The 72,089-nt window shown below is 47.9% G+C and overlaps 1 protein-coding gene across 1 annotated transcript; it reads left to right on the top strand.

Moving 5' to 3' along the window:
* The first annotated feature begins 56,109 nt into the window (after positions 1-56,109).
* On the top strand, positions 56,110-67,043 carry LOC143957995 (galectin-1-like). The gene is made up of 4 exons (XM_077467436.1): positions 56,110-56,175; positions 58,294-58,373; positions 62,498-62,669; positions 66,678-67,043. The coding sequence occupies exons 1-4, from the start codon at positions 56,164-56,166 to the stop codon at positions 66,819-66,821; spliced, it is 408 nt and encodes a 135-aa protein (XP_077323562.1). The 5' UTR covers positions 56,110-56,163; the 3' UTR covers positions 66,822-67,043.
* The last annotated feature ends 5,046 nt before the right edge of the window (positions 67,044-72,089 follow it).

Genomic DNA, 72,089 nt, shown 5'->3' with positions numbered 1-72,089 from the left:
AATGACCCTGTGACAAAACTCTCAGTCCCTATACCGATGAAGGACTGCTGCAGTATAGGGCAGCGGTCAGCAGTAGTGCACCTCAACCCTATGTATTGTGGACCGATACCAGTCCTTATAGAATAGCAGACTGTACCTCACTCAACCCTATGTACTGTAGTACCCTATACCTTACCAGTCCTTATAAGGACCTTTGTGGACCAAGTAGGTTGTGTGTGAGTAATTAGTAGACTGTACGTCAGTCCCTATACTGATGAAGGACTGCTGCAGTATAGGGCAGCGGTCAGCAGTAGTGCACCTCAACCCTATGTACTGTAGACCTATACCAGTCCTTATAGAATGGCAGACTGTACCTCACTCAACCCTATGTACTGTAGCACCCTAGACAGACCAAGTTACCAGTCCTTATAAGGAGCTTTGTGGAACAAGTGAGTTGTGAATGATTAGCAGACTGCAGCAGAAGGGCAGCAGTCAAGTATAATATTCTTTCTATATTTGGAAGAAAGAATATTATATGTGTACAATCCTATTACCATACCACTGATACCAGTCCTGAAAAGAACCTTTGTGGAACTAATAGTAACAGCTACTGATTAAACTGACCCTCACTGCCTCACACACAGCTTCCTGCCTGTCCCTATATAAACTGACAAAACAGAGGCTACTGGAACAATAACTGGAATAGCACTTTTGTGGACCTGATAGTAACAGCTAATGACTAAACTGGCTGTCCCTGCAGCACACGGCGTCCTGTCCCTTTCTCTAAACTGACAAAAGACACTGAGGCTGCTGCAACAATCAGTAGCACAGCACTGCCTATCCTGAACTACACCTAACACCTATACCAGTCCTGAAAAGAACTTTTGTGTACCAAATAGCTAGCGATTTGGGTCACTGCAATCTCTCCCTGCTCCACACAGCAACCTCTCCCTATAGTGACAGAAGAAAGAATGTAAAATGGCCGCCGGATCAGGTGTATTTATAAGTTAGGGGGAATGTCCAAGTGTCCATGTGCTGTAATGTCTCAATTGGCTGTCCTGTACCCCATGATGGATGTGTCATCATAGGTCAAAGTTCTTTTACACAGTAAACGCGTAAGTCTGCCAGGCGAACAGCGGCAATAGTCCGCCGAACGGGCGGACCGCGAACAGCCGAAATTCGCTGTGAAACGACCGCCGGGCGAACCGTTCGGCCATCACTAGTCCTCTTGTGTTCCTCTTGTTCCTCATGTGAGGTTTGGATCTTGAAGATGACTCTTCACCTCGTTTTTTTTCCATTTGGTTGTGGTTTCCTCGGACCTCTCCAGGCTATTAAACCAGCTGACTTGCAGGTCTGTCCAACTTTTCATCTAGCTCAGGTTTGGGTACAACATAGTCCTCCGGCTTCATTTTTGTTTGATGGTGTCCTCTGTGACCTGAAGCAAAATGTCTTCATATATCTCTGTATATCGCTCTGATCTTGACATGTCTGTACACAAAAAAAAAACCATCACCGATAGAATCAATGAAAGACCAAACATCTGTTAAAAACAACAAAATGTGCTGAATATTCCGTAGCGTATTGAAGAGCCACAAGGCAGAAACACAATTTACATTTCTCAGCAGATCGATGTTCTCACCCCCAGCTGTGTCCCGTCTTCATCAACACTTTGTTATCCCATAAAAATTTGTCACGTCTGATCCATGTCCTTATCATGTACAGAGGAGAAAAGTGACCAATGAGACAATCATATGAGATGCATATAAAACACAACAAGGTGGTATTTTTTATAGATTCTGTGCAGGTCAGTCAAGTTCCTCCACCCCAAACTCGCTCATCCATGTCTTTATGGACCTTGCTTTGTGCACTGGTGGGCAGTTATGTTGGAATTTGGAAGAGGACATCCCCTGACTCTTCCTACAAAGTTTCGGAGCATGAAATTGTCCAGGGCGTGGCTTGGCGGGGGCGTGGCTTGGCGCTGCGGTAAGATGGACGCCTAATCCAGAGCTCCCGATCCCCTAGGTCCAGCTACCTTCAGCTTGGCGGCTTTCCTACGTCCAAAGATGAGCAACACATCACAGACGAGCTCGGCGATCCGACCCGGATCTCAGCGGGACGCGGAGCACCCTCCGACGCAGCATATACCGGAGGCGCAGGCCGTGTTACACGAGGCCTCCTCACAAAGCAGAGCGGCACCCCGCTCCCGGAGTCGTAGCCCTCAACATCCTCCACCTGCCGCTGAGGCACAACAGACCTTGAGCCTGGCTGACCTACGTGCAGTGGCTGCTGATATAAAATCAGCTATGTCAGCAGCAATCTCGGAGCTCCGTGAGGATTTCCACAGCATGGCCATTAGAGTGGAGGAGGTGGAGGAGACGCAGGCCCGCCATGATGCGGCCCTGTGTCATGTGCAGCAGCTATCCGAGTCACACGCCATCCACCTCCGCGATATGAACCGCCATTTAGAGGACCTCGATAATCGAGGAAGGAGGCGAAACTTAAGAGTGAGAGGTCTCCCCGAAGTAATAGACAACCCACAACTTGCAAGAGAAGTCACTACCATTTTTAATCACTTGCTAGACCGTCCCCCTGATACAGTAATTCAAATGGAACAAATCCATAGAGCCCTGCGGCCCAGAGGCAGGGAGACTGACCCTCCCAGGGATGTTATATGTTGCCTCTCTGACTTTATCCTCAAGGAGGAAATAATGCGTAAGGCCAGAAATACTTAGAGACTTTTACACCGACGCTCAGAAATAAAAATCTTCCAAGATCTCTCTGCTATTACGCTCCAACGGAGGAGAGAGCTGAAGCCCTTGCTGGATGTCTTGCGGGCCAGAGCGATTCCATATCGATGGAAATTCCCATTCTGCCTAGCAGCCATCGCCAACGGGCACACTTATCATCTAAAAGTTCCTGAAGATTTGGAACACTTCTGTAGCTCCCTTCACATCCCAGTGGTAGAAGTACCGGACTGGTATAGTGATTTTCGCATATCCCCCCTGCATAGGGCGGATTCAATGGATGGAGTTGCTGAAGCGGGAAACTACAGTGTAAGCCGACGCCGCAGACAGGCTCGACCGTCCTCCCCGCAGAGACCTGCGGGGCTGCCGAGAAATACGAGCCCCACAGCATCCCCAGTCCATAGGAGACAAAGGCGATCATAGTCTGGAACGAAGCGGCCCTTGTTTTCAAAAGGTTTCTTGATGTGACCGAGTTATGTGCTGTTTTTATTCACCAATTTTTTGTGTCATATCTCTTCAAGAACTGTTTCTGTCTTCCTGCTTGTCTACCCATGTTCTGACAGACCTTAAGATTCTCCCGCAGACGAATAAGTTGGCCTGTTGCTCACTTTTTGCTGCGCTCTCTCCCCCCGCAACCTGTCTTTGAACTATATTTGGCCTGAGATCCCTGCTCTACTATATTTACTCCTTATTCTCTTCACCCCACGCACGCTTAGGCTCATTGGGTTGCACAAAAACGTGCATTACTTCAACGTTTTAACTCTAATATCTGCTTTTTGTCACCTGCTGGTCTGAGCTCTACTTCTATGACACTGTGTAACGCCATCTCATAAGTATTATACCAATGTCTTTTTTGGGACCTCATCTCCGGATTAGTGGTCTATCTGTTTTGAAAAGTTCACTGAGATCCCTGCTGGAAGCCGCTTATGATCAACATTGTTTTAATATGATCTACCCCGACCCTGATTGGGAGATGTCTACATTGGCTACCAGCTCAAAATGGATCCTGTTTGCTGTTACCTAGGATTGCATAGCAGTTAGTCACAACAGTTAGAACATACTACTCTGCAATTCTGCTTTGTCTGTGTTTATTGCATAATTGTCGGAAGCCATGATACCGACCTGTTGAGACAGCGCTGCTCTATTGTTGTAGACTTATCATTTTATAATCTTGAATGTCATAAAGTTTTTCTCTCATTTTGAGACATTTTAAAGATTAAGATTAAGATTGTTCTCTTAGGCCGCGTACACACGCGGGGACTGTTCGCTCAACTTTGTCCGTCAAACAGTTTCAGCGAACAGTCCGCTCAAAATTAGCATGGACGGACATGGCCACACACGACGAACGAACAGTTTGCTGAAACCATGCGCGATGACGTGAACGGCACGTACGACGGGACGAAAAATACGACGTCCTATACACTGCATTATAACTTTCAGCGTGTAAATCCTTTCTGAGCATGCGCGGAACTTAGTTTGACGAACAAGCCTACAAACGAGGGGACTGTTCGCTGAAACAAAGTTTCAGCGGACAGTTTTTCGGAAATTCCGAAAAACCTTGTTCAGCGGACTGTTCGCTGAAACTGTCCGCTGAAAGCCCACACACGAGCGGACTGTCCGCCGAAACACTGTTCAGCGGACAAAGTTGGGCGAACAGTCCCCGCGTGTGTACGCGGCCTTAGAGATCTTTATCCCTGATAGACTCCCTCTTTCATATATGCTTACACCCATGGAATATGGTTGATTCCAGGCGAATCTTCGTTACAGAGCTTGTACAACCGTCCCATCTTCCCATATACCATTCAATAATGTTCATAGCCTGCCAAATCTTTAGCTCTCAGAACCTTACGGGACCTTTAACTCATCACTTAAAAGGAACCCTCCCTTCCTCGCTCGCTAATCACCCCCACACACAGGGATCTCGTTTGAGATTTCCCTGACACGTATTGGGACCTTAATTTCGGTGAGACTTAATAGTCGTCGCCGATCCCAATTGTTACCCCATCCCTCTCAGGAGTATCCTCTCTGTCACAAGGAGGATACCCCGCAGATAAGACCAATAAACGTCCAAAGCGCTTACCTCTCCCGTATCTTTCCCTACCCCCTCTGTTGCCTCATCCTTCCCTCCCGCATTACTCTCCCTACCACTTCTCCTCTCCAACGAGTGAAGTTCTGATACGAGCATCACACATATAAAAAGTTACAGATCAAGGTGTTTCTATTCTTTTCATCCCCTGGGTCGTCTGATAATTAACCATAATGACATTCTCTAAGACTACACTTACGCCCAGTAAGCTAAAACTCATTTCTTTAAATGCGAAAGGTCTGAATCTCCCTGAGAAGCGTTCCAATATATTGCACAATTTAAAAGGGCTGAGAGCAGACGTAAATTTTCCTGCAGGAGACCCACTTTAAATCGCAAGCCATACCGAAACTCTCAAACCACTACTACCCGACATGCTATCATGCAACCTCACCAGATTCTAAAACAAAAGGGGTATCCATCCTGCTATCTAAACATGTCCCCATTCAAATCATTGACTCACTGATTGATACCCAAGGTAGATTCCTTTTCCTAAAGGGCACTTGGCAGGGTAGGCCTCTTACCCTAGCCAACATCTACAGTCCGAACTCAGGTCAGGTTACCTTCTTCCGGGAGGTTACCGCCCAACTGGCCGCATTTCAATCAGGTATGATATTATTGGGCGGAGATTTCAATGTCCCATTGGAACCTCTTCTTGATACTTCGACAGGTACCTCTCATCTGCCGTACAGAGCCATACGACAGATAAGATTATCTTTACAATCTCTCTTGTTGCATGATACATGGCGCACCATAAATCCCACCGAGAAGGATTTCACGTTTTTCTCCATCCCTCGTAACCGTTATTCCAGACTAGATTATATATTTATCACACAGACAGACCTTCCCCTTTTATCTGCATCTAAAATTGAGTCCATGACCCTATCTGATCACCACCCGGTTTCTATCACACTGACGATGCCAGATATGCAAGAACGCACTCAGACGTGGTCCATGAACTCCCAAATTCTGACAAACTCATTGTATACAACTGAAGTTCAGCGTTGCCTCACAGAATACTTCCAATTAAATGAGACCCCTGACATAACCCACATGACACAATGGGCTGCCCACAAATGCGTAGTAAGAGGTAAACTGATTTCCATATCAGCGAAAATTGCGAAGGACAAGAAAGCACTCCTTTCCGGACTATATGCTAAACTTAAACAACTAGAATCGGCCCACAAACGTACATTGGCCTCTCGCACTCTCACAGAGTTGCAAGAGGTTCGTTCCTCTATCCAGACAGAATTATACAAACGAACGAAAAGAAGATATCTCCTGACAAAAAGACAGTTCTACGAATTTGGCAATAAGAGCGGCCGCCTTCTGGCTAGGGCCCTGCAATCGCATAAATCCAAACTGAATGTACATTGCTTGCACTCCCCCACGGGAACCAAGCTAACCTCCAACAAAGACATAGCGGCGGAATTCGAAAGTTTTTATTCCAAATTATACAATATACAAAGACCCACTGAATCGTCTCAATCCCACGAGACACGCACGCGATCGATGCATCAATTTTTTGAACAAAATTGCCCAAAATTGACCGACATAAACCTCATAGACAGCTTAGAGGGACCTATTAGTCAACTTGAGTGGGACGCGGCCCTTAAACAAACCAAAGTAGGAAAGTCCCCAGGCCCGAATGGGCTTCCAGCAGCATATTATAAAACGTTTTCGGACACTCTGAAAGTCCCATTTATCAAAGCATTTAATTCCCTGACTACCCCTGCAAACATGACCTCCGAAATGTTGGAAGCTCATATCGTAGTGATACCCAAAGGAGATAAAGACTCCACGCAAACGGCCAACTACAGGCCAATTTCACTGCTTAATGTGGACATCAAAATCTTCTCCAAAATTCTAGCTAATAGATTGCTGACTATTGTCCCTAACATAATCTCATTAGATCAAGTTGGTTTTGTTCCGGGCAGGGAAGCCCGGGACAACACCATTAAAGCCATTAATATCCATAATATAATTAGAGCCTCCAAACAACAAAGCTTCTTCTTATCTCTGGATGCGGAGAAGGCATTCGACAGGGTAGCTTGGGACTATATGCACTCAGTTCTGCAACATATTGGCCTGGGCCCGAAACTGATCAATTTCATTCTATCTCTTTATGAAAATCCCTCTGCGAAAATCAGAGTTAACAGTACCCTGTCGAGTGCCTTCTCCATCCGAAACGGGACCAGGCAAGGCTGCCCCTTATCCCCTATTTTATTTATCCTAACCTTGGAACCTTTACTCAATAGCATTAATCGAAATCAAGATATTAAGGGTGTACATACAGGAGATAAAATCAGCAAACTAGCTGCGTACGCTGACGATATACTGTTGTTTCTCTCTGATCCACACATCACCCTTCCGATCCTCCTAGGAGAATTCCATAGATTTGCCCTGTTCTCTAACTTCAAAATTAATTTTGGTAAATCGTATGCTCTGAATGTCTCCCTCAACTCAACTGTGGTGGCACAATGTAAAACAAACTTTCCTTTCCAGTGGAATTTTAACAATATCACATATTTAGGTATCAAGATCCCGAGCGACTTAACCAATCTCTATGTTGATAACTACCCGGCCATCCTCAAAAAGATTAATGATGATTTTAAAAATTGGAGTAAATTGCCTGTTTCCTGGTTCGGAAGAGCTGCAATAATTAAGATGAACGTCCTACCTCGCATTTTATATGTGTTTCAGGCCATCCCAATAGGTCTCCCTCCAGCTTTCTTTAGGGCGTATAAATCCGCATGCATTAAATTCCTGTGGGGCTTACACAGACCTAGGGTCAACTATGCACAACTCATCCTCCCCAAACATTTAGGTGGGATCGGTTTACCTGACGTACACAACTATTATGCCGCAGCCCATTTGACCAGAATCATAGACTGGAACATCCATGCACAAAAAAAAGATTGGGTATACTTAGGCCGCGTACACACGCGGGGACTGTTCGCTCAACTTTGTCCGTCAAACAGTTTCAGCGAACAGTCCGCTCAAAATTAGCACGGACGGACATGGCCACACACGACGAACGAACAGTTTGCTGAAACCATGCGCGATGACGTGAACGGCACGTACGACGGGACGAAAAATACGACGTCCTATACACTGCATTATAACTTTCGGCGTGTAAATCCTTTCTGAGCATGCGCGGAACTTAGTTTGACGAACAAGCCTACACACGCGGGGACTGTTCGCTGAAACAAAGTTTCAGCGGACAGTTTTTCGGAAATTCCGAAAAACCTTGTTCAGCGGACTGTTCGCTGAAACTGTCCGCTGAAAGCCCACACACGAGCGGACTGTCCGCCGAAACACTGTTCAGCGGACAAAGTTGGGCGAACAGTCCCCGCGTGTGTACGCGGCCTTAGAGATCTTTATCCCTGATAGACTCCCTCTTTCATATATGCTTACACCCATGGAATATGGTTGATTCCAGGCGAATCTTCGTTACAGAGCTTGTACAACCGTCCCATCTTCCCATATACCATTCAATAATGTTCATAGCCTGCCAAATCTTTAGCTCTCAGAACCTTACGGGACCTTTAACTCATCACTTAAAAGGAACCCTCCCTTCCTCGCTCGCTAATCACCCCCACACACAGGGATCTCGTTTGAGATTTCCCTGACACGTATTGGGACCTTAATTTCGGTGAGACTTAATAGTCGTCGCCGATCCCAATTGTTACCCCATCCCTCTCAGGAGTATCCTCTCTGTCACAAGGAGGATACCCCGCAGATAAGACCAATAAACGTCCAAAGCGCTTACCTCTCCCGTATCTTTCCCTACCCCCTCTGTTGCCTCATCCTTCCCTCCCGCATTACTCTCCCTACCACTTCTCCTCTCCAACGAGTGAAGTTCTGATACGAGCATCACACATATAAAAAGTTACAGATCAAGGTGTTTCTATTCTTTTCATCCCCTGGGTCGTCTGATAATTAACCATAATGACATTCTCTAAGACTACACTTACGCCCAGTAAGCTAAAACTCATTTCTTTAAATGCGAAAGGTCTGAATCTCCCTGAGAAGCGTTCCAATATATTGCACAATTTAAAAGGGCTGAGAGCAGACGTAAATTTTCCTGCAGGAGACCCACTTTAAATCGCAAGCCATACCGAAACTCTCAAACCACTACTACCCGACATGCTATCATGCAACCTCACCAGATTCTAAAACAAAAGGGGTATCCATCCTGCTATCTAAACATGTCCCCATTCAAATCATTGACTCACTGATTGATACCCAAGGTAGATTCCTTTTCCTAAAGGGCACTTGGCAGGGTAGGCCTCTTACCCTAGCCAACATCTACAGTCCGAACTCAGGTCAGGTTACCTTCTTCCGGGAGGTTACCGCCCAACTGGCCGCATTTCAATCAGGTATGATATTATTGGGCGGAGATTTCAATGTCCCATTGGAACCTCTTCTTGATACTTCGACAGGTACCTCTCATCTGCCGTACAGAGCCATACGACAGATAAGATTATCTTTACAATCTCTCTTGTTGCATGATACATGGCGCACCATAAATCCCACCGAGAAGGATTTCACGTTTTTCTCCATCCCTCGTAACCGTTATTCCAGACTAGATTATATATTTATCACACAGACAGACCTTCCCCTTTTATCTGCATCTAAAATTGAGTCCATGACCCTATCTGATCACCACCCGGTTTCTATCACACTGACGATGCCAGATATGCAAGAACGCACTCAGACGTGGTCCATGAACTCCCAAATTCTGACAAACTCATTGTATACAACTGAAGTTCAGCGTTGCCTCACAGAATACTTCCAATTAAATGAGACCCCTGACATAACCCACATGACACAATGGGCTGCCCACAAATGCGTAGTAAGAGGTAAACTGATTTCCATATCAGCGAAAATTGCGAAGGACAAGAAAGCACTCCTTTCCGGACTATATGCTAAACTTAAACAACTAGAATCGGCCCACAAACGTACATTGGCCTCTCGCACTCTCACAGAGTTGCAAGAGGTTCGTTCCTCTATCCAGACAGAATTATACAAACGAACGAAAAGAAGATATCTCCTGACAAAAAGACAGTTCTACGAATTTGGCAATAAGAGCGGCCGCCTTCTGGCTAGGGCCCTGCAATCGCATAAATCCAAACTGAATGTACATTGCTTGCACTCCCCCACGGGAACCAAGCTAACCTCCAACAAAGACATAGCGGCGGAATTCGAAAGTTTTTATTCCAAATTATACAATATACAAAGACCCACTGAATCGTCTCAATCCCACGAGACACGCACGCGATCGATGCATCAATTTTTTGAACAAAATTGCCCAAAATTGACCGACATAAACCTCATAGACAGCTTAGAGGGACCTATTAGTCAACTTGAGTGGGACGCGGCCCTTAAACAAACCAAAGTAGGAAAGTCCCCAGGCCCGAATGGGCTTCCAGCAGCATATTATAAAACGTTTTCGGACACTCTGAAAGTCCCATTTATCAAAGCATTTAATTCCCTGACTACCCCTGCAAACATGACCTCCGAAATGTTGGAAGCTCATATCGTAGTGATACCCAAAGGAGATAAAGACTCCACGCAAACGGCCAACTACAGGCCAATTTCACTGCTTAATGTGGACATCAAAATCTTCTCCAAAATTCTAGCTAATAGATTGCTGACTATTGTCCCTAACATAATCTCATTAGATCAAGTTGGTTTTGTTCCGGGCAGGGAAGCCCGGGACAACACCATTAAAGCCATTAATATCCATAATATAATTAGAACCTCCAAACAACAAAGCTTCTTCTTATCTCTGGATGCGGAGAAGGCATTCGACAGGGTAGCTTGGGACTATATGCACTCAGTTCTGCAACATATTGGCCTGGGCCCGAAACTGATCAATTTCATTCTATCTCTTTATGAAAATCCCTCTGCGAAAATCAGAGTTAACAGTACCCTGTCGAGTGCCTTCTCCATCCGAAACGGGACCAGGCAAGGCTGCCCCTTATCCCCTATTTTATTTATCCTAACCTTGGAACCTTTACTCAATAGCATTAATCGAAATCAAGATATTAAGGGTGTACATACAGGAGATAAAATCAGCAAACTAGCTGCGTACGCTGACGATATACTGTTGTTTCTCTCTGATCCACACATCACCCTTCCGATCCTCCTAGGAGAATTCCATAGATTTGCCCTGTTCTCTAACTTCAAAATTAATTTTGGTAAATCGTATGCTCTGAATGTCTCCCTCAACTCAACTGTGGTGGCACAATGTAAAACAAACTTTCCTTTCCAGTGGAATTTTAACAATATCACATATTTAGGTATCAAGATCCCGAGCGACTTAACCAATCTCTATGTTGATAACTACCCGGCCATCCTCAAAAAGATTAATGATGATTTTAAAAATTGGAGTAAATTGCCTGTTTCCTGGTTCGGAAGAGCTGCAATAATTAAGATGAACGTCCTACCTCGCATTTTATATGTGTTTCAGGCCATCCCAATAGGTCTCCCTCCAGCTTTCTTTAGGGCGTATAAATCCGCATGCATTAAATTCCTGTGGGGCTTACACAGACCTAGGGTCAACTATGCACAACTCATCCTCCCCAAACATTTAGGTGGGATCGGTTTACCTGACGTACACAACTATTATGCCGCAGCCCATTTGACCAGAATCATAGACTGGAACATCCATGCACAAAAAAAAGATTGGGTATACTTAGGCCGCGTACACACGCGGGGACTGTTCGCTCAACTTTGTCCGTCAAACAGTTTCAGCGAACAGTCCGCTCAAACTTAGCACGGACGGACATGGCCACACACGACGAACGAACAGTTTGCTGAAACCATGCGCGATGACGTGAACGGCACGTACGACGGGACGAAAAATACGACGTCCTATACACTGCATTATAACTTTCGGCGTGTAAATCCTTTCTGAGCATGCGCGGAACTTAGTTTGACGAACAAGCCTACACACGCGGGGACTGTTCGCTGAAACAAAGTTTCAGCGGACAGTTTTTCGGAAATTCCGAAAAACCTTGTTCAGCGGACTGTTCGCTGAAACTGTCCGCTGAAAGCCCACACACGAGCGGACTGTCCGCCCAAACACTGTTCAGCGGACAAAGTTGAGCGAACAGTCCCCGAGTGTGTACGCGCCCTTAGAGTCCTCTTCCACTAAACTCCCCATACGCTCTTTACCATGGATAAATCCTGTACATTATAAAGCAGACGTCGATTCACATCCACTCATTGCCCCTACACTGAGATGCTTTCGCGCTACTTGTGCGAAACATTTGATTTCTTCAGTTCCGGGCCCGCTTACTCCTTTGAAACTTAATCCAGACTTCCCTCCTGGCATGTATGGACACTTTCTCCGAGAACACTGGTCATTTGATTTAATCCTGCTACAACATTTCTACTCTAATGGACAAATACTTACAGCTGATCAACTAGCGACAATACATGACAAGCCCCCTATACCAAGCTGGACTTTCCAGCAAACCACGCACTATTTACGCTCTGTCGCTAAAATAAAAAATTGCTCTAGAAGGTTGACACCCTTCGAATCTTTGTGCATGTCGTCCACATCTCAATCACATCTCATTTCTCAAACTCAATCACTTCTCTTCCATAATCAAACACCCAAATCTCTTAAAACATGTATAAATTGGGAGAAAGAATTAGACATCACTTTGTCGTCGGAAGAATGGGAAGCTATACTTCTCCACATACACAAAGGTTCGCTTAATGTCTGTACACAAGAAAATGGCTATAAGCTTTTCACGCGTTGGTACAGAACTCCGGAACTCTTGCATAAGTGGAGCCCAAGTACCCCTGAAACCTGTTGGCGCTGCCAGTTAGCAAAAGGCACACTTTTACATGTCTGGTGGGATTGTCCCCAAATTCAGCCCTTTTGGAAATCAGTCCATAAGATAATTCAGAAGGTCACCACTTACACCCTTCCCTTTTCCCCAGCACAATTCTTACTGCACCATACTAATTTAGGCACTTCAACTTACCGAAAGTCCCTGCTTATTCATTTAATTAACGCTGCTAAACTTTGTATTCCCAGACACTGGAAATCCCAAACTAGCCCGTCCATCAAAGATTGGACTATGAGAGTCCAGGCAATAGCTGACATGGAAGAAATCATACATATCTCGAGAGATACCCCGCAGAAATTTACCCAGAAATGGGCTTGCTGGAAGGATTTTGAGACTACATCAGATTATAAGCTCATTTTTCTCAATCCTTGAATAAACAGCTGACACTGTCCCCATGTTTTCCAAATGTAATTGATCTGGTTATGTATTTAATACTGTCACCCTATAACCTGCTAGAATTGCTTATAATCCGTTTATGCAGTGCTTTATTGAATTTTATGTGGTTAGTACCGCAAGATTTGAGATGCCTCTCCAGTAGTTATTTTGTCCCTAGACCCATACACTATATTTAGACTTTTGTTTGTCTTATGAGAACTGAGATGCTATACTTCATAGATATTTACTGATGATTGTTTAAGCTACTTCCCGTACTTCACTCTCGCCTCCCTTCCACTTCTCTTTCAACCCCCCTCCCCCCCCCCTCCAGCCGCTCCATTCCCTTTCTTCCTCCCTCTCCTTTCCTTGCCCTTCCTACAATGCCCGTCCCTTCCTCTCCCCCATTTTTCCTTACCAATCTCCCATGTTCTATTCGCAGATCTAAGAGTACCTTGTAATGTAAACGGTTACGCACGATATAAGGCATAGATCCAACATGTTCTTGTTACAGACAACATAGGATGATTATATGCTAGCACCTTCCGTTTACCTCACTTGATTGAGACTGGAGATTTTGTTTTGTTTTTCTTCTTCATGTGCTGTTTATAACATACGTGACTTTGATTGCATGTAAATCTGTTATTTGTTTTCTTATTTACAATAAAATATTTTGGAAAAAAAAAAAAAAAAGAAATTGTCCAAAATGTCTTGGTATGCTGATGCCTTAAGAGTTCTCTTCACTGGAAGGTCAAACCCAACCCATGAAAAACAACCCCTCCACACCATAATGCCCCCTCCACCAAATAATTTGGACCACAAAGCAAGGTCCATAAAGACATGGATGAGCGAGTTTGGGGTGGAGAAATTTGACTGACCTACACAGAGTCCTGACCTCAACACCTTTGGGATGAATTAGAGCAGTGATTGCGAGCCGGGCCTTCTCATCCAATGCACTTCTGGAAGAATGATCAAACATTCCCATAGACACCCTCCTAAACCTTGTGGACGGCCTTCCAAGAAGAGGTGAAGCTGTTATAGCTGCAAAGGGCCAACTCAATATTGAACCCTACAGACTAAGACCGGGATGCCATTAAAGTTCATGTGTGTGTAAAGGCCAATACTTTTGGTAATATGGTGTATATCTGTGCAATATTGTACACCTTACACTATAGAGGTGGGGTGATCTTTTTTCACTTTCATCATTGTTTTTAATTTTTTAACATGTTGGATGTTAACCAGTTGCCGACCGCCGCACGCCGATGTACGTCGGTACAATGGCACGGGCAGGCATAAGGACATACATGTACGTCCCTTGCCTCCCGCGGGTCGGGGGCCCGATCGGGCCCCCGCCCGGTGCCTGCGGCGGTCGGTATTCGTTCGGGAGCGATCCCGGACGAGGGGACGGCCATTCATTCATGGCCACCCCCTCGCGATCGCTCCCGACGAATAGAAATCCCCGGTGACATCACTTCCTCTCCTGTAATGTAAACACAGGAGAGGAAGTGATGTATTCTCTCCTCCGTGTCGGTATTTTTCGTTCCGACACGGAGGAGAGCGGATCAGTAAGTTGCACCAACACTCTACACACACAGTAGAACATGCCAGGCACACTCACACCCCCCCTTTACCCCCCGATCACCCCCCCAATTACCCCTGCCCCCCAGTCACAGTGACACCAATGTCATTTTATTTTTATTTTTTTATTTTTTTGCATTAGTGTCATTTGTGACTGTAATAACTGTTAGGGCAGTTAGAGTTAGCCCCCTTTAGTTCTAATGTACCCCCCTAACCCCCCCAATAAAGGTTTAACCCCGTGATCACCCCCCGTCGCCAGTGTCACTAAGGCTGGGTTCACATTGCAGCGGTTTATGAGAACGAATGTGATTCGCACCGCACTGCAGTGCAAATCACATCCGATCTCTGTGCGATTCGAGTTCAGCCATTCGCCGCACCCGCCGCACCCGCCACACCCGCCGCACCCGCCGCAAATTCGCACGGGACCCTTTTTTTGGCCCGCAGCAGAATCGGATCGCATGGGTGTTCACACCATGCGATCCGAGTTTGCAGATCGCACTGCGATATGCGAACTGATCTGGGGGCGTCAGTAACATTTCACTGACACTCCCAGCAGTTCGCATAGGGCAGTGTGAACTGCCGCCGGGAGGCATGCGATGCGGGAACCCGCCGCGGATTCGCGGCGTTTCCGCATCGCTCCAGTGTGAACCCAGCCTAATAAGCGATCATTTTTCTGATCGCCGTATTAGTGTCACAGGTGACGCTAGTTAGGCAGGTAGGTATTTAGGTTCGCCGCAGCTTTTTATAGCGCCAGGGACCCCCATATACTACCGCATAAAGCCCCCTGATTGCCCCCTAGTTAACCCTTTCACCAGTGATCACCATATAACTGTTACAGGTGACGCTGGTTGGTTAGTTATTTTTTTATAGTTTCAGGGCACCCGCCATTTATTACCTAATAAAGGTTTAACCCCCTGATCACCCGGCGGGTGTCATTTGTGACTAATAACTGTTAGGGCAGTTAGGGTTAGCCCCCTTTAGTTCTAAGGTACCCCCCTAACCCCCCCAATAAAGGTTTAACCCCGTGATCACCCCCCGTCGCCAGTGTCACTAAGGCTGGGTTCACATTGCAGCGGTTTATGAGAACGGATGTGATTCGCACCGCACTGCAGTGCAAATCACATCCGATCTCTGTGCGATTCGAGTTCAGCCATTCGCCGCACCCGCCGCACCCGCCGCAAATTCGCACGGGACCCTTTTTTTGGCCCGCAGCAGAATCGGATCGCATGGGTGTTCACACCATGCGATCCGAGTTTGCAGATCGCACTGCGATATGCGAACTGATCTGGGGGTGTCAGTAACATTTCACTGACACTCCCAGCAGTTCGCATAGGGCAGTGTGAACTGCCGCCGGGAGGCATGCGATGCGGGAACCCGCCGCGCATTCGTGGCGTTCCCGCATCGCTCCAGTGTGAACCCAGCCTAATAAGCGATCGTTTTTCTGATCGCTGTATTAGTGTCACAGGTGACGCTAGTTAGGCAGGTAGGTATTTAGGTTCGCTGCAGCTTTTTATAGCGCCAGGGACCCCCATATACTACCGCATAAAGCCCCCTAATTGCCCCCTAGTTAACCCTTTCACCAGTGATCACCATATAACTGTTACAGGTGACGCTGGTTGGTTAGTTATTTTTTTATAGTTTCAAGGCACCCGCCATTTATTACCTAGTCTCACTAGTGTACCCCTAAATTTAGGGGTGTCTACTTTCCAAAATGGGGTCATTTGGGGGGGGTTTGTGCCATCTTGGCATTTTATGGCCTTCAAAACTGTAACGCCCTTAGAAAGCCTGAAGGCGGTGCTTGGTTTTCGGGGCCCCGTACGCGGCTAGGCTCCCAAAAAGTCCCACATATGTGGTATCCCCATACTCAGGAGAAGCAGCAGAATTTATTTTGGGGTGTCATTTCACATATGCCCATGGCATGCGTGAGCAATATATCATTTAGTGACAACTTTGTGAAAAAAAAAAAAAAAGTTTGTAATTTTCCCGCAACTTGTGGCAAAATATAAAGTATTCCATGGACTCAACATGCCTCTCAGCAAATAGCTTGGGGTGTCTACTTTCTAAAATGGGGTCATTTGTGGGGGTTTTGTGCCATCTTGGCATTTTATGGCCTTCAAAACTGTAATAGGTAGTGAGAAGTGAACTCAAAAATTTACGCCCTTAGAAAGCCTGAAGGCGGTGCTTGGTTTTCGGGGCCCCGTACGCGGCTAGGCTTCCAAAAAGTCCCACATATGTGGTATCCCCGTACTCAGGAGAAGCAGCAGAATTTATTTTGGGGTGTCATTTCACATATGCCCATGGCATGCATGAGCAATATATCATTTAGTGACAACTTTGTTAAAAAAAAAAAAAAAAAAAAAAAGTTTGTAATTTTCCCGCAACTTGTGGCAAAATATAAAATATTCCATGAACTCAACATGCCTCTCAGCAAATAGCTTGGGGTGTCTACTTTCTAAAATGGGGTCATTTGTGGGGGTTTTGTGCCATCTTGGCATTTTATGGCCTTCAAAACTGTAATAGGTAGTGAGAAGTGAACTCAAAAATTTACGCCCTTAGAAAACCTGAAGGCGGTGCTTGGTTTTCGGGGCCCCGTACGCGGCTAGGCTCCCAAAAAGTCCCACATATGTAGTATCCCCATACTCAGGAGAAGCAGCAGAATTTATTTTGGGGTGTCATTTCACATACGCCCATAGCATGTGTGAGCAATATATCATTTAGTGACAACTTTGTGTAAAAAAAAAAAAAAAAATTTTTTTTTGTCATTATTCAATCGCTTGAGGCAAAAAAATAAAATATTCAATGGGCTCAACATGCCTCTTATCAATTTCCTTAGGGGGTCTACTTTCCAAAATGGGGTCATTTGGGGGGGTTTTGTACTGCCCTGCCATTTTAGCACCTCAAGAAATGAGATAGGCAGTCGTAAACTAAAAGCTGCGTAAATTCCAGAAAACGTACCTTAGTTTGTAGATGTGACAACTTTTGCGCAAACCAATAAATATACAATTATTGACTTTTTTTTTACCAAAGACATGTGGCTGAATACATTTTGGCCTAAATGTATGACTAAAATTGAGTTTATTGGATTTTTCTAATAACAAAAAGTAGAAAATATCATTTTTTTTCAAAATTTGCGGTCTTTTTACATTTATATCGCAAAAAATAAAAATCGCAGAGGCAATCAAATACCATCAAAAGAAAGCTCTATTTGTGGGAAGAAAAGGACGCAAATTTTGTTTGGGTACAACATTGCATGACCGCGCAATTACCAGTTAAAGCAGCGCAGTGCCAAAGTGTAAAAAGACCTCTGGTCATTTACCAGCAAAATGGTCCGGTCTGAAAGTGGTTAAAGGAGAAGTACGAGGAAAACTTGTTTGGCTGTACTTCTCCTGTAGATCACAGTAGTGCAGTTCGTTCTGCACTCCTATGACCCATTTTCAGCAGACAGTGGGCTGAAGCCCGCTATAGGCTGACATCACAGAACCGGTCCAGGCTGCGGAAAGATCATGACAATTTGGTCGGGATCCACCCACAACCATGGACCTGTCAGGAACCATCAATCAGAGACAGAAATGCAGTAATAATCTGTACCTTTTTGTACCATTACATTAAAAGGTGTGATCAGTAAAAGTAGTCAAGACATAAGCCAGGGATCGGAAGCCAACACCGGTAGTCAGACAAGCCAGTGATCAGGAAACCAGAGATCAGCATAGTCAGAGGCAGAAGAAAAGGATCAGGAACCAGAAGAAATGTCAGCACTGGCTTGTCCCCTTCCTTCCTGACCTGCCGGGGCTGCATGCTCAGATAAGGGTCAGGCGTGGATTTTGGAGGGGCCCCATGCCGTTTTTGTTTATTCAGTTTGGATTTTTTTTTTCACTTTTTATATTGCTGGCAATGTTTTTTTTCTTTTATTCAGCTGTCAGCAGGGAAGCCCGTTGACAGTTGAAGACTCATCGGTTGTTAAGGACACGGCAACCGATTTCCCTGCAGCTTTCACTGCGCCCTGATTGGGCAAAGTTTTGCCCAATCAGGGCTTAGAATGCACTGTGCGGTGCGCAGTGCATTGTGGGGCGTTCAGCGGGTGAACATCCTGCCGAGCCCCCCGCAAAATTTGGGTGTTCGCTTGGCCCAAACTCTTTGCCCAACACTATATAGTTACATGGTACATAGTCAGGTTGAAAGAAGACACAAGTCCATCTAGTTCAACCAAAAGTACAAATTAAAAAAATCATACAATCCCATATATACAATCCTTCACCCACAGCTGATCCAGAAGAAGGCGAAAAACCACAGCAGAGCCATGATCCAATTTGATAAACAGGAGAAAAATTTCCTTCCTGATCCCCCCGAGAGGCAATCGGATATTCCCTGGATCGACCTTAGCTATAAATGTCAATATCCAGTTATATTATTTACATATAGGAAAGAATCCAGGCATTTTTTAAAGAAATCTACTGAGCCGGCCAGATCCACCTCTGGAGGAGTCTATTCCACATTTTCACAGCTCTTACTGTGAAGAAAATTCTCCGTATTTGGAGATTAAATTTCTTTTCCTCTAGATGTAAAAAGCGCCCCCTTGTCCTCTGTGATGAGCGTAAAGGGAATAACTCAACACGTAGTTCCCTATATGGACCCCTTATATATTTATACATGGAGATCATATCCCCCCTTATGTATTTATACATGGAGATCATATCCCCCCTTATGTATTTATACATGGAGATCATATCCCCCCTTATGTATTTATACATGGAGATCATATCCCCCCTTATATATTTATACATGGAGATCATATCCCCCTTATATATTTATACATGGAGATCATACCCCCCCTTTATATATTTATACATAGTGATCATATCCCCCCTTATATATTTATACACGGAGATCATATCCCCCCTTATATATTTATACACGGAGATCATATCCCCCCTTATATATTTATACATGGTGATCATATCCCCCCTTATATATTTATACATGGTGATAATATCCCCCTTATATATTTATACATGGAGATCATATCCCCCTTATATATTTATACATGGAGATCATATCCCCCCTTATATATTTATACACGGAGATCATATCCCCCCTTATATATTTATACATGGTGGTCATATCCCCCCTTAATCTCCTCTTCTCAAGAGTGAATAAATTCAGTTCCTCTAATCTTTCCTCATAGCTGAGTTCCTCCATGCTTCTTATCAGTTTGGTTGCCCTTCTCTGCATTTTCTCCAGTTACCCGATAGGGATGGGCCAGGCCACAGGAAAAGAGGGGGATGAGAGAGCCCCCCCCCTCCTGAACCGTACCAGGCCACATGCCCTCAACATGGTGAGGGTGCTTTGGGGTAGCCAAAGTACATGAGTACCTGAGCATCTGTCACAGCCCATCTAAGTACCAGTCACCAGCCCATCAGAGTACCCGAGTACCTAACTATAGCCCCTGACTCATAGAATATACGTTGGGGTGTTTGCTTTCTAAAATGGGGTCATTTTGTGGGTAATTCCACTGTCCTGGTGCTTCAGGACCTTCAAAAGTGTGATAGGTAGGAATGAAATGAGATGTGTAATTTATGCTCCTAGACCGCCTGAAAGTACTACTTCAATGTTGGGCCTCTGTATGTGGCCAGGCTGTGTAAAAGTCCCACACATGTGGTATCGCCATACTCAGGATGAGTATCAAAATGTTTTTTGGGGTGTCATTTTTGCTATATACATGCTTTGAGTTAGAAATATCTTATAAACTGACCACTTTGTGTAAAAAACAAAAAAAAGTGTTAATTTTCATTTCATGTTTTCCAAAGACTTGTGGAAAAAAAGGATCCGTTCAAAATACTCATTATACCTCATAGAATAGACGCTGGAGTGTTTGCTTTCCAAAATGGGGTCATGTTGTGGGCAATTCTACTGACCTGGTGCTCCAGAGCCTTCACAAATGTACTAGGTCTTTAGTGTAATTTATGCTCCTAAAACCCCTGACGGTTCTCCCTGAATGTTGGGCCTCTGTTTGTGGCCAGGCTGTGTAAAAGTCCCAAGTCCCAGACATGTTTCGTCACTGGGACTTATTCAATCCCATGAATAAGTCCCAGTGACGAAACATGTCGGGGGCGTGGCTATCTGGCAACCATTGATTGAATCAAACTCTGCAAACAAGGCGGTAGTGTGTGTGCCTCCTACACGAGGAACAGGATTGGAGAGAGAGTGTCACTGAGAGTCTGGCTGTAGGGTACCATACAGCAAAAGGAGGGGTGAGAGATATCACTGACACTGCTAACTGTGACCAGTATCAACTGTAACCACCAATGCCTTAGAGTGAAGTTTTGCTGATGTGAAATATTGCAGTGACTTTGAAGTGCTTTTTACAAGTTTTTTTACATGTGAGTGCATTACCGAGTGGCTTTTAAGTGTGCTATTAAAGTTGTTTTATAGTATTACACCATGGGAAGCCTCTGTTTTTCTTTTTGAGGAACTTGGGGAGATAATCCTATTGGAACCTGCAAAGGGGAATTAATACCCTCTGGATATTGTGTGCCGGACATCTGTGATTCCCAATTAAGCAATTTAAAACGCCTGTTGAGCCTGGTGCGAGAGTGCTAGGCAATCCATCTGGTGAGTGCTCCATCCATAGGGGGTCACTGTTGGTGTGGTGAAGGAGTTTTCATCGTTTGGGGACACTGATAAGAAAGTACACATGAGAAGGGTGTGCTGATTTTTCATTTATCATCACCTGTTGGTCTGTTTTGGGACACTTCTATTGAGAACTTTTTTTTTGTTTATGTGTTAAATAATTGTTTTTTTCTCACTTAATCAAATGACCTGCTTCTTTTGTATGTTATGAACACATGTGGAGTTGGGTATACATTTTTGCATATTTTTTTGAATATATTGTGTTCTTTGAGGGATATGCACATATTTTAAATGGATATGAAAATATTTGTTTATACTTGCACTTATAATTATTGAATGATTAAGGTCATTTGATATTTTATTTATATGCTTGATTTGTTGATTTTGCATATTTATATTTATTTGAGGTATATTGAATAAGGGTTGGAGAGTCCACTCTGTACACTTCCATCATATATTTTTGGAGGTTTTTACAGGGGGATTGATCTTACCTATTTAGCGCCACAAGGTGATAGTGATTTGACACGGTGTAGGTGTGAGGTTATATTTACCTTTAAATATTTGAGTGATATATATACAAGTGGCAGCTGGTGGGAGGGTGGGTGCTGGCGCAGTGTTGACACACTAGGTGGCGGTATTTGATGTGTGTAGTATTTGTGGTACATATTTATTTATATTATCTCACTAAACCTCACCTAGGTGTGCAATTGAAGATCTTTTTCACTTACACTTAACCCTATATACAGTTTTTTTTTAGTTGCAGCACCTCGAAATGTTTTATCACCTTTGAGTGTTTTTTTCAGGTGGATTTTATATATTCCATATCATTTTTTTTTTTTCACATATCTTTGTACATTGTTGCACATTGTGTTTATTTGAGGTCATTTGTACCTCGTTAATCAATTATCATCGGTTAGCGATTATTTTTCCCTTTTAAACAAGGAAGGGTATATAAATGCCCTGTATTGAAGTGGTTACCAAGGGGACCCCTAGATCCCGGCCTCCCCCCCTGTGTGAAATGGTAACGGGTACAAGTACCCCTACCATTTCACAAAAAAAAATGTCAAAAATTTAAAAAATGACAAAACACATCTTGGGACAAGTCCTTTATTAAAAAAATAAAAATGTCCATTCAACTTCTCCTCTCACACCGAAAAAAAAAAAAAAAAAATCCGACGCCGACCTGCCTCCATGGGAGGCTCCCGCCGTCTGACACGTCTTGGCTTGTGAAAGCTCTTATATAACTGAGGGCAGGGCCACCTGGTTACATAACCGGGTGACCCCGCCCCCCTCTGACGCACGGGGACTTTCCCATGGCTTCCTCTTGGCGTCAGAGGGGGCGGGGCAACCCGGTTACGGAAACAGGTGGCCCCCGCCCCCTCTGATGCCACGGGGAAGCCATGTGGAAGTCCCATAGCGTCAGAGGGGGTGGGGTCACCGGGGGCCCCACCCTCAGTTATAAGAGAGCTGTCACAAGCCAAGACACGTCAGACGGCGGGAGCCTCCCATGGAGGCGAGTTGTGGCGTATTTTTTTTTTTTCTTTTTCGGTCCGGGCAACGTGAGAGAAGATGAATGGACATCGTGGGACTTTTTTTTTTTTTTTAAATAAAGGACTTATCCCGACTCCCAAGCTGTGTTTTGTCGTTTTTACATTTTTGACACTTTTTTTGTGAAATGGTAGGGGTCCCTTTGTACCCCCTTACCATTTCACACGGGGGGGAGGCCGGGATCTAGGGGTCCCCTTGTTAAAGGGGGCTTCCAGATTCTGATAAGCTCCCCACCCGCAGACCCCCACAACCACCAGGCAAGGGTTGTGAGGATGAGGCCCTTGTCCCCATCAACATGGGCTACCCCAAAGCACCCTCCCCATGTTGAGGGCATGTGGTCTGGTACGGTTCAGGAGGGGGGGGCACTCTCTTGCCCCCTCCCCTCTTTTCCTGCTGCCTCCCAGGTTGCATGCTCGGATAAGGGTCTGGTATGGATTTTTTTTTTTTTAAATAGCGCAGGGTTCCCCTCAATCTCCATATCAGACCCGAATGTGTGTATTGTTCTAAACACGGGAAAAATGTGCCACTTTACAGGCATACTATAGACACCCCCCAGGCACGATATTTAAAGGAATATTTCATTTTTATTGTTTCACTTTAAGCATTAAAAAAAAAATCACTGCTCCCGGAAAAGTGGCAGTTTTTTTGCTTTGTTTATTTTTTATTTTTGCATTGATACATGTCCCCTGGGACAGGACCCGGGTCCCCAAACACTTTTTATGGCAATGACTTGCATACAAGCCTTTAAAATTAGCAATTTAGATTTTTCATGTTCTTCTCCCATAGACATTAATGGTGTTTCGCGGCTTTCTAATTTTCCCTGAACACCACTTATTGTTCGGTGTTCGCCCGAAAATCCGAACAACCAAAGTTCGGCCCGGTAGCTGCTTACTTTTAATATTAGGACACTTACCTGTCCAGACATCCAGCGGTGTCTTCACCCAAGCTGATCTTTGAATTGGCTCCCGGGTGCTGCCGCTGCCATCTCGGCTAAAGGAAGCCCAACTGCGCCGAGGAGGGGGGGCCGAAATTTCCAGCTGAGGTCGCGTCAGAAAAGTCAGCCAGAAGTGGGAACGGGAACCTGTCAAAATCAGGCACCTGCTCCCCCCTGAAAAGTGCCAAATGTGGCAGCGGGGAGGGGGAGGAGTCATTTCAGCGGAAGTTCCATTTCTGGGTGGAGCTCCGCTTTAAGTATACAGTGCCAATATAATTGTACAGTAGATCAGTGGCGGCCGGTGGTAATTGCCATCCTACACTGAGTCCTGACCGGTGACTGGGTGGGCTGCGGGATCGTGTATTGTCCTGGCACAGGAGTTCTGACAGCGGACATACTCCTCAGGAGTACAGGGGTCCGTCACAAGTGCCACCTATCATTGCCCACCAGTGCCATCTCATCAGTGCCCATTAGCGCCACCTCATCATAGCCATCTCATCAGTGCCCATCAGCGCCACCTATCAGTGGCCATTAGTGCCACCTCATCAGTGCCACCTACCAGTGCCCTTCTGTGCCGCTTATCAGTGCCCATCATAAGAGAGTGACTGAAAGCTGAAAATTGTCTCGGTGGCAGGAAGGGGGTGAGAGTGCCCGGTAGGCGAGTGGTTATTGTGTACATCAGAGTATCAGAGTTTTTTTTTCCAAGTGTTGTACTTTTTAATTTCATTCAATCACAGCCCAGAGCTGGACCTAGACAATCAATACCGGGCTCTGTACACAGGGAACAATCTCTCTGTGTCTCATCCCTGCAAATCATGGGCACAGTAAAAGCGACACACTGTACACATATTACATATTGTTAGGCACACATTTAACCCCTTGATCGCCCCTAGATGTTAAACCCTTTAGTGGCTTATTTAGCAAAAAATGGCCTGGCCGTGAAGAGGGTAAAATCTTCTGGAATTGAAGTAGTTAAACAGTTAAAGGGTATACCACCTCTAATTCTATTTCTCAGTGTGTCTGGAATCATGTCTCCCTACATACAGGTTTTCTTAAGCATATAATTTTTTTGAGAATTTGTTGCAAAGTTTCTTCCCTGGAGATCCTGCCAGTAACAGCACTTCCTATTCTACGCTAAGCCTCTGTCTCTTTATTAGTCAATGATTTTGTCAGCCTGGGGAATGTATTCCTGGAGTTGGTTGTCTGATAGGCCACCCAATAGTCAATTGACAAGGCTTGTATGCAGTGGCGGCTGGTGAAGTTTTAGGATGGAGAGGGCCCAGACCACACCCTTCCTTTTTAACCCCTCCCACTTTGTGAAAATGGGCGTGGTTTCAGAGAAATAGTGGGCGTGGCTCTAAGGTGGTGTGGTTAGCGTCTGAGATGAACAACGGATGGAGGGAGAGAGGGAGGGACAGCAGGCCCAGATCCTACACAACAATAGAAATATGTGTATACTAGAAAGTTTAACAATCAGCAGATAAAGGTACTCCAAACACCTGGTGATAGCACTTCAATCATCCCAGCACCATGGTTGTTGTGGTGTCAGGATGATTGAAGCGCATTATTTCTATTATTACATCGTAATATAAAATGAAATCATTCAATTCACCATAATGCAGAATCAGTTGGAGCCCTGAGCGTGTCACTTGCCATGCCGCCTGCCACCAGATGCCACCAGATGCCCCCAGTGTAGTCCCACCTTATACCAGGTGCTCCAGTGGAGTGCATCCTTACATCAGGTGCCCCCAACGTAATCCGTCCTTACATCAGGTGCCCCCAGCGTAATCCGTCCTTACATCAGGTGCTCCCAGCGGTGTCCGTCCTTACATTTGTGTTCCCGTCAGCGCAGTCCCTCCATACATCTGTGTCCCTGTCAGCGCAGTCCCTCCATACATCTGTGTCCCCAGCAGAGTCCCTCCTTACATCTGTGTCCCCAGCGGAGTCCCTCCTTACATCTGTATCCCCAGCGGAGTCCCTCTTTACATGTGTTCCCAGCGGAGTCCCTCTTTACATCTGTGTCCCCAGCAGAGTCCCTCCTTACATCTGTGTCCCTGTCAGTGGAGTCCCTCCATACATCTGTGTCCCTGTCAGCATAGTCCCTCCTTACATCTGTGTCCTCAGCAGAGTCCATCTTTACATCTCTGTCCCCAGCGGAGCAGCAATGTCCTCCTCACATCTTTGTGCCTGGCAGCATAGCCCTCCTTCAAGCCGTGCCTTTCTCTCCACAGCTAGTTCCTGGCTTTCTCCGTGTGTTCAGTGGAGAGGGGAGGGTCCTCCACTCTCCACTGAACACAAGGGGATTAATCCTCACGGCGGCCATCTTTTTGTAGCCCGCCGGAAGTGACTTTGTTCTCACACTGAGAACAAAGTACCCGGCAGGGTGGATGCTGCTCGGCCCAATGGATTGCACTGCAATGCAGCTCCAAACCCCGCCAATGAGGCGCCGCGTCTGCAGTCTCATGATTGCATTGACGTGGCGCTTCCCATAGTGCACTGTGCCCGGGTGCCCCCTATGAACGGGCAGCCACTGCTTGTATGGCAGGCTGACAATGCTGCTGCTAATCTTAAGGCAGCAACCTGGAGCCATCGAAGGTGGATCACTTTTCAGAAGTATTTGACAGGCAGCTCAGAGGTTATATGGTGCCTCCAGGATGCCTGTTTTAACCCTTGAAATCCTTCAGCACCGTGCCACAATGTTGTGCATTACATACAGTTGTAGTAGGGTTGCCATCTCATTCCTTTAAACCCAAACACATATAAATTACACGGGTTCTGTGGCTGGTTGAGGTGGTAATTAAAATCACTTGGTGCCTTATCTGCATTTAATTAGCCTCAGAACCCGTGTAAGACCCCTTTCACACTGAGGCATTTTTCAGGTGCTTTAATGCTAAAAATAGCTCCTGTAAAGCGCCTAAAAAAGCCTCAGCTGCAAACCCAATGTGAGAGCCCGAGTGCCTTCACACTGGAGCTGGCAGGGCGTCACAAAAGGTCCTGCAAGCAGCTTCTTCACATCGGTGAAAACACCGATCCTCCACCACTCCTGCCCATTGATATCACTGGGGCAGCGCTGCCATACCGCAGGCAAAGCGCAGCTGCAGCAACATTTTGCAGGGCGGATTTAACCCCTTTTCAGCCACTAAAAACTGCCCCGCTAGTGTCCGAATAGTGCCGCTAAAACGGGGGTGGCTCAGTGTGAAAGGGGTCTTATTCAAAGGTGTTCGGGTTTAAAGGAATGAGGTGGCAACTCTAAGTTGTAGCTCAGTTGTGGCACAGCCCCGTTCACTCGAATGGATCGTAATTGGTAGTAGGACTGCCTGACACACACAACTGTAGTATCATTTTTGCCACACCGCACTCACAATGGTAAGTACTAACATGGCCATCGGCTAAGTGAACTTGTGGTTGGTTGGTCTGGGGGATGTAGAACTGTGATTTACGTGCCTATTTTTACCACCGCCCATGTAAACAAGGCCGTAGTAGTGTGAGCCTGCAACAGGAAGTGTTGTTTCTCACAGGATCTCCAAGCATGGGTGTCTGCAAGTAGGGGCAAGGGGGGTCAAGTGCCCCCCCCCCCCCGGAATCAGGAAACAGATCTTAAAATCAGCACAGTTGCATCGCTATCAGGGTGCGGGCAGCCCGCACCCGGGTGCCACCCGACAGCGGGGTAACACCATCAAGGTGCTGTCATGCCCCCCCATCAGTGTAGTGTGACTGCGGGGTCTTTTCCCTGCTCAGTCCAGCAGAGAAGTCGGCGGCACAGTGTCAGTAGAAAGGCGAGCTGCCGGCTATCAAATATTTCCCTCACTTGCCCCCTCTTTTTCCTATCGGGGACAAGAGACGGCAGCTCTCACCAGGTTTCCCGCCCAGCTTCCTGCCCGCTCCATTCCTTCCCTGTTGGCCATAACTGAGGGCAAATCAAAGGAGACTAGGAGAGGAGAGCATCATGGGACATGTAGTCCCAAAGATTGGCGGGCCCATTTTTCACAGGGAGGAGGCTACAGCTCGATCAAGAGAGAGATTGAGAGACTGCAGCCTGGAAAAAGCTGTAGGAGAAAGTGCTACAGGACAAAGAATGAGGAGTGTGCTGGGTTAAAGCCAGAGAGAGGGACACACTGCCCAGTGCCACCAGAGAGAGAGCCACGCTGCCCAGAACCACCAGAGAGAGAGAGGCACACTGCCCAGCGCCACCAGAAAGAGAGAAATGCTGCCCAGCGCCACCAGAGAGAGAGACACTCTGCCCAGCACCACCAGAGAGAGAGCCACGCTGCCCAGTGCCACCAGAGAGAGAGAGCCACACTGCCCAGAACCACCAGAGAGAGAGCCGCGCTGCCCAACGCTACCAGAGAGAGAGCCATGCTGCCCAGAACCACCAGAGAGAGACACACTGCCCAGCGCCACCAGAAAGAGAGAAACGCTGCCCAGTGCCACCAGAGAGAGAGAGAGACACTCTGCCCAGCACCACCAGAGAGAGAGCCACGCTGCCCAGCGCCACCAGAGACAGAGAGCCACGCTACCAAGAACCACCAGAGAGAGCCGCGCTGCCCAGCGCCACCAGAAAGAGAGCCACGCTGCCCAGAACCACCAGAGAGAGAGAGAGAGACACACTGCCCAGCGCCACCAGAAAGAGAGAAATGCTGCCCAGCGCCACCAGAGAGAGAGACACTCTGCCCAGCACCACCACAGAGAGAGCCACGCTGCCCAGCGCCACCAGAGAGAGAGCCACGCTGCCCAGAACCACCAGAGAGAGAGAGAGACACACTGCCCAGTGCCACCAGAAAGAGAGAAACGCTGCCCAGCGCCACCAGAGAGAGAGAGAGACACTCTACCCAGCACCACCAGAGAGAGAGCCATGCTGCCCAGCGCCACCAGAGAGAGCCACGCTGCCCAGAACCACCAGAGAGAGAGCCCCACTGCCCAGCGCCACCAGAAAGAGAGAAACGCTGTCCAGCATCACCAGAGAGAAAGACACTCTGCCCAGCACCACCAGAGAGAGAACCACGCTGCCCAGCGCCACCATAGAGAGAGCCACACTGCCCAGCGCCACCAGAGAGAGAGCCACGCTGCCCAGAACCACACTGCCCAGCGCCACCAGAGAGAGAGCCACGCTGCCCAGCGCCACCAGAGAGAGAGCCACACTGCCCAGCGCCACCAGAAAGAGAGAAACGATGTCCAGCGCCACCAGAGAGAGAGCCACGCTGCCCAGTGCCACCAGAGAGAGAGCCACGCTGCCCAGAGCCACCAGAGAGAGAGACATGCTGCCCAGCACCACCAGAGAGAGAGAGAGGCACACTGCCCAGCGCCACCAGAAAGAGAGAAATGCTGCCCAGCGCCACCAGAGAGAGAGACACTCTGCCTAGCACCACCAGAGAGAGAGCCACGCTGCCCAGTGCCACCAGAGAGAGAGAGCCACACTGCCCAGAACCAACAGAGAGAGACGCGCTGCCCAACGCTACCAGAGAGAGAGCCATGCTGCCCAGAACCACCAGAGACACACTGCCCAGCGCCACCAGAAACAGAGAAACGCTGCCCAGCGCCACCAGAGAGAGAGAGACACTCTGCCCAGCACCACCAGAGAGAGAGCCACGCTGCCCAGCGCCACCAGAGAGAGAGAGAGAGAGAGACACTCTGCCCAGCACCACCAGAGAGAGAGACACGCTGCCCAGCGCCACCAGAGAGAGAGAGCCACGCTGCCCAGAACCACCAGAGAGAGAGCCCCACTGCCCAGCGCCACCAGAAAGAGAGAAACGCTGCCCAGCGCCACCAGAGAGAGAGACACTCTGCCCAGCACCACCAGAGAGAGAGCCACGCTGCCCAGCGCCACCATAGAGAGAGCCACGCTGCCCAGCGCCACCAGAGAGAGAGCCACGCTCCCCAGCGCCACCAGAGAAAGAGCCACGCTGCCCAGAGCCACCAGAGAGAGAGACATGCTGCCCAGCACCACCAGAGAGAGAGAGAGGCACACTGCCCAGCGCCACCAGAAAGAGAGAAATGCTGCCCAGCGCCACCAGAGAGAGAGACACTCTGCCCAGCACCACCAGAGAGAGAGCCACGCTGCCCAGTGCCACCAGAGAGAGAGAGACACACTGCCCAGAACCACCAGAGAGAGAGACGCGCTGCCCAGAACCACCAGAGTGAGCCATGCTGCCCAGCACCACCAGAAAGAGAGAAACGCTGCCCAGCGCCACCAGAGAGAGAGAGACACTCTGCCCAGCACCACCAGAGAGAGAGCCACGCTGCCCAGCGCCACCAGAAAGAGATATAGAGACACTCTGCCCAGCACCACCAGAGAGAGAGCCACGCTGCCCAGAGCCACCAGAGAGAGAGAGCCACGCTGCCCAGAACCACCAGAGAGAGAGCCCCACTGCCCAGCGCCACCAGAAAGAGAGAAACGCTGTCCAGCATCACCAGAGAGAAAGACACTCTGCCCAGCACCACCAGAGAGAGAACCACGCTGCCCAGCGCCACCATAGAGAGAGCCACACTGCCCAGCGCCACCAGAGAGAGAGCCACGCTGCCCAGAACCACACTGCCCAGCGCCACCAGAGAGAGAGCCACGCTGCCCAGCGCCACCAGAGAGAGAGCCACACTGCCCAGCGCCACCAGAAAGAGAGAAACGATGTCCAGCGCCACCAGAGAGAGAGCCACGCTGCCCAGTGCCACCAGAGAGAGAGCCACGCTGCCCAGAGCCACCAGAGAGAGAGACATGCTGCCCAGCACCACCAGAGAGAGAGAGAGGCACACTGCCCAGCGCCACCAGAAAGAGAGAAATGCTGCCCAGCGCCACCAGAGAGAGAGACACTCTGCCTAGCACCACCAGAGAGAGAGCCACGCTGCCCAGTGCCACCAGAGAGAGAGAGCCACACTGCCCAGAACCAACAGAGAGAGACGCGCTGCCCAACGCTACCAGAGAGAGAGCCATGCTGCCCAGAACCACCAGAGACACACTGCCCAGCGCCACCAGAAACAGAGAAACGCTGCCCAGCGCCACCAGAGAGAGAGAGACACTCTGCCCAGCACCACCAGAGAGAGAGCCACGCTGCCCAGCGCCACCAGAGAGAGAGAGAGACACTCTGCCCAGCACCACCAGAGAGAGAGACACGCTGCCCAGCGCCACCAGAGAGAGAGAGCCACGCTGCCCAGAACCACCAGAGAGAGAGCCCCACTGCCCAGCGCCACCAGAAAGAGAGAAACGCTGCCCAGCGCCACCAGAGAGAGAGACACTCTGCCCAGCACCACCAGAGAGAGAGCCACGCTGCCCAGCGCCACCATAGAGAGAGCCACGCTGCCCAGCGCCACCAGAGAGAGAGCCACGCTCCCCAGCGCCACCAGAGAAAGAGCCACGCTGCCCAGAGCCACCAGAGAGAGAGACATGCTGCCCAGCACCACCAGAGAGAGAGAGAGAGGCACACTGCCCAGCGCCACCAGAAAGAGAGAAATGCTGCCCAGCGCCACCAGAGAGAGAGACACTCTGCCCAGCACCACCAGAGAGAGAGCCACGCTGCCCAGTGCCACCAGAGAGAGAGAGACACACTGCCCAGAACCACCAGAGAGAGAGACGCGCTGCCCAGAACCACCAGAGAGAGCCATGCTGCCCAGCACCACCAGAAAGAGAGAAACGCTGCCCAGCGCCACCAGAGAGAGAGAGACACTCTGCCCAGCACCACCAGAGAGAGAGCCACGCTGCCCAGCGCCACCAGAAAGAGATATAGAGACACTCTGCCCAGCACCACCAGAGAGAGAGCCACGCTGCCCAGAGCCACCAGAGAGAGAGAGCCACGCTGCCCAGAACCACCAGAGAGAGAGCCCCACTGCCCAGCGCCACCAGAAAGAGAGAAACGCGGCCCAGCGCTACCAGAGAGAGAGACACTCTGCCCAGCACCACCAGAGAGAGAGCCACGCTGCCAAGGCGCCACCATAGAGAGAGCCACGCTCCCCAGCGCCACCAGAGAGAGAGCCACGCTCCCCAGCGCCACCAGAGAGAGAGCCACGCTGCCCAGCGCCACCAGAGAGAGAGCCACGCTGCCCAGAACCACACTGCCCAGCGCCACCAGAGAGAGAGCCACACTGCCCAGCGCCACCAGAGAGAGAGCCACACTGCCCAGCGCCACCAGAAAGAGAGAAATGCTGCCCAGCGCCACCAGAGAGAGAGAGAGACACTCTGCCCAGCACCACCAGAGAGAGAGCCATGCTGCCCAGCGCCACCAGAGAGAGAGAGCCACGCTGCCCAGAACCACCAGAGAGAGAGCCCCATTGCCCAGCGCCACCAGAAAGAGAGAAACGCTGCCCAGCGTCACCAGAGAGAGAGTCACTCTGCCCAGCACCACCAGAGAGAGAGCCACGCTGCCCAGCGGCACCATAGAGAGAGCCACGCTGCCCAGCGCCACCAGAGAGAGAGCCACGCTCCCCAGCGCCACCAGAGAGAGAGACACTCTGCCCAGCACCATCAGAGAGAGAGAGCCACGCTGCCCAGTGCCACCAGAGAGAGAGAGCCACACTGCCCAGAACCACCAGAGAGAGAGCCGCGCTGCCCAACGCTACCAGAGAGAGAGCCACGCTGCCCAGAACCACCAGAGAGAGACACACTGCCCAGCGCCACCAGAAAGAGAGAAGCGCTGCCCAGCGCCACCAGAGAGAGAGAGACACTCTGCCCAGCACCACCAGAGAGAGAGCCACGCTGCCCAGCGCCACCAGAGAGAGAGCCACACTGCCCAGCGCCACCAGAGAGAGAGCCACGCTGCCCAGTGCCACCAGAAAGAGAGAAACAATGCCCAGCACCACCAGAGAGAGAGCCACGCTGCCCAGAGCCACCAGAGAGAGAGAGAGAGACATGCTGCCCAGCACCACCAGAGAGAAAAACTGAGCCACTACCAGAGTACAGACATGCTACACTACTGACCAGAGTCGCCCCAGGGGAACCCAGAGTGAGCGATCGTCCAGCCAGAGGGATCACTGCTGTCGTTTCGCTGGGTCTGGTAAGAGGGCCTGTTGGCCATCATCCATTACTTATCCTAGAGACTGTACTACGTCTGCAGTCTCTGACCATGATAATGTGATCATGACATTGTCAAAAAGCGGCGGTGCATGGGTGACCCTAAAATGATGCCCCTCCCCCCCTGAAAAAAGTTCTGCAGATGCCCATGTCTCCAAGTAGTAGAACATTGCTTTTTGTGGAGTTACATAAACTTTAAACATTTGCAGTGTCTACAGATGGTTGTCCTCTTGTGTTCCTCTCGTTCCTCATGTGAGGTTTGGATCTTGAAGATGACTCTTCCCCTCGTTTTTTCCATTTGGTTGTGGTTTCCTCAGACCTCTCCAGGCTATCAAACCAGCTGACTTGCAGGTCTGTCCACCTTTTCGTCCAGTTCAGGTTTGGGTACAACATAGTCCTCCGGCTTCATTTTTGTTTGATGGTGTCCTTTGTGACCTGAAGCAAAATGTCTTCATATATCTCTGTATATCGCTCTGATCTTGACATGTCTGTACACAAAAAAAAAGCCCATCACCGATAGAATCAATAAAAGACCAAACATCTGTTAAAAAGAAGAAAATGTACTGAATGTTCCGTATCGTATTGAAGAGCCACAAGGCAGAAACACAATTTACATTTCTCAGCAGATCGATGTTCTCCCCCCCAGCTGTGTCCCGTCTTCATCAACACCTTGTTATCCCATGAAAAATATGTCACGTCTGATCCATGTCCTTATCATGTACAGAGGAGAAAAGTGACCAATGAGACAATCATATGAGATGCATATAAAACACAACAAGGTGGTATTTTTTATAGATTCTGTGCAGGACAGTCAAGTTCCTCCACCCCAAACTCGCCCATCCATGTCTTTATGGACCTTGCTTTGTGCACTCTTGGGTAGACATGTGCAAAAGGAAAAAAATTGTTTAATTTTGTTTAGTTATATTCGTTAACTTCCTTAAATTAGTTTTCGGATTTCGTTTAGTTTTCTACCGAATTCGAAAAATCGGCCACATTTGAAAATATTTCAACCAAATTCGAAAATATTTCTACCGGGTTTCGAAATTATTTCAACATGATTTGATATTATTTCAACCGCATTCGAAAATATTTTGTGACCCGACTTTAGGGCCATGTATCTCAGGGTCACTTGGTGCTAGAAACTCCAAATTAGGATATAGAGAGTTGTAGTGCTAGTACTATTGTGTTTGCATACCAAATTTGGGGTTTCTAGCTATAAGTGTCCCTGAGATATGTGGCCCCAAAATCGGGTCGTAAAATGTCATTCTCTGCTGCAGAAAAGTGCCTGACATTTTGTGACCCGAATTTGGGGCCACGTAACTCGGGATCACTTGGTGCTAGAAACTCCAAATTTGGTATGCAAACACAATAGTACTAGCACTACAACATATCCAAATTGGCTTATATGCCAATGATATAATTATATGGCTCACTGACCCCTTTACAACCCCTTCCTCCACTTTTACGACCTTCTAGAGCACTTTGGACATTTGTCTATGTGCAAACTGAATCGATCTAAAACAACTATGTTGGGAGTTTCCCCTCCCTTCGCATCTTAAAACTGCCATCACTGAAAGATCCCCCTTTTCCTGGGTCCCCCTAGCTCATCTATAATCAAACTCCCACTCCAGGAATTAAAGCTCTTATCTCCAGACCTTCCCTTACAACATTGGCTCTGGGCTGGGCTTCAGAAACCGAGTGACCTATATGACCAGCATCCAGGGCCGTCTTTAATATTGATTGGACCCTGGGCAAAACTTTTCTTGGCCCCCCCCACATGCAGTTTTTCTCTCCACCTGCTCTGAGACATACGATAAATAACAGCTAGACTCAAAATCAGTTTACTGAATCAGGTCAGGCATCTATTGCGATTGGTTGCCAGAGGTTAAAGTGTATCATTACCGCTCACTGACTGGTTGCTAGAGGTTACAGCACACATTATGGCTCACTCATTAGTTGCTAGAGGTTAGACATGCGCAAAAGGAAAAAATCTGTTTAGTTTCGTTTCGTTTTAATTAGTCAATTCATTAATTTTGTTTAGTTATATTCGTTAACTTCCTTAAATTCGTTTTCGGATTTCGTTTAGTTTTCTACCGAATTAGAAAAATCGGCCACATTCGAAAATATTTCAACCAAATTCGAAAATATTTCTACCGGATTCGAAATGATTTCAACATGATTCGACATTATTTCAACCGCATTCGAAAATATTTTGTGACCCAAATTTAGGGCCATGTATCTCGGGATCACTTGGTGCTAGAAACTCCAAATTTGGATATGTTGTAGTGCTAGTACTATTGTGTTTGTATGTCAAATTTGGGGTTTCTAGCTACAAGTGACCCCGATATATGTGGCCTCAAATTCGGGTCGCAAAATGTCATTCTCTGCTGCAGAAAAGTACTTGACATATTGCCTATATCTATTGGACTATAAGATTTACTTTGAGCTGACCTTTTGTTTCATTAGATCTTTAAAGAATTACTGAATTAATTCGACTTTATTCATTATATTTCTTTTGTATTCGTTGTTATTCGATATTTTTTTATTCGGACATTCGGATGCATGCAGCTGGAGGGCACTATTGCAATGGACCCAGCAATGGATCTTTTTTGATTTTTTATGTTTAACCACTTGCCGCCCGCCCTATTACAAATTGACAGTGGCAAAGTGTTTTAATAATCCTGACCGGACATCATATGACGTCCTCAGGATTATAAGCCTCTGCGCGCCCCCGGGGGCGCGCATCGCGACGATCGTTGTTGCGGGGTGTCAGTCTGACACCCGGCAACTACGATCTCGGTAAAGAGTCTCCGACGGAGACTCTTTACCATGTGATCAGCCGTGTCCAATCACGGCTGATCACAGTGTAAATGGGAAGAGCCGGTGATCGGCTTTCCCTCACTCGCGTCTGTCAGACGCGAGTAGAGGAGAGCCGATCGGCTGCTCCTCTGACAGGGGGGGTCTGTGCTGATCGATTATCAGCACAGCCCCCCCGAGGATGCCCACACTGGACCACCAGGGACGCCACCAGACCACCAGGGAAAAGGTAATCCTCCCTAGACCACCAGGGATGCCAGTCACACAATGGATGCCAATCAGTGCCCACAATGGGCATCACTGATTGGCATGCATTATTGTTTGGCACTGATTGGCATCCATTAGTACAGTATAACACCAATGCCGCCTATGAGTGCCCACCTGTGCCACCTATGAGTGCCCACCTGTGCCACCTATGAGTGCCCACCTGTGCCGCCTATCAGTGCCCACCTGTGCCACCTATCAGTGCCCACCCATGCCCATATGTGCCGCCTATCCATGCCCATCTGTGCCACCTATCTATGCCCATCTCTGCCACCCATCCATGCCAATCCGTGCCAGCTATCAGTGCCAATTTGTGCCACCTATCAGTGTCCATCCGTGTCGCCCATCCGTGTCGCCTATCAGTGCCGCCGATCAGTGCCGCCTATCAGTGCCGCCTATCAGTGCCGCCTATCAGTGTCCATCAATGCCACCTCATCAGTGCCACTTCATTGGTGCCCATCAGTGCCGCCTTATCAGTGCCCATCAGTGTAGCCCCATCAGTGCCCATCAGTGAAGGAGAAAACGTACTTATTTACAAAGTTTTGAAACTGAAACTGAAACAAAAAAAACATTATTTTTTTCAAAATTTTAGGTATTTTTTTATTTGTAGCGCAAAAAATAAAAACCGTAGAGGTGATCAAATACCACCAAAAGAAAAGCTCTATTTGTGGGAAAAAAATTCTAAAAATTTAATTTGGGTACAGTGTAGTATGACCGCGCAATTGTCATTCAAAGTGCGACAGCGCTGAAAGCTCAAAATTGGTCTGGGCAGGAAGGTGTTTAACCAGTTGCCGACCGCCGCACGACGATGTACGTCGACAGCATGGCACAGGCAGGCATATGGGCGTACATGTACGTCCCTTGCCTCCCGCGGGTCGGGGGCCCGATTGGGCCCCCGCCCGGTGCCTGCGGCGGTCGGTTTTCGTCCGGGAGCGATCCGGGACGAGGGGGCGGCCATTCATTCATGGCCACCCCCTCGCGATTGCTCCCGACTAATAGAAATCCCCCGTGACATCACTTCCTCTCCTGTAATGTAAACACAGGAGAGGAAGTGATGTATTCTCTCCTCCGTGTCGGTATTTTTCGTTCCGACATGGAGGAGATTACCCAATTACCCCTGCCCCCCAGTCACAGTGACACCAATGTCATTTTTTTTTTTTTTGCATTGGTGTCATTTGTGACTGTAATAACTGTTAGGGCAGTTAGGGTTAGCCCCCTTTAGTTCTAATGTACCCCCCTAACCCCCCCAATAAAGGTTTAACCCCGTGATCACCCCCCGTCGCCAGTGTCACTAAGGCTGGGTTCACATTGCAGCGGTTTATGAGAACGAATGTGATTCGCACCGCACTGCAGTGCAAATCACATCCGATCTCTGTGCGATTCGAGTTCAGCCATTCGCCGCACCCGCCGCACCCGCCACACCCGCCGCACCCGCCGCAAATTCGCACGGGACCCTTTTTTTGGCCCGCAGCAGAATCGGATCGCATGGGTGTTCACACCATGCGATCCGAGTTTACAGATCGCACTGCGATATTCGAACTGATATGGGGGTGTCATTAACATTTCACTGACACTCCCAGCAGTTCGCATAGGGCAGTGTGAACTGCCGCCGGGAGGCATGTGATGCGGGAACCCGCCGCGGATTCGTGGCGTTCCTGCATCGCTCCAGTGTGAACCCAGCCTAATAAGCGATCTTTTTCTGATCGCCGTATTAGTGTCACAGGTGACGCTAGTTAGGCAGGTAGGTATTTAGGTTCGCCGCAGCTTTTTATAGCGCCAGGGACCCCCATATACTACCGCATAAAGCCCCCTGATTGCCCCCTAGTTAACCCTTTCACCAGTGATCACCATATAACTGTTACAGGTGACGCTGGTTGGTTAGTTATTTTTTTATAGTTTCAGGACACCCGCCATTTATTACCTAATAAAGGTTTAACCCCCTGATCACCCGGCGGGTGTCATTTGTGACTAATAACTGTTAGGGCAGTTAGGGTTAGCCCCCTTTAGTTCTAAGGTACCCCCCTAACCCCCCCAATAAAGGTTTAACCCCGTGATCACTCCCCGTCGCCAGTGTCACTAAGGCTGGGTTCACATTGCAGCGGTTTATGAGAACGAATGTGATTCGCACCGCACTGCAGTGCAAATCACATCCGATCTCTGTGCGATTCGAGTTCAGCTATACAGATAGTATGGCTGAATTCGTGTCGCACCCGCCGCACCCGCCGCAAACTCGCACGGGACCCTTTTTTTGGTCCGCAGCAGAATCGGATCGCATGGGTGTTCACACCATGCGATCCGAGTTTGCAGATCGCACTGCGATATGCGAACTGATCTGGGGGTGTCATTAACATTTCACTGACACTCCCAGCAGTTCGCATAGGGCAGTGTGAACTGCCGCCGGGAGGCATGCGATGCGGGAACCCGCCGCGGATTCGTGGCGTTCTCGCATCGCTCCAGTGTGAACCCAGCCTAATAAGCGATCGTTTTTCTGATCGCTGTATTAGTGTCACAGGTGACGCTAGTTAGGCAGGTAGGTATTTAGGTTCGCCGCAGCTTTTTATAGCGCCAGGGACCCCCATATACTACCGCATAAAGCCCCCTGATTGCCCCCTAGTTAACCCTTTCACCAGTGATCACCATATAACTGTTACAGGTGACGCTGGTTGGTTAGTTATTTTTTTATAGTTTCAGGGCACCCGCCATTTATTACCTAGTCTCACTAGTGTACCCCTAAATTTAGGGGTGTCTACTTTCCAAAATGGGGTCATTTGGGGGGGGTTTGTGCCATCTTGACATTTTATGGCCTTCAAAACTGTAACGCCCTTAGAAAGCCTGAAGGCGGTGCTTGGTTTTCGGGGCCCCGTACGCGGCTAGGCTCCCAAAAAGTCCCACATATGTGGTATCCCCGTACTCAGGAGAAGCAGCAGAATTTATTTTGGGGTGTCATTTCACATATGCCCATGGCATGCGTGAGCAATATATCATTTAGTGACAACTTTGTGAAAAAAAAAAAAAAAAAAAAAAGTTTGTAATTTTCCCGCAACTTGTGGCAAAATATAAAATATTCCATGAACTCAACATGCCTCTCAGCAAATAGCTTGGGGTGTCTACTTTCTAAAATGGGGTCATTTGTGGGGGTTTTGTGCCATCTTGGCATTTTATGGCCTTCAAAACTGTAATAGGTAGTGAGAAGTGAACTCAAAAATTTACGCCCTTAGAAAGCCTGAAGGCGGTGCTTGGTTTTCGGGGCCCCGTACGCGGCTAGGCTCCCAAAAAGTCCCACATATGTGGTATCCCCGTACTCAGGAGAAGCAGCAGAATTTATTTTGGGGTGTCATTTCACATATGCCCATGGCATGCATGAGCAATATATCATTTAGTGACAACTTTGTGTAAAAAAAAAAAAAATTTTTTTTTTGTCATTATTCAATCGCTTGAGGCAAAAAAATAAAATATTCAATGGGCTCAACATGCCTCTTATCAATTTCCTTAGGGGGTCTACTTTCCAAAATGGGGTCATTTGGGGGGGTTTTGTACTGCCCTGCCATTTTAGCACCTCAAGAAATGAGATAGGCAGTCATAAACTAAAAGCTGCGTAAATTCCAGAAAACGTACCTTAGTTTGTAGATGTGACAACTTTTGCGCAAACCAATAAATATACAATTATTGACTTTTTTTTTACCAAAGACATGTGGCTGAATACATTTTGGCCTAAATGTATGACTAAAATTGAGTTTATTGGATTTTTCTAATAACAAAAAGTAGAAAATATCATTTTTTTTCAAAATTTGCGGTCTTTTTACGTTTATATCGCAAAAAATAAAAATCGCAGAGGCAATCAAATACCATCAAAAGAAAGCTCTATTTGTGGGAAGAAAAGGACGCAAATTTTGTTTGGGTACAACATTGCATGACCGCGCAATTACCAGTTGAAGCAGCGCAGTGCCAAAGTGTAAAAAGACCTCTGGTCATTTACCAGCAAAATGGTCCGGTCTGAAAGTGGTTAAGTGCCCCCCGGTATTGAAGTGGTTAAATTTCACCATGGAGTGTTTATTGATTGTTAAATATAAAGACAATAAAAAAATATCAATATCATATGCATATAAAGGCGTAAATATAGTATAGGCATGGTAAAAAGTATATACACACAACAGCGCATGAGGATAATAAATAGATTAAATATGTAGCATAATAATTCCCATAACAGCATGCCCGACATCGACAAGTGTACCCAAAAAATTCTTAAAACATATATGGACACTCCCGACCAGCCAGAATATAACATGCATGAACCACGGCACCACCAAGCAACACAGCCGTCCAGAGCATGTCAAAATCAATGCCCATGGCAGTGCAATAAAAGTTGCATGGAAATGCATACGTAAAGTATATGTAAAATGTATATGGATACTCCAACCAGCCAAAACATGACATGCAGGGGGCGGACTGACCATTGGGCCACCCGGGCACTGCCCGAGGGCCCCGAGCCACTAGGGGGCCCCATCAGTGTTACCAGCCTCAGTAAAACCAGGGACAGTATGTAAAAATCTTTTTTTTACATCTGTCTCTGAAATCCCGAGATTACAGCTGCCCCACCTTCTCAGCCAATAGAAACATGTGTGTGTATACTGTGTGATTGTATACTGTATGTGTGGGTATACTGTGTGATTGTATACTGTGTGTGTGTGTATACTGTGTGATTGTATACTGTGTGTGTGTGTGTGTATACTGTGTGATTGTATACTGTGTGTGTGTGTACTGTGTGATTGTATACTGTGTGTGTGTGTATACTGTGTGATTGTATACTGTGTGTGTGTGTGTACTGTGTGATTGTATACTGTATGTGTGTGTACTGTGTGATTGTATACTGTGTGATTGTATACTGTGTGTGTGTGTGTGTGTATACTGTGTGTGTGTATACTGTGTGTTTGTATACTGTGTGTGTGTGTGTGTGTGTGTGTGTGTGTGTGTGTGTGTGTGTGTGTGTATACTGTGTGATTGTATACTGTGTGATTGTATACTGTGTGTGTGTGTGTGTGTGTATACTGTGTGATTGTATACTGTGTGTGTGTGTACTGTGTGATTGTATACTGTATGTGTGTGTGTGTACTGTGTGATTGTATACTGTATGTGTGTGTGTGTACTGTGTGATTGTATACTGTATGTGTGTGTACTGTGTGATTGTATACTGTATGTGTGTGTATACTGTGTGATTGTATACTGTGTGTGTGTGTATACTGTGTGATTGTATACTGTGTGTGTGTGTGTGTGTGTGTGTATACTGTGTGATTGTATACTGTGTGTGTGTATACTGTGTGATTGTATACTGTGTGTGTGTGTACTGTGTGATTGTATACTGTATGTGTGTGTACTGTGTGATTGTATACTGTGTGTGTGTGTACTGTGTGATTGTATACTGTGTGTGTGTGTACTGTGTGATTGTATACTGTATGTGTGTGTATACTGTGTGATTGTATACTGTGTGTGTGTGTATACTGTGTGATTGTATACTGTGTGTGTGTGTACTGTGTGATTGTATACTGTATGTGTGATTGTACACTGTGTGATTGTATACTGTGTGTGTGTGTGTGTGTGTATACTGTGTGTGTGTATACTGTGTGATTGTATACTGTGTGTGTGTGTACTGTGTGATTGTATACTGTATGTGTGTGTATACTGTGTGATTGTATACTGTGTGTGTGTGTATACTGTGTGATTGTATACTGTGTGTGTGTGTATACTGTGTGATTGTATACTGTATGTGTGTGTACTGTGTGATTGTACACTGTGTGATTGTATACTGTGTGTGTGTGTGTGTGTGTGTATACTGTGTGTGTGTATACTGTGTGTTTGTATACTGTGTGTGTGTGTACTGTGTGATTGTATACTGTGTGATTGTATACTGTGTGTGTGTGTGTGTTTGTGTGTATACTGTGTGTGTGTGTACTGTGTGATTGTATACTGTGTGATTGTATACTGTGTGTGTGTGTGTGTATACTGTGTGTTTGTATACTGTGTGATTGTATACTGTGTGTGTGTGTGTATACTGTGTGTGTGTATACTGTGTGATTGTATACTGTGTGTGTACTGTGTGTGTGTGTACTGTGTGATTGTATACTGTATGTGTGTGTGCTGTGTGATTGTATACTGTGTGTGTGTATACTGTGTGTGTGTGTGTACTGTGTGATTGTATACTGTGTGTGTGTGTATACTGTGTGTGTGTATACTGTGTGTGTGTGTGTGTGTGTGTGTATACTGTGTGATTGTATACTGTGTGTGTATACTGTGTGATTGTATACTGTGTGGCCCCATAATCTCGGATTGCCTGGGGGCCCCATGAGTTGTCAGTCCGCCCCTGATGACATGCATGAATCACAGCAGTATGGAGAAATACAGTCGTCCAATTTATGTCACATATCTTGTTGGAGGTTCAGTTGAAAAAGGACAGTATATCTTTAGTTAGGGTATTGGAAGTGTCCGGTACATTTGAAAAGGATGTTGCGGATACTTAGGTAAATGAAAAAGTTATTTTTAGGAATAGCAGTCTGAAAGCTGTTGGAAAGTGTGGAGCTGATGCTGGCAGGGCCGTTTTTAAGGCAGGGCAAAAGGGGCAGTTGCCCTGGGCCCTGTCATCGTTGTGGGGCCCAAAGCAGCTGCCTCATACTTGCCAACTATCCTGGATTAAATTCCATTGTCCCTTGAGTGTGAAGTTCTGCTACTAATGCTGCCCAGCTCTGCCTTATTGTTGTGTACAGATGACTCACCTGCAGACCCTGTGTTTGCATGTAAATTACCGGCATTGATGTGTAAATACTGGCAGCATTCATATGTAAATAGCGGAGATCAGCGGCATTGATATGTATATCATGCCCCCATGAGGTCATATCCACAGTAATCTCTAGCAACCAATCAACAAGCAGAAATCATGTGCTGTAACCTCTAGCTACTAATGAGTGAGCCGTAACGTGTGCTGTAACCTCTAGCAACCAGTCAGTGAGCAGTAATGATACACTGTAACCTCTGGCAACCAATCGCAATAGCTGCCTGATCTGATTCAGAAAACTGATTTTAAGTCTAGCTGCTATTTATTGCATGTCTCAGAGAAGGTGGAGAGCAAAACTGCATGGGGGGGGGGGGGCAAGAAAAGTTTTGCCCAGGGTCCAATCAATATTAAAGACGGCCCTGGATGCTGGTCATATAGGTCACTCGGTTTCTGAAGCCCAGCCCAGAGCCAATGTTGTAAGGGAAGGTCTGGAGATAAGAGCTTTAATGAGCTGGGGGGACCCAGGAAAAGGGGGATCTTTCAGTGATGGCAGTTTTAAGATGCGAAGGGAGGGGAAACTCCCAACATAGTTGTTTTAGAGTGATTCAGTTTACACATAGACAAATGTCCAAAGTGCTCTAAGAGGTCGTAAAAGTGGAGGAAGGGGTTATAAGGGGGTCAGTGAGCCATATAATTATATCATTGGCATATAAGCCAGTTTTGTGGGATTCTTGGTTGACTTTCAATCCTGTGATGGGGGGGGGAGGGGCAGGGGGTGTGATCGGATAGCTTGGACCAGGGGTTCAATCACAAGCGCAAAAACTTAGGGGTTATAGGGGGCATCCCTGACGAGCAGGGCAGGACTTAGGGTGGTGGGGGCCCCTGGGCTTGAGTCACTTTCGGGCCCCACCTTCTATACATTACCGTATTTATCAGCGTATAACACGCACCGCAAGTTAAGGAGGGAATTTGAAGGAAAAAAAACTTTTAGGAGGGAAGTTTAAGGGAAAAAAAAATACATTTAAATGCCCATCAATGCAGCCTTGTCAGTGTCCATCTGCAGGCTTATCAGTGTCCATCTGCAGCCTTGTCAGTGTAGCCTTGCCCCAGTGTAATTTGCAGCCTTGTCATTGCAGTCTTGAAGTTTAAAAATGGCGCTGCCGAGATACAGAGTCCTGTGTATCTTGGCGGCTCTCGGGGGCTCTCGGGTCCTCTCGCAGTCCCTAGAGTAGCTGAGTGTACTCGGCTCGGCTCACAGTCACGCCCAGTCCCTGTGTTAGGTCCATCATAGGGCGGGACTGTGAGCGGAGCCGAGCGCACTTGGCTATGTATCTCTGCGGGGCCCCCTAATGGGCGGGGGCTCATGGGCTTGAGCCCAGTCAAGCCCGATGGTAAGTCCTGCCCTGCTGACGAGTCCCTTTAGTTATGGGAAAAGAAGTAGATAATAAACCCGATGTTGAAACTTTCGCACTGAGGGTGGAGCATAGACCCAACATAGCGCGAAGGAAGGGGCCGTTGATGCCAAATTTCTGAAGTTCAGATTCCAAAAATTTGCCATTGAACCTTGTCAAATGCCTTCACTGCATCCAGGGAGATCAGCAGAGAAGGCGCTGGGTGGGGTTCTGCCCAGTGGATTAGGTCTATGAACTGGCGTGTCCCACCGGAAGCTTGTCTATGAGGTATAAAGCCTACCTGATCGGGGTGAATGAGTGTGGGCATATATGCCACGAGGTGGGTGGCTAGTAGGGTTGCCACCTCATCCCTTTAAACCCAAACACATATGAATTACACGGGGTCTGAGGTTAATTAAATGCAGATAAGGCACCAAGTGAGTTTAATTACCACCTCAATCACCCACAGAACCCGTGTAATTTATACGTGTTCAGGTTTAAAGGGATGAGGTGGCAACTCTAGTGGCTAGTAGTTTGGCATAGAGTTTGGGATCAATATTTAAAAGGGACGCACCCGGAAACCACCCAGGAAACCACCCAGCCTGTCTCATGAGATGGGAGGAGACAGGAAGTGATGTCAATCCCACCCTTTCCCAGGAGCGGAAGCGGAAGAGGACACAAAGCCAGACTGCACATCGGGGGACACCCCAAAACCAGGGCCGTCTTTAATATTGATTGGGTCCGGGGCAAAAATTTTCTTAGCCCCCCCCCCCCCCATGCAATTTCACTCTCCACTTTCTCTGAGACATACAATAAATAGCAGCTAGACTTAAAATCGGTTTACTGTATCAGATCAGGCAGCGATTGCGATTTGTTGCCAGAGGTTACAGCATATCATTACTGCTTACTGACTGGTTGCTAGAGGTTACAGCATATCATTACTGCTTACTGACTGGTTGCTAGAGGTTACAGCATATCATTTCTGCTTACTGACTGGTTGCTAGAGGTTACAGCATATCATTACTGCTTACTGACTGGTTGCTAGAGGTTACAGCATATCATTTCTGCTTACTGACTGGTTGCTAGAGGTTACAGCATATCATTACTGCTTACTGACTGGTTTCTAGAGGTTACAGCACTCCTTAAGGCTCACTGATTAGTTGCTAGAGGTTACAGCACATGATTTTCTGCTTGTTGATTGGTTGCTAGAGATTACTGTACAGTAATACTGCTCACTGGATGCTATTGGTTACAGCACATCATCTCTTCATTGCAGGGGGGCATGATATACCTATGAATGCTGCCTTTATTTACATATAAATGTCGTTGGCCGCAGCTATTTACATATGAATGCCGGTTATTTACATGTAAACACAGGGTCTGCAGGTGAGTCATCTGTACACAACAATAGGGCAGAGCTGGGCAGCATTAGTAGCAGCACTTCACACTGAGATATCAGGACACAGCACAGGATTAAAGCTTCAAGGGACAAGGGAATGTAAACTGGGATAGTTGTCAAGTATGAGGCAGCTGCTTTGGGTCCCACAACAATGACAGGGCCCAGGGCAGCTGCCCCTTTTGCCCTGCCTTAAAGACGGCCCTGCCCAAAACAAAATATCCCCCAGATAGAACCTGGCTAGGGCAGATGCTTGGGGATCCCTGGATTCCGAAGGCAATGTGGACAGGAGAGATTGCAACTCCTGGAAAGGAAAACAGTAAAAGAACCCTCAGAAGAAAAAAAAAGGAAAGAAATATTTTTATATATAATAAAGAAATATATCTGTATATATGGATTCATTTATCTCCAGACATTCCAATAGACATAATAAATATCATAGTAGCAAAAACCAACACGGGACATGATGTAAATGGTAATCCCTACACACACAAGACTCAAGACACAAGAATATGTAAAAAAAAATAAAAACCCCTAATGCCCCGTACACAGGGACGGACATTCCGACCACAAAATCCCTCTGATTTTTGATCGTTCGGAACGAGGTGAAGTCCGTTACATACGACGGGACTACGTAGCTTTCGTCTCGTAATTTATTCTGAGCATGCGCGGCACTTTGTCCGTCCAAATTCTCTACAAACGATCGGAAAAAAAGTTCCGATCGGATTTTGTTGTCGGAAAATTTTAGATCCAGCTCTCAAACTTTTTCCGTCTGAATTTACGACAGAAAAAAAGTCCGATAGAGCCCACACACACGATTGGATTTTCCGACAACATAATCCAATCGCACCTTTTCCCATCGGAATTTCCCACCGTGTGTATTGGGGCATTAGATGGGTAGAAAGGACCTAAAGGGAGTGGCTTCATTCAACCCCCGGGGCATGGGTTGCCCCCTGAGTGAATGTATACACCCCATTTCTCTCTGTAAATACACCTGTCCCAATATTTCTGAGGGATATGTTCCAGGATTATTCCGCATGTTTGCCGTGTCCCCCACAAACTACAAACAGGACTTCTTATGACTTTCTTTCTCCAATGTCTGTCTTCTTGTCACTCTTCCATAAAGGGCAGATTTGTGGAGAGACGACTAATAGTTGTCCTGTGGACAGATTCTCCCCCCTGAGCTGTGGATCTCTGCAGCTCCTCCAGAGTTCCCATGGACCTCTTGGCTCTTCTCTGATGAATGCTCTCCTTGCCCGGCCCGGTCAGTTTAGGTGGACGGCCGTGTCTTGGTAGGTTTGCAGTTGTGCCCATACTCTTTCCATTTTCCGATGATGGATTGAACAGAGCTCCGTGAGATGGTCAAAGCTTGGGAGATATTTTTATAACCGAACCCTGCTTTATACTTCTCCACAACTTCATCCCTGACCTGCCTGGTGTGTTCCTTGGCCTTCATGATGCTGTTTGTTCACGAAGGCTCTCTAACAAACCTCTGAGGGCTTCACAGAACAGCTGTATTTATATGGAGAATAAATGACACACAGGTGGACTCTATTTACTAATTAGGTGACTTCTGAAGGCAATTGGTCCCACTAGATTTTAGTTAGGGGTATCAGAGTAAAGGGGGGCCGGATACAAATCCCCCCCAACACTTTTCACATATTTATTTGTAAAACACTTTGAAAACTATTTATCATTTTCCTTCCACTTCACAATTATGGAGCCACTTTGTGTTGGTCCATCACATAAAATCCCAATAAAATACATTTACGTTTCTGGTTGTAACATGACAAAGTGTGGAAAATTTCAAGGGGTATGAATACTTTTTCAAGGCACTGTAAATGTTTATGTTTCTGGTTTGTGATAAATTGTTTTTTTTTTTTTTTTCAAAGAGTAAAATGAAATTTGCCCAAAAGCAAAACAAGACGTATCCAATGATGATTGATGGACATGAAAGAAGTCTTCAGTGTTTATGTGACACTTGTTTATGTAATATTGGTAACAGAATACAATTCAGCCTTCAGGAAATATCTGAACAATTATAATTGGAATTTCTGGCTGTCTGAGGCCAGGAGGCGCTATCTGTCCCCCGGGGACATTTCTGTACTGATGAGGCGAAAACGCGATCCTCCTCCCATCCCCGGAGATTTCCCTGCGAGTCGTCCCGACCCGACTGAGGATAAAGACGGGTCAGATCCTTCCCTTTTCTCAGGAAAAATCTGCCCGTCTATTGCCAGCTTTACTCTCTTCCCACCCGTTATTTACCTCCAGATCTACAAGCCACCCCTAGCCAGGTGCACAGTTGTCCCATGCCGCATACAGCCAGGTGCACAGATGTCCCATGCCGCACACAGCCAGGTGCACAGTTGTTCCATGCTACATACAGCCAGGTGCACAGATGTCCCATGCCGCATACAGCCAGGTGCACAGATGTCCCATGCCGCATACAGCCAGGTGCACAGATGTTCCATGCTACATACAGCCAGGTGCACAAATGTCCCATGCCGCATACAGCCAGGTGCACAGATGTCCCATGCCGCACACAGCCAGGTGCACAGTTGTTCCATGCTACATACAGCCAGGTGCACAAATGTCCCATGCCGCATACAGCCAGGTGCACAGATGTTCCATGCCGCACACAGCCAGGTGCACAGATGTTCCATGCCGCACACAGCCAGGTGCACACATGTCCCATGCCGCATACAGCCAGGTGCACAGATGTCCCATGCCGCATGCAGCCAGGTGCACAGATGTCCCATGCCGCATACAGCCAGGTGCACAGATGTCCCATGCCGCATACAGCCAGGTGCACAGATGTCCCATGCCGCATACAGCCAGGTGCACAGATGTCCCATGCCGCATACAGCCAGGTGCACAGATGTTCCATGCCGCATACAGCCAGGTGCACAGATGTCCCATGCCGCATACAGCCAGGTGCACAGATGTTCCATGCTACATACAGCCAGGTGCACAAATGTCCCATGCCGCATACAGCCAGGTGCACAGATGTCCCATGCCGCACACAGCCAGGTGCACAGTTGTTCCATGCTACATACAGCCAGGTGCACAAATGTCCCATGCCGCATACAGCCAGGTGCACAGATGTTCCATGCCGCACACAGCCAGGTGCACAGATGTTCCATGCCGCACACAGCCAGGTGCACACATGTCCCATGCCGCATACAGCCAGGTGCACAGATGTCCCATGCCGCATGCAGCCAGGTGCACAGATGTCCCATGCCGCATACAGCCAGGTGCACAGATGTCCCATGCCGCATACAGCCAGGTGCACAGATGTCCCATGCCGCATACAGCCAGGTGCACAGATGTCCCATGCCGCATACAGCCAGGTGCACAGATGTTCCATGCCGCATACAGCCAGGTGCACAGATGTCCCATGCCGCATACAGCCAGGTGCACAGATGTTCCATGCTACATACAGCCAGGTGCACAAATGTCCCATGCCGCATACAGCCAGGTGCACAGATGTCCCATGCCGCACACAGCCAGGTGCACAGTTGTTCCATGCTACATACAGCCAGGTGCACAAATGTCCCATGCCGCATACAGCCAGGTGCACAGATGTTCCATGCCGCACACAGCCAGGTGCACAGATGTTCCATGCCGCACACAGCCAGGTGCACACATGTCCCATGCCGCATACAGCCAGGTGCACAGATGTCCCATGCCGCATGCAGCCAGGTGCACAGATGTCCCATGCCGCATACAGCCAGGTGCACAGATGTCCCATGCCGCATACAGCCAGGTGCACAGATGTCCCATGCCGCATACAGCCAGGTGCACAGATGTCCCATGCCGCATACAGCCAGGTGCACAGATGTTCCATGCCGCATACAGCCAGGTGCACAGATGTTCCATGCCGCATACAGCCAGGTGCACAGGTGTTCCATGCCGCATACAGCCAGGTGCACAGATGTTCCATGCCGCATACAGCCAGGTGCACAGGTGTTCCATGCCGCATACAGCCAGGTGCACAGTTGTTCCATGCCGCATACAGCCAGGTGCACAGTTGTTCCATGCCGCATACAGCCAGGTGCACAGATGTTCCATGCCGCATACAGCCAGGTGCACAGATGTTCCATGCCGCATACATCCAGGTGCACAGATGTTCCATGCCGCATACAGCCAGGTGCACAGTTGTTCCATGCCACATACAGCCAGGTGCACAGATGTTCCATGCCGCATACAGCCAGGTGCACAGATGTTCCATGCCGCATACAGCCATATGCACAGATATTAGGGTTGCCACCTTTTCTTCAAGTCAAACCCGAACACTTTAGCAGCGCACTCACATTTTTTTATAGTATAAACTATACATATATTGTGCTATTAAACAACATTTCTAATCATATGAAGTTAATAACAAGAGTCCCCCCTTTACACCAGAGTCCACAGAGTTCCCCTTTACATCAGAGTCCACAGCGTTCCCCTTTACATCAGAGTCCACAGAGTTCCCCTTTACATCAGAGTCCACAGCGTTCCCCTTTACATCAGAGTCCACAGAGTTCCCCTTTACATCAGAGTCCACAGAGTTCCCCTTTACATCAGAGTCCACAGAGTTCCCCTTTACATCTGAACTTGCAGAGTTCCCTTTCACTATAAGGGGGGACTCTGCAAGCTCTGGTGTAAGGGAGAACTCTGGTAACTCTGACATAAGGGATGCTCTGGGAACCCTGATTTAAGGGGGGACACTGAGAACTCTGATGTACGGAGAGGACTCTGATGTAAGGGGAAACACTGTGGCCTCTGATGTAAAGGGGAACTCTGATGTAAGGGGAAACACTGTGGCCTCTGATGTTAAGGGGAACTCTAATGTAAGGGGTGCTCTGAGAACCCTGATTTACCTTAGTGTACTCACTCAGACGAGAGAAAAAGAAGAGACTTCAGTCACAGACAGGGATGGATGGTGAGCTCACTCACCCCTTGGCAGTCAACACCTCTCATCCAGATGTATCTGAGGCTGCTGGACTTCAAATTTTCGGCCCCAACTTTTCATTTTCTGAGGCACAGCGCCAGGGATTGGAGTGTGGGGCAGACACAGAGGGGTAGGGGTGGGGAGAAGGAGAGGTGCAGAACGAGCCCTCTATCCTCTCTCATCTGTGTGTTTGAGGGGGTTGTTAGTGCCGGCATTGGGCAGTGTGAGAGAGTGTAACAGACACTCCCAGCTTAGACAACTGCAGCCAGCAACCCTGCTGGGAAGCCATAGTCCAGTCTGAATAATGTGTCCGGGTTTCAGGCAGTCTAAACCCGGACACATGATTCCAAACCCAAACTGTCCGGGTGAATCCTGGACAGGTGGCAACCCTAACAGATATTTCATGCTACCCAAAACAGGTGCATAAATAGAACATACTGTCCACAGCCAGCTGTACACGTTTCAAGACCTCCAGGGAAAGCTGAGCCAGTCACATCAGTCTCTGTACCAGAGTAGCTTACACTCTAATTACCCCTCCCCCACAGTCACACACGATTATTATTATACATTTATATAGTTCTGACATATACCACAGTGCTGTACAGAGCTCACTGAGCCAGTCACGTCAGTCTCTGTGCCAGAGGAGCATACACTCTAATGTCCCCTTCCCCAGAGGAAACATCAAGCCTGGGTCTGTCCTGCAGGCTTCTCCCCCAGCCCCCATACAGTGGTTGGGGGGGAGATGAAGGTGATGGCTCTCCAGAGGCACTGAGGCCTACTCCATGTGCTCAAGCTGCAATGGATTTTGAGCCTGTTCCTTACGAGTCTTACAGGATAAAGTGGTGAACAGACTTTGCCGCTAAGGAGGAACAGAAACTTGCTGTCATGAAAGAAGAAGAAGGAAAAGAAAAGCCCTGCATAGTAAGTATGGAAACAGTAAGAGGGAAGTCTATAAGCTGAAGTCTCTGGAAGAGGCATTGAAAAAGCAGAAGTTGGTCGCCTGTCTGAAGGAGAGCAGCGGTGTGTTCAGAGAAAATAATGAGAATGAGGAGAGATGAAAACAGATGAAGGAGAGTCCCTGTACAAGTACCAGCCAGAGGGTGGATGCCACAGCAATGGTGACAGTATGGATGGGGGTAAAGCAGTGGTTTCACATGATGGCCCCAGTACTACCCCTGTCTCAGGATCTGTTGCACCTGAGTCAGTATCTGCCCCCCTCCCTCCCCAGCGGCCTGGGTCATCTCAGGAGGAGGTTGGGGAAAATGGTGGATTGCTGCAGGCCATTACAGAAATGGAATCTCTCTTTAGTGGTACGACTCATCAGATGAAGATCAAGTGAATGCAGGAAGAGATGGCATGTATGTAGACAGAGAAGTTTCTGCTGGCTGCGAGGAGTCCCACATGGACAGTAACAGTGCAGAGCAGGAATGTTGCATGAACATTGAAAGTGCAGAGCAGGAGGGCCGTATGAACTCTGAAACAGCTGGTATTTTTTCTAACAAGTAGTCTTTATGTGACGATGGGACTGCTGGTATCTGTGGTACTTCTGGGACTATGGTGAGCGGGACTGTTGTGCTGGAGGGGAGGAGGGAGGATCAAGTGGTGGGTAATTTACCAAATCGGATTTCAGAGGTTCCTATGCAGCCAGTGAATGTGTCATCTGTCCCAGTTAGGAGTTATGCTAAGTCTGTGTCGGGATAAAGTCATGCTGCTGCTGGTGGAAGGGAGACAGTTGTGCGACTTTCACCTAACGCACCTTCTTGCATTAAACGCAGGAATGTGGTACAGCTCAGATGGGAAGGAGGAGGTATTCCACCTATCAGGAGGGAGGTTGTGAATAGAATAATAGCCATGGGATTTAAGGTGGAGGATATTTAGGCTCTCATCAGTCCGGCTGGTTCCTGTGAATATGATTTGTCATTTGTGAGTCCAAAATCACTGGATCTGTTTCGGGAGCGGTATGAGCATGTATATGGGGGCCAGCCGGACTGAAAGGGGCTTGCCCCAAAATTGTCTTACAACAGCCCTTGATAAAAAATGTCACTATCCTGACAAGGAATGAGTCTATACCCCCCGAGGATTTATGGGTCTGGTTGGGGGGGTTTGGTGAAACGTTGTGTCCCCTAAAAAAGATTATGGATGATAGAGGAATCTGGACGGGTGGGGGGTCGGTGTCAATGAGGTTGAGTGTGTGTGGGAATGTGGCCCAACATTTGCCCTCCTCTGCCTTTATTGGTAGAGATAGAATTACCATCTTCTACCCTGGTCAACCTAAGCTGTCCCATAAATGTGGAGTCAAGGGACATTTCTCCTCTAACTGTCCAGAACAGAAGTGCTCTTTGTGCCAGGAACTGGGGCATCTGGCGAGGGACTGTAATATCATTAAATGTAACCTATGTGATGAGGTTGGTCACCCTTATAGTCGGTGCTCTGAGGCTTTGCACAATAAGCCAGAGCTAGTGGAGGAATTCTTCCATCTGGATAGAGAAGAGTCTGGGTTGGCGGAGGTTGTACCAGGGGAACCTAGTGTCTCTGCCCCGTCAGAATCTGTGTCCATGAGGCCGTCTGTGGTGTCAGTGTCCCCCCAGTCTGTGGTCTCCTAGTCAGTGTCAGAAAGTCTGGTTGTCAAGTCCGTGTCTGCACCTACTGTTCTAGTGTAGTGAAGGCAGCGGAGGGTGCCGGACCAGAGTGTATGGTGGTGCCAACCCCTCCTCCTCCGCATGGCAGACACCAAGGGGTGGAGTGAGGGATGGATTGGATGATGGGGGAGGTGGGAAGGAAATGAGGGTGGCTGGTGCAGAATGCAAGGTGAACGATGTGGAAGTCGGGGTGGATGATGTGGGGGGAGGGGTTAATGGGGGGGTTTTGGAATCACATCCTGATGGCAATTAAATCTCAAAAGGTTTCTTAGCCTGGATTGTGTTTAAGTTGAGGTTCGGGGTTTGTAGTGTCTTTTTTGTTGTCATTAAAATATATTTCTTTCTGTTATTCTGTCAGAAAGCTGCTAATGGAAGCACACTTGTTTTTTGTTTCATTGTTATTATTGCTTCGTTATTTATTTTTATGTAAAAATGTTTTTATTAATAAGCTGTAAGTTTGTAAGATTTTTTAGTAAACAAAATTTACACTCCAATGTCCCCTCACAGTCACACACTAATATACATTTCTATAGCTCCGACATATACCGCAGTGCTGTACAAAGATCACTGAGCCAATCACATCCGTCTCTGTACCAAAAGGGCTTACACTCTAATGCCCCCCCCCCCACAGTCACATCAGTCTCTGTACCAGAGGAGCTTACACTCTAATGTCCCCTCCCCCCCCACAGTCACATCCGTCTCTGTACAGAGGAGCTTACACTCTAATGTCCCCTCCCCCCCCCACAGTCACATCAGTCTCTGTACAGAGGAGCTTACACTCTAATGTACCCCCCCCCCCCCCCACAGTCACATCAGTCTCTGTACCAGAGGAGCTTACACTCTAACGTCCCCTGCCCCCACAGTCACATCAGTCTCTGTACAGAGGAGCTTACACTCTAATGTCCCCTCCCCCCCCCCCACAGTCACATCAGTCTCTGTACAGAGGAGCTTACACTCTAATGTCCCCCCCCCCCACAGTCACATCAGTCTCTGTACAGAGGAGCTTACACTCTAATGTCCCCTCCCCCCACAGTCACATCAGTCTCTGTACAGAGGAGCTTACACTCTAATGTCCCCTCCCCCCACAGTCACATCAGTCTCTGTACAGAGGAGCTTACACTCTAATGTCCCCTCCCCCCACAGTCACATCAGTCTCTGTACAGAGGAGCTTACACTCTAATGTCCCCTCCCCCCACAGTCACATCAGTCTCTGTACAGAGGAGCTTACACTCTAATGTCCCCTGCCCCCACAGTCACATCAGTCTCTGTACAGAGGAGCTTACACTCTAATGTCCCCCCCCCCACAGTCACATCAGTCTCTGTACAGAGGAGCTTACACTCTAATGTCCCCTCCCCCCACAGTCACATCAGTCTCTGTACAGAGGAGCTTACACTCTAATGTCCCCCCCCCCCCCCCCCACAGTCACATCAATCTCTGTACAGAGGAGCTTACACTCTAATGTCCCCTCCCCATCACAGTCACATCAGTCTCTGTACAGAGGAGCTTACACTCTAATGTCCCCTCCCCCCACAGTCACATCCGTCTCTGTACAGAGGAGCTTACACTCTAATGTCCCCTCCCCCACAGTCACATCAGTCTCTGTACAGAGGAGCTTACACTCTAATGTCCCCTCCCCCACAGTCACATCAGTCTCTGTACAGAGGAGCTTACACTCTAATGCCCCCCCCCCCCCCACAGTCACATCAGTCTCTGTACAGAGGAGCTTACACTCTAATGTCCCCCCCCCCCCACAGTCACATCAGTCTCTGTACAGAGGAGCTTACACTCTAATGTCCCCTCCTCCCCACAGTCACATCAGTCTCTGTACAGAGGAGCTTACACTCTAATGTCCCCCCCCCCCCCCCCCCACAGTCACATCAGTCTCTGTACAGAGGAGCTTACACTCTAATGTCCCCTCCCCCCACAGTCAGATCAGTCTCTGTACCAGAGGAGCTTACACTCTAATGTCCCCTCCCCCACAGTCATATCAGTCTCTGTACAGAGGAGCTTACACTCTAATGTCCCCTCCCCCCACAGACACATCAGTCTCTGTACAGAGGAGCTTACACTCTAATGTCCCCTCCCCCCACAGACACATCAGTCTCTGTACCAGAGGAGCTTATACTGTCACTTATCTTTGGGGTTTTATGTTTCTCTTGAGTCTCATATGATGTCATGAATGTCATGTGATGTCATGTGTATCAGATATTGTAAATTGTTACTTTGGGGGGAGAGTAAAGCTTCCTTTCCAAAACTCAGGAAAAACACGCGTGTGATTGCTGCTTCTATATCTGTCTGGCCGCGTGTCTGGTGCGTTTTTCACCTGATGTGACCCAAAAGCTAAAGCTGCACCAAAAACACAACCGCAGGTGAGTGTTTTATGAGTTTTGCCAGGTTTTTGATGTGGTTTGCATTCATTTCAAAGAGGAAGTGCGTTTTTAGTGCGGTTTTTTTTTGCCGCACCAAACATGCACCCGAAATGCAGTAACCAGAATTTTACAAAATGAATCAGTTTGAAGAGTTCCAAAAGATTTCACAGTCATTCGTTTTTCTTCCGCTTTTTCCCCTTCAAGAAAAAAAAAAACGGATCCGTGTGAAAGCAGCCTGACTAAGACCGGAGAGTAGAGAATCCGGCGCAGCTTCGCATAGAAACCAATCAGCTTCCAGGATTTTATTTTTTATTTTTTTTTGGCAAAGTTTAATTGAAAAAGCTGAAGTGAGATGCTGATTGGCTCCCATGCACAGCTGCACCAGGTTTCGCACTCTCCAGTCTTAGACTGGCCACACACCTATAGATTATCTGCAGATTTTCTATGGTCAGATGGAAAAAGTGGAACAGATTCCTCCATCTACGCTGAACTGTGTGGATGGAAGAATCTCCCACTTTTTCCTTCTGACCATAGAAAATCTGCAGATAATCTATAGGTGTGTGGCCACTTTTAGTAAATCTCCCCCTTTGTGTTGTAGAAATGACTTTGAGGACGGTCATCTTTTGCCCCCCCTTGCTGTTTGTGGTGAGTGGTGACACCCCAGCAGAGTGACGATGGGCGCCCCATGCTCAGTCACACCCCACCCACATTTCATTCATTCTCTGTAATGAATTCTCAGTCCAGGGAGCGCTGGGCGGGGTGACTCCTCCCTCCTGACTGGCTCCACCCCCAGCAGACCTCCTATATATGGAGAGGTAGAAGTGCAGCTGATCACAAGTTTGTCTGATAAGGAAGCAGCATGGCAGATAATGTGAGTATGAGCACCGATGGAAGCTGCAAAGAGGGTTCTGTGGGCAGTGGTTGGTATAGTGATGTTGGAAGTGGTGTGCATGATGCTATTGGGTGAGGGCAGTGGTTGGTATAGTGATGCTATTGGGTGAGGGCAGTGGTTGGTATAGTGATGCTATTGGGTGAGCGCAGTGGTTGGTATAGTGATGTGGGAAGTGGTGTGCATGATGCTATTGGGTGAGGGCAGTGGTTGGTATAGTGATGCTATTGGGTGAGGGCAGTGGTTGGTATAGTGATGCTATTGGGTGAGGGCAGTGGTTGGTATAGTGATGCTATTGGGTGAGGGCAGTTGTTGGTATAGTGATGCTATTGGGTGAGGGCAGTTGTTGGTATAGTGATGCTATTGGGTGAGGGCAGTTGTTGGTATAGTGATGCTATTGGGTGAGGGCAGTTGTTGGTATAGTGATGCTATTGGGTGAGGGCAGTTGTTGGTATAGTGATGCTATTGGGTGAGGGCAGTTGTTGGTATAGTGATGCTATTGGGTGAGGGCAGTTGTTGGTATAGTGATGCTATTGGGTGAGGGCAGTTGTTGGTATAGTGATGCTATTGGGTGAGGGCAGTTGTTGGTATAGTGATGCTATTGGGTGAGGGCAGTGGTTGGTATAGTGATGCTATTGGGTGAGGGCAGTGGTTGGTATAGTGATGTGGGAAGTGGTGTGCATGATGCTATTGGGTGAGGGCAGTGGTTGGTATAGTGATGCTATTGGGTGAGCGCAGTGGTTAGTATAGTGATGTGGGAAGTGGTGTGCATGATGCTATTGGGTGAGGGCAGTGGTTGGTATAGTGATGCTATTGGGTGAGCGCAGTGGTTAGTATAGTGATGTGGGAAGTGGTGTGCATGATGCTATTGGGTGAGGGCAGTGGTTGGTATAGTGATGCTATTGGGTGAGCGCAGTGGTTAGTATAGTGATGTGGGAAGTGGTGTGCATGATGCTATTGGGTGAGGGCAGTGGTTGGTATAGTGATGCTATTGGGTGAGGGCAGTGGTTGGTATAGGGCAGATGGATGTGGGTAGTGGTGTTGGGGAGGGTATAGGGTTGTTGGGTGTAGGTCAAGGTTGTGGTTCTTGTCCTCCCAGTTATTTATATTTAGGGTGTGATGAATGTATTTTGATATCCTGGCACAGAGCTGGGTCTACCTTCCTGGGTACTCTTAGTATACGGTATATACTGGTATGGCTCAGGCACTCCTCTCCTCCACTTTTGCCCATCGTTGCCATCTCTTTGCCTCCTTATCATTCATGTATGAATAATTATATTAACTATTTGCTCTGCAGCTTTATAAATATAATGGTCCTAGTCTGAGATGTGACATGTCCAGTCCCTCTGGGTAAATCCATTGTGGCCGATCTTTACTTCTCTCCAAGCAGGATGGAAGCCGGGAGTTGGAGCAGGCCTTGTGCCAGTCAGTAATTGGCACCATCTTGGCTGTCTGTAGATAGGACTATAACTTGTATAAAGGTCTGGGCAGCCGGCATATGTGACATGAACATTATAAGAGAAAATGTATATATTGTCAAGCAGTGGCGCCGCTAGGGGGTGGCTTTTGGGGCTATAGCCACAAATCTGGGTCCCATAGCCCGCGTCTCTACAGAGATCTCCAAGGCTCTCTGGGGACCCTGATGTAAGCGGGGGTGCGCTCTCTCTCTCTATATATATATATATATATATATATATATATATATATCTATCTATCATTATTATATAATTATAGTGCGTATGCCCACCCAAGACTTTCTTTACTATGCTGCTATGAGCTCTAGACCTAGCAATGCTCCTGTTGTCAAGTCATTGATTTGTGATCTGCTGGGGATGTCTGAGCTCCCTCCCCCTCCCCCATACAGAGGATCTGACAAAATTCTGCAACCCACGAAAATCCTAAATGTATCCCGAGTACAGTAACTGCATCCATGAGATGTCTCTTCTGTTGTATATACGTGGTGTAATAATTGTCTTCTGTCCTCTCTCCCCCCCCCCCTTTTTCTTTTTTATTTTTATACAGGGTGTAATAATAATCTCCTCTCCCCCCCACCCCCCCTCTATTATACAAAGTGTAATAATTCTCTTTTCTCCCATACAGATTTTTTCCTTGTACAACTTCAGCCTCAAACCCGGTCACTGTGTGGAGGTGGGGGGCTTCATTCCGGAGGACGCTATAAGGTAGGTGATGGTGCGAACCTTGGCTACTTCTATAATGTCTGCTCTCTGTATAATACAATTTACCAAAAGTAGAAGTGCTCTGTGTACAGTCCATCCTACTGACCCCTCACTGGGAATTTGGTGTCTGCGGTCCCTCAAATACCCGACATCAGATTGTTTTTTTTTTTTTTTTTGCTTCTACGTTGTGACAAAATGTCATCCTGGCTGAAACTTGTCTGACTTATCAGCCATCATCCGATTATCTGACAACTGACATACATTCTGTCTTTCTTTAACCCTGGACCCCACTAACCTGTATAGCTGCAGGCACTGTGGAGAAATTCATCCTCAACATTTTGCAGTAGAGAGCACTTCATCGCTATCGCATATTTGGAGGTCCAATCACCCCCTGACATGGCAACAGGGAGTTATAGGACTCAAAGTGGTGGTGACTCCTCAGTTCAGCTCCTCCATCTCCCAGCAGTGACTGAGCCGCTCATCTCGCCTTCCCAGCTGCCTTAGAGCCGCTTCACGCAGAGGCAACATGACTTCCAGCGAGACTTTGGGAGGCAACTTGGACACGACTTGAGTGTGAATGGCAGCGTGACTTGAGTATGAATCACAGCACAACTTGAGGCAACTTGAATTTGCCTCCAGGACAGGGGACTTTGCCAGTGGTCAATCACATAATAATCAGCTCTGTGGGGGGGAGGGGTTTGCCTAGAAAACAATTTTTACTTCCTGGAAAGTTGCTTCAGTTAAGACAGGGGATCAGACTTGGAGGCGACTTCCATTGAAATCAATGGGTACAAGTTGCCTAGAAGTCGGATTGAAGTAGTACAGGAACCTTTTCTGAAGTCGGAGCGACTTCAGTAGTGTGCATTAAGACGGCTCCATTCACTTCATTGATTTTTATCAACCGCGCGACTAGGGGCGACTTGAAGTTGGATCCCAGGTCGCCCCTGTGTGAACCGGCTCTTAAAGTGGTTGTAAACCCTTAGAGCCGGTTCACACAGGGGCGATTTAGATCCAACTTCAGAAAAGGTTCCTGTACTACTACAATCCGACTTGTAGGTGACTGGTACCCATTGATTTCAATGGAAGTCGTCTCCAAGTCAGATCTCCGTCTATACGGAGGCAACTCTGACAGAATTATCAGCTCTGAAGGGGGAACTCCATGCCAAATTTATGAAAAAAAATTGGCGTGGGTTCCCCCTCCGAGAGCATACCAGGCCCTTAGGTCTGGTATGGATTTTAAGGGGAACCCCCCTACGCCGAAAAACCCCCAGACCCTTATCCGAGCACGCTACCCGGCCGGCCAGGAAAGAATCCCCCTTAGAATCCATACCAGACCTAAGGGCCTGGTATGCTCTCGGAGGGGGAACCCACGCCAATTTTTTTTTTTTTTTTTTTTTTGGCGTGGAGTTCCCCCTTCAGAGCTCATTTTCTGATTGGCCACGGCAAAAGTCGCCCTGGCCTAGGGTGACTTAAAGTCGTGTTGCAAGTCGCCCCAAGCCGTGTCCAAGTTGGCTCCAAAAGTCGTGTTGCCCCTGTGTGAACCGGCTCTTACCACTTTGACCTACAGGTGAGCCTAGATTAAGTCTTACCTGTAGGTCCAAGAAATATCTCCTAAACCTACAGTTTAGGAGATATTTGCAAAAAGACAGGCACCGCAGCCTGCGGCGCACTGGGCATGCCGCTGCTAACGACGAAATGCCGTTTAGTGGCAGCTCCCGTGCACATGCGCGGGAGTGACGACGTCATCGCTGCTCATGACCCGGAAGAAAATGGACACTTCGTGCTACAGGGGACAGCGGTGACATCGCAGGCTCATGTCTCAGGTAAGTGACACATGATGGGCTACTATGCATCATTATGCTTTACCTTTGCAGGGAGACAAAGAGGAAGTGAAGCCCATCAGGGTTTACTTCCTCTTTAAAATGAAACAATAAAAGTGTAATTCCTTTTAAATTTCTTACCTGGGGGGTGTCTATAGTATGCCTGTAAAGTGGCGCATGTCATCCATGTTTAAAACAATACGAGAGCAAAATATTTCTAAGGGGGGGGGGGGGGGGGGGATTTAGTCATTTAAAAGAACTCTCGGCTGAAATGTAATGTCGGTCCCGGCAATACACAAGTCATTGAAAAAATGGCATGGAGTTTCCCCACAGTCCATTACCAGGCCCTTTGGGTCTGGTATGTATATTAAAGCGGGAGTCCGCGTGTTTTTTTTTTTTTTTTTTTTTTTTTTTTTTTTTTTTTAAAGCCAGCAGCTACAAATACTGCAGCTGATGACTTTTAAAATAATGACACTTACCTGTCCAGCGCGCCCGCGATGTCGGCACCCGAAGCCGATCTCTTGATCGTCTCTCGGGTGCTGCCGCCGCCATCTTGGGTATGGGAATCAGGAAGTGGAGCCTTGCGGCTTCATTTCCCGGTTCCCTACTGCGCACGCGCAAGTCGCGCTGCGCAATAAGGATGGTCCCCGCTGTCTCTGGGATCCGTGTGTTTCCCAGCAGACAGCGGGGGATCTTCGGAAAGGGGCGTAGATTCTGCGGAAAGGGGCGTACCTTCTGCAGATATCTATCCCGGAAGTGGGTGCAGATACCTGTACTGTACACCCCCCTCCCCCCCTGAAAGGTGCCAATTGTGGCGCCGGAGGGGGGGAGGATTCCAATGAGCGAAAGCTCCACTTTAGGGTGGACCTCCGCTTTAAGGGGAACCGCAAAGCAAAAAAAATAAAAAATTTGCGTAGGGGTCCCCCCAAAAAATCCAGCGCATACTAGCTCATTATGAAATATTCACCTTAGAACGAGGCGCCAGTATCTCGCCTGATCCACACCGAGGGAGCTGACATGTTGCCTGGGCGTGTCTTCCGAGTATCGTGGCTCCAGCGCTGTGAGTGGCCGAAGCCGCAATACGTCACTTCCGCGCATGCGCGGGAGTCTTTTTTTTTTTTTTTTTTTTTTTTTTTTTTCCTCCCCTGGCGAGGTCTAGCAGTTCAGCCGGGTCTTAAATGCGCATGCACCGCATGACTTAAAACGTAAATATCTCCTAAACCGTACAGGTTTAGGAGATATTAATTTTACCTACAGATAAGCCTTATTATAGACTCACCTGTAGGTAAAAGTTAAGACTATACAACCGCTTTAAGCACCACACCTGAGTGCAGGAGTTTACGGTTTTGATGCACTAGGCCAGTGATGGTGAACCTTGGCACCCCAGATGTTTCAGAACTACATTTCCCATGATGCTCAACTACACTGCAGAGTGCATGAGCATCATGGGAAATGTAGTTCCAAAACATCTGGGGTGCCAAGGTTCGCCATCACTGCCCTAGGCAAATGTCGGTGAGGGATTGTCTGAAAGTTTACTTACCGCTTGTTAAGAATATGTGAATGTCCATATCCGGGCTACAGGTTCACTTTAGGTATTTTTTGGTATGGGGACATGTATTACCAGGACCCCATTTGGTTCTAAATGTGTTAACCATTATAGTTTCTTAAAGTGGAGCTTCCGCTCATTGGAATCCTCCCCCCCCCCCCCCCCCCTCCGGCACCACAATTGGCACCTTTCAGGGGGGGAGGGGGGTGCAGGTACCTGTACAGTACAGGTATCTGCACCCACTTCCGGCGTAGATTCTGCAGAAGGTACGCCCCTTTCCGCAGAATCTACGCCCCTTTCCGAAAATGCCCCGCTGCCTGCTGGGAAACACACGGATCCCAGAGACAGCGGGGACCATCCTTATTGCGCAGCGCGACTCGCGCATGCGCAGTAGGGAACTGGGAAATGAAGCCGAAAGGCTCCACTTCCTGATTCCCGCACCCGAGAGACGATCGAGAGATCGGCTTCGGGTGCCGACATCGCGGGCGCGCTGGGCGGGTAAGTGCCACTATTTTAAAAGTCAGCAGCTGCAGTATTTGTAGCTGCTGGCTTTAAAAAAAAAAACAAAAAAAAAAAACGGTGGACTCCCTCTTTAAGTCTCCAAAAATAGTAGCTCATGTGTAATTTTTAATTTTGCTATTTTGACTTAATTGACAGAAGTACCTCTGCATCCCACATGGGAGGACCACTGGTGAATGAATCCAATATGATATCCAACAAGGTCAGCTGAGCAGAATAATTGCCATTTTCTGTCTTTCTAGGATTATCATAAACTTGGGAACGGATAAAACGAATTTAGTGATACACTTTGACGCTCGATTTGACTACAAACAAGAGAAGCGCATCATAATCTTGAACTCGATGGTGGACGGTGTCTACGGAGAGGAACTGAGGGAAACGGCCTTCCCATTCCAGGAGGGGTCGGACACCATGGTAGGTCAATGACAGGAGGGGCAGGACTAATGTTGGATGGGGCAAAGTGGCATCACTAGTCATATTGGACACCTATATCTCCAAATGTTGCAGTAGGCAGCGATGGCTTAGGTTAAGGGCATATAGGCTGTTATGATGATTGCCCCTTCAGTTCACTTTATGAATGATTCAATGGACACCATCATGCTGCCATTGTGTGCTATTATAAACTTAGCTTACAAATTTTATTTTATATTTTTTTTTTAGTGTAGCATTTCTATTGTGTATGCATGCGTTATTAAAAAAATGTTTATTTGTGAGATGATTATGTAGCGGCCATAACCCTTGGCAGGACGGCCTTGACTTTTTGGGCTTACCGGTTACCTCCGCTTGGCTTGTTCCTCCATGTCTAGGGGTTCCCAGGGTTGATACCCAACAACTTTGGACGCTGACACCAATAAAGTTTTTTTTTTTTTTTTTTTTAAAAGGTTTTATTTTGCAGGGGTAACATCCAACAACACAGTCCTGTATAGGAACAGAGGGCAAGGGTGAAGAACTCAGGCACCTTGAACTGCAGACATAACAAAGTCTCTATTACCACCCAGAGAGTAGCCGCTCGCAGCTGGATGCTTCAAGGCTGAACCGATCTCTAGCCAGAGATTATGGCAGTCAGCACTTTGCTTCAGAACTTGTGAAATCTCTGACTTTGAACAAGTTGTAACTGAAGGTGAACAGGAACCTTTTCCCCAGTACCTGGAACGTGCTCCGTCTCCTTGACAGTACTGGAAAATGCGTGGATTCGTCAATGTCCTTGGCAACTCGGTAACCAGGCACTTCTCAGGATGCCGCTTGTTGGCCCTCCTCAGAGTCCTCCCCCGGTCACTTTCACGAGCTGCGGTGCCCCTCCAAGCCGAGAGCACACCCGGACACCTTGAATCCTCCCTCAGTTACTGCGCCTCGGACCAGCCGGTTCCCGAGACTCGGGAACAGATGGATCCCTACCCCAGACCAGGCGGGTCTATTGGGAGTAACCAACCGAAGCATATTGCGGAGCGTTGAACGCTCCATGACCGGGACCCCTCGCGGGGCTACCCCGGTCCTGCAAACAGGAACAGACTGCTAGGGCCTCACGAACACCTGTAACACGTGACCTCAACATCTGAAGTACCACTCCCCAGTGGGGCCCGGCACACCTGCTGATTGGCTCCCAGGAAGCTGATACCCAAAACGTCCAACCAGACCTGGTTCTGGCCTGTCATGTGCCCCTCACTGTACACATGACCAGGCAGAACTTCTAACACAGCCCAGCTAGACTGATGTCAAAGTTACACCTACATAATTAACCCTCAGAACCCCACTACTGTTCTGAGGCAAAAACTACATTTACAATCAAATGACACTTTGTCCAAAATGTCATCCGCTACAATTATTAGAGGAAGGAATGGGGATCAGGAAATCCCTGACGTGCAATGTCGCTACAAAGTCCCCTCTGGGGAGTAGAGGGGGTGCTGGCCGGGATCTGAAGCTGATCAGTCTCGTGCTACAACTGAAAGGACCAATGTGAGTGTGCTGGGGTGAATGCTCTGTTCATCTAAACCTATCCCTGGGGAAATAATGAATAAAACTATAAGTGACAAGGCTTGATTCTATTTGGGATAGGATTAAAAAAAAATAACTGATCACGAATAATCGTGTTCTCATTTACCCCAAGTCAGTCATGGTAGATGGGAACCTTGCCAAGGACACATATGAATTGGGCCACCAGAAGGGAGATTATTTATCAGTATCAAAAGATGCAAGAAATACATACTTTGCAGACATGGTTGGTTGATGGTGATTTGCAGAGGACAAACCACATTCAAAATGCCAACCAAAAGGCATAACATTCCCATTGTTATACACACATCAAATGTCAAGTCCAGCCCCGTAGGATTCACTGTCAAATGTCAGAGCATCGGCATCCGCAGAACTTTTTTCAGGGAGGGGCATCATTTTAAGGTCACCCATGCTCTGACCCTTTTCGACAATGTCATTATCATGGTTATAGACTGCAGACGTAGTACAGGTGAGGGTCAGAGCCTGCGGACATGGCCCAAGAGACTGTCAGAAACTGCATACATGTGGGGGGTGACAGAGAGAGACGGGGTGACAGAGGGGGGGATGGGGGTCATCACTCTTAATCCGATCCCTGATTCCAGGGGGGGCACTTGCCCCCCTTGCCCCTACCTGCGAACGCCCATGAGCATCGGTGCAGTCAAGTCACAGGACTTCTGCATGGTTCTCATCTTTTTGGCATGTAATGTAGACCCAATATAGTTGGCATGGCATACAGCAGCCTTTCACAACCTCCCTTGCATTCCCCCCCCCCCCCCACCCCCTAACAAAAATTCTAAGGGGCCCTCTACCTGACCCCGTGATGCCATGAGCTATGTAAAACATTTGCCATTGTCACACTTGATGCTTACATCAGTGTCCCCCAGAGGCCCCTCTTACATCAGTGTCCCCGAACAGCTGACTCCCCCCCCCCCCCCCCCCCCCCCCCCCCTTCCTTGCAGAGGTTCCCCTGTACCTGGCTGGTGAAGGTGGGAGGCAGCGCTCAACAGCTCTATCCTATCCATAGGAAGGGGGCTCTCCGTGGGGCTAGTAGTTCTATGTCCGAATGTATACAGCGGAGAGAGGAGGGGCCTCTGACCTAGGCATCAGCAAGGGGGGGGGGGGGGGAGGCTTGGGGGTTCAACTTGGGCAATAGCATAGGAAAACCGGCGTAGGGTAGGAATTGTATCATGTCAAGGGAGAGCTTTGCAGGCCTCCAGGTTTAGCGGCACCTGCAGGATCCCCACATTGGTCTCCTACCATCCTTGTACTGAGAGGGATGTTTTAAACATTGACCGCTATGACACGAGGGGGAGGCGGGGCCCTCGAGTAATTTGCGGGGCCCTACGCAGCTTGTGTAGTGAGCATATATGGCGGATCGGCTTTTATGCCACATACACACGGTCGGACTTTCCGACAACAAAGGTTGGCTGTGAGCTTGTTGGAAAGTCCGACCCTGTGTATTATGCTCCATACAATTTGCTGTCGGACTTTCTGCCAACAAAGGTTTGAGAGCTGGTTCTCAAATTTTCCAACAACAAAACTTGTCAGAAATTCCAAGCGTGTGTACACAAGTCCAATACACAAAGGTCCACGCATGCACGGAACCAAGCAGAAGAGCTGTACTTCATAGTTACTAAGGTTGAATAAAGAGACACCAGTCCATCCAGTTCAACCTGAGTGTCTACAATTGTCCCTATCCCTGTACATTGCACACTCACATTGGTCCCTACCCTCAAGGAGCCCACAATCCAAGGTCCCCATTCATATACTAGGGGCCAATATTGGACAGAAGGCAATTAACCTACCTGCATGTCTTTGGATTGTGGGAGGAAACCCACGCAGGCACAGGGAGAACATGCAAACTCCAGGCAGGTAGTGTTGTGGTTGGGATTTGAACCAGCGACCCCCCTTTATACTGCTAGGTGAGAGTGCTAACCACTACACCACTGTGCCGCCCCGAAGAACTGACTATTGAACTTCATTTTTTTTTTTTCTCAGCTCGTTGTACAGCATTGGTGTCATGAAGCTGGCCCTGACAAATGTTGGGCCTTGAAGTAAGTGGGCACCATCAAATGAGAGGTTAATCAGCCACAGCTTGAGGAACCCCTAAAAACCTCCTGAAGGAACCCTGGGTGAGACTGGCATACCATGACTCAAAACTGACCATCTGCTATTGATCTCCTGAGGGCTCCAGTCATTGGTCTAGGTGACGGATGATCAGTTCTCGGAGACCCCGGCCCTAAAACATTCCAACACAGAAGCACCTCTTTCTATTAAGTTTTCTGCCACACATAAAGAACGCATAAGATGAGCTACGTGCGCATATCATCTTGTGGAAAGGTTTTTGTTGAAATGACCGTTTGGTGGTAAGCCAACGCTCATTGGCTTTTTATTGTCCAGCAAGCTGACGTTGCGCCATCTCTCTTCTTACAGGTTTGCTTCCAATTTGAGCAAGACAAGATCATCGTACAATTAGCTGCTGGCAAGCCTTTCTCATTTCCAGTCCGCTTTCCCATAGAGGAGATCACCTTCTTGAACATGGAATACCTCCAGCCAAGGTCCATCACGCTAAAATGAAGAATCCCACAATAGAGGAACCGCCTGACCCCCCCCCCCCCCCCCACATCCAGGATCTGTGAAATCACCATGGTGGATGAAGGCGGAAGTTCTTTAATCATGTTTTATAGCGCCCCCCCCTCCAATCTGCATCCTTTGCAGCTCATGTAGACATATATTGTGCTTTGCTCAGTACTAGAAACGAATTCCATCCACATTTCAAATAAAATCCAATGAACTCTATTGTGTCTGATCAATCACTTTTTTTTTAAATGGAGATATAGAGATTGCTGTAGTTGTCGGCAAATCACTGCCTGCTGCATAGCACCCCCCCTGCTGGAGGTTTGTTGCATTACTTTTAAAAGTTGGTCACCAGCAGAGGGTGCTAATGCTACATTTTCTGTCTGCAGTCTGATTTCTAGTTAAATAGAAATCCTTTATCTTATATTGGTGTGGCTCCAGATAGTTATCCCAAGCTTTAACTATAAACTTTCAACAATAACAATTGCAGGCTGAAAAACAAAAATGCAATTTCACAAGGTTTAACGGTTTGTAAAATACAGAAAGGGAAGCTGTCATGGATTTGGCCAGAACAGGCCGTGGTTGGGTATGGGCAGTGAATGTAGTAGTACCTCTCTCTCTCCAAAGTTCTACCTCATTTCCAGGGCTGGTGCTACCACTAGGCAGCTGCCTAGGGCGCCCGGCCACTGGTGTTCCTACTCTCTTCTCTCTGCAACAAGCAACTAAGGGGGTAATTTCCTATAGCGCCAATAAATGATCCTGCATTCCCGGAAAATAGCTCCCAATTAAGGCCATTTAAGACTTCAACTCTCAGAAACTGGGTGCCAATGCAGATGGAAAGCAGCGCTATTGCCGGCGAATATGCAGATCACATATGCAGGAATAGTGGAAGTCAATGGGGCTCCAACCTGAAAAAATCCAAGTTCTCACTGAAGGCTTTTGTGCTAGTTCTTTGCCATAAAAAGTGTTTGGGGGCCCGGGTCTTTCCCCAGGGGACATGCATCAATTGGGAAAAAAAAAATGTTTTTAAATTTTATCAGGAGCAGGGATTTTAATAATGATTAAAGTGAAACAATGAAAATGAATTTAACAATGAGACATTCCTTTAAATATCATGACTGTGGGGGGGGGGGGGGGGTGTCCTTACTATGCCTGTAAACCCTTATCCGAGCACACAACCCGGCAGATAAGGGGGGGGGATGAGTGAGCACCCCCCCCCCCCCCCCTCCTGAACCATACCTGGCCACATACCTTCAACATGGGGAGGATGCTTTGGGGTCCCTCAAACACCTTGTCCACATGTTGGTTTAACAAGGGGACACCCAGATCCCGCTCCCCATGTGAATGGGTACATTGCACGCAGTTTTTTTTTTTTTTTTTTTTGGCTGGCATTAATTTTTACTTTAAGTGAGGAAGCCGCTGACGACTCAATACAGAAAAGATATATGTGGGGAAAATCCAGACTTAGGGGAGGCTGTAACCTTTGTATGTTCCTAAGGGGTACATTAAATGGTAAAATGTATAGACTGCGGGGGTGAGGGGCGCTAAGGCTGGAAAGGGGTGTTACAATCAAAATTTGGGTTATCCCTTTCCCGCCCTAGGGTAGCGCCACTCACCCCACAGTCTATTTTATCAGCTGATGGCTCATTGGTTAAGAACACGGCGGCTCTTCAAAACTTTCTGGTTACAGTTCACATCGCTACATGTCCAGATATTAAAAGTTAGTAGCTGCAGTATTTGTTGTGGGGGGGTGGGGGCGCTAGTATGTATTGCTTCAAATGGGTTTTTGATTTCCATGCAAGTCTATGGCAATGAAAAACCCACTTGGAGGTAAGCTGGGAACAAATGAGAGGACCTCATTTTGCAGTCGCCAAAGCCTGACTTTATTGGGTTAGCAAGAGTCTGGAAACCTTTGCTGAGAAACTGTTGGAGCTTTAGCTGTAAAGATGGCAGCTCCTCTGACATGTTTTGTGGGGACACCTGGGGATTTGGAAAACCAAGGCGTGTTCTATTAGCCAAGCTTGAAAGCTGAAGAGATGCCATAGATCTCGTCCCACCTGCTAGATAAGCACTCTAGGGTTACATTTTCACAGCCTTACTGGGCCCCATACCAATTGAAATCCAGTTTGAACCTATAACAATGAGTTTGGTAGGCCCATTGGTAAAATCCAACTGAAGTTACAAACACATATTGGCGAGCCTTAATTATGCCACTTAATACCCTTGTAGGGGTCAGCCCCTAGGATTACTGAACTATATTGCACTGTGTTCCATCTATAATATATACAGCCTGCTATTTCCAGTTTAGCCACAAGATGTCACTGTTGCTGCCGACCCTTCAGAGGAGAGGAAACAGGAAGTGGCAGTGAGAGAGAACTGTGAGGAGTGTGTGGGCAGCTGAGGAATTCCTGTGCGGAGCTGAGGAAAAGTCAAGTCTGTCCTGAGGAGAGGGAGACTTTGTGTGGATAAAGAGTCGCAGTATCCAGCTAAAGATCGGGCACCTCGGGCAGAGAGAGAGAGCTGTGGTGATTTTGGGCCGCATCTGTGTTCATCCATCCGTCCCAGACGGGCAAGCTGCAGCACTAGGAACTGGACTTCACCTGCCTCATGAAGGAGGCCAAGACAAGGGACCCTCCAGCTGTCTAACAAACTGTGAGTGAGCACCGGTGCTGGATTGTGATAGGGAATAGTACAGTCCCTACTGAGATAGTACGTTGTAGAAACGTGTCCCGATAAGCGGGAATCAGGCAGGACATATTAGAAGAGGGTAGCCTGTATCACTGTGCATGTGTTGGCGGGAAAGCCATTTTGTGTACCACATTCCAGTTAGCCTTACTGTAAACTACTGTGAATTGTTAATACTGTTATCCTCCTCCTCCGGCCATTATATCTTACTGTTTAATAAAGCCGGTTTTTTGTTTCAGCCTCCTTGTCTGCTGTCCCGTACTTGAAACCTGCATTGCGGTCTCCTATACCTCTGACCGCTACAAGTGGCGCTGCGAGCAGGGTACGGTTACAGAGATGGAGGCGGCTGAAGGCAACGTACCTGATGTTGATGTGAGTGCCTTAGGTAATGGTGGAACCCCTACAAGGACCCTCCCTATGGGCATGCTTTTTAACTTGTTGCCAAAATTTGATGGCCAGAACATGTCACTGTCAGACTGGGTGACGAGATTACAGAGCGTTGCTAGAATTTACAATGTCAGCCCAGAGCTACAGGTGGAAATTGCTTTGGCTGCCCTGGAGGGTGAAGCGCGGAAAACTGTTTGCTTACAACCGGAAGCTACGCGCAGTACCTTGAAAGAGATTGTGCGCTTTCTAGAAGAAATATACGGTGAAACAGCTAGTGCGGGCCACCTCCGGGCAAAGTTCTTCTACCGGGTACAGCAGGAAAATGAAGGGGTCTCACAATATGCAACGGCTCTACAGGAAGTACTGGCTGAGATACAGAAAAAAGAGGCAGACGGGATAACCGCCATGGGATCCGCAGACCGGATACTGAGGGAACAATTGATCCTGGGACTCTACAGCTCTCACCTGAGACAAGCCCTACGGGAACGAGTCAGAGTGGACCCTACACTGAATTTTCGGCAAATATTGGCTGAGGCCGTGGAGCGAAGTAAAGAAGAAATTTATGCCTCTGGAGTGATACGGACCCAGACCGCCTCCCTCGGGGTTGCGAAGAATGAAGAGGTCCTGGTTAGAGTGGTGCAGGACCTACAAAGCTCCCTGGGTCTCATGCATGAGAAGTTGACGCAAATAGAGAGACGGATGGATTTGAGCTACCCCCCTGAGGTTGCATATCTGGGGCAACAACAACCTTATCAGACTGCCTCGATGGTTCCTGCACCAGAGCATCCTTACCCACGTATTCCCACCTACCGAGTCCCTCAATATCCTCCAGTGAGCTCGGCCAGTCCAGGCCTACGGGCGCCTCCCGCACACAGACAGAGAGAACAACGCAGAGAGGCTCAGTGCTGGCGGTGTGGAGAAAAAGGACACTTCGCTAGAGAATGCCGGAGGGACCTGCCTAGACGCCCAGAGCCGGTGTTAAACTTCAGGCCCCCGCAGTAATGAGGCACACTGCGGGGGAAGTAGAGTGTCAGGCCACTCAGCACAGCTCCGAACACCTGGTTGCAGGATGTCCCACCATAAGAGCCGAGTTTGAAGGCATTCCAGTCAACTGTTTAGTGGACACCGGATCACAGGTAACGACCATGCCTCAGTCATATTTCAACCGTTACTTTCAAGCACTGGCCAAGCCAGAACAGGGGACATTGATCCGGGTCACAGCAGCTAACCAGCAACAAATCCCTGTCACAGGTGTCGTATGGATGAATGTACGTCTGTGTGGACAGGAAGTTGGGAAAAAAAGGTATCCTGCTGGTCCCTGAAACCTTCAAAGAAGATGTACCGGTGATAATGGGCATGAATATCCTGCGAGAGTTGGATCAAATTATGTTCACTAAAAGGGGGCCGGGCTATTGGAAGAATGCCACTCCACACAAACCAACGCAAAAGGCATTTCAACGGTTAATCCGGTTTTGTGGGACACAGAAGAGTGTCCCAGTACATCAGTCTGTAGGAAATATTCGAGTGCCGGGAAGGGCTACCCTTACCCTCCCTCCTGATCGGGAGACTATACTGACTTTGCCCGTGGGAACCTCCCGCAACCTTGAAGGTATGGAGGTGATCATTGAGCCTGCAGGCCTGGGAGAGTTAGGTCAGGATGTCCTAGTGGCCCGGACACTGGCAGTAGTCCAAAATGGACGAGTACCCATAAGAGCTGTAAACGTTGGACAACGGGAAGTCTCTCTGGTGCCAGGAGTGGAACTGGCTCGCGTGTACCTACATCGGGGAGAAGTGCTGAGTCAGGGAGAAGTGACTCTAGCTCCGATAGGCAATTCTGCTTGGACCTTGGCAGTTACTGCAAAGCCTGCAGAGGCACCGACCCCAGAATGGAATGGGACAGTCATCTTGGAACAAATGGAGATAGATGTGAAAGCTCTAAGTCCGGATCATTTACGAGCAGTTGAAACCATGCTGTGGGAGAATCAAGCTGCGTTTGCCCGCAATGCCAATGACTTTGGTTGCACAGATGCTATCACCCATGAGATACCGACGGGGGACACTCCCCCAAGCCGAGAGAGATATCGACAGATTCCACCCAAGTTGTATCAAGAGGTGAAGACATTGCTGAAACAGATGATCGATTCAGGAGTGGTTCGGGGTAGTCAAAGTCCCTGGGCAGCCCCAGTGGTGCTTGTC

The sequence above is a fragment of the Lithobates pipiens genome, unplaced genomic scaffold (genome assembly GCF_037356315.1).
Source record: "Lithobates pipiens isolate NorthernLeopardFrog02 unplaced genomic scaffold, aLitPip1_a1.2 Scaffold_56, whole genome shotgun sequence".
NCBI classification, from domain to species: Eukaryota; Metazoa; Chordata; class Amphibia; order Anura; family Ranidae; genus Lithobates; species Lithobates pipiens.
The sequence above is the reverse complement of the archived record's forward strand: the minus strand, read 5'-3'. Positions and strand labels throughout refer to the sequence as shown.

Bases quoted from the DNA above. Each gene is read 5' to 3' on its own strand.
- LOC143957995 (XM_077467436.1), top strand. The intron at 58,374-62,497 runs GTAGGTGATGGT...CTGTCTTTCTAG, and splicing joins ATTCCGGAGGACGCTATAAG to GATTATCATAAACTTGGGAA. The intron at 62,670-66,677 runs GTAGGTCAATGA...CTCTTCTTACAG, and splicing joins AGGAGGGGTCGGACACCATG to GTTTGCTTCCAATTTGAGCA.